The sequence below is a fragment of the Hordeum vulgare genome, chromosome 1H (genome assembly GCF_904849725.1).
Source record: "Hordeum vulgare subsp. vulgare chromosome 1H, MorexV3_pseudomolecules_assembly, whole genome shotgun sequence".
In the NCBI taxonomy this organism is placed as follows: Eukaryota; Viridiplantae; Streptophyta; class Magnoliopsida; order Poales; family Poaceae; genus Hordeum; species Hordeum vulgare.
Genome location: NC_058518.1, coordinates 332,838,301 through 332,910,389, shown reverse-complemented (window position 1 = coordinate 332,910,389; position 72,089 = coordinate 332,838,301).

Below are 72,089 nucleotides of genomic sequence, written 5' to 3'. Positions count from 1 at the left end.
GCAGGCCCAGGATATGCAAAACAATGAATATACAAAACATGGCAGAATTTGTCAAAAACAGAACAGTTGGTAGTATATAATTTATTCGGGGCACTTCTGCAACTCAAATCAAAAAACTCAGAACAGATGCCAAAAAGGCAATTATATAGAGCATTTTGTCAAAAAGACTCAGATCAAAAAAGATGATCTTGTGGTGTTTGGTGAATTTTGCAGTCAAGCAGACATAATCTGTTTCTGGACAACATGTCACAATTTTTTAACTTTCTTGCAATCGGAGGCTATAACTTGGCACAAAGCTTAAAAATAAAGATACAATGATGTTGCTATAGTAGTAACACACATCAAGACCACTAAAACAGAAAGTAAAAAAACAAATTGGCTTGCCTCCCAACAAGCGCTTTCTTTTATGCCTTTGAGCTAGGCATAATGCAAGAAGATCAAGTGTTATCAACTCCAAAAGAATAACTTGCCCGAGTAACGGACTCATAAGGTAACTTAATCTTCTTTCTAGGGAAGTTTTTCCATTCCCATTTTAAGAGTAAATTGAAATTTAATAATTCCCTCTCTCATGTCAACGGTAAAACCAACGGTGCAAAGAAAAGGACGTCCCAAAATAATTAGACATGAAGGATCACATTCAATGTCCATAATAAGAAAATCAACGGGCACATAATTATCATTGACAATAATAAGAACATCATCAATTCTCCCTAAAGGTTTCTTTATGGAAGAATCAACAAGATGAACACCAAAAAAACATGGATAATAAGTTTCCAATCAAGCATATCATACATTCTTTTGGGCATAACGGAAGCACTAGCTCCAACATCACACAATGCAAAGCAAGAGATATTATTCAATTTAAATTTGACCATAGGATCCCAACCATCTTCTAGTTTTCTAGTAATAGAAGTCTCTAGCTTAATCTTCTCCTCCCTAGCTTTGATAAGAGCATTGGTAATATGCTCGGTGAAGGCAATATTGAGTGTACTAGTGTGGGAGTCTGTAGCCATTCTTTGCAAAAAGGTGATAACTTCGAAGAGACTACAATTGTCAAAATCAAGGTTACTACCATTAATTAAAGTGGTAGTAATGTCATCAAAGCTCATTCTTTTGGTAGTCTCTAAATTCATAGGACCTTCTTGTCCTATAGTTGAGGTCCATTGGGACTAGGAGTGCGATGGGTGCTAAAAGTTTTGACATCCTCAAAAACTTGTATAGGAGCAATGGTAGTGTGTGTAGCAAGGCTCTTAATTCTCTCTTCCTCTTACTTTTCTCTAGCCCATCTCTCTTTAAGTTTGGCTAGCATTCTTATGTTCTCATTAATTTGGACTTGGATAGCATTCATGGGTGTGGTGTTCCTTTCCTCAAGGGGGGAAGTTCTAATTTTAAGCATCTCTGCATCATGAGCTATGTTGTCCACCTTCAAAGAGAGACTATCTAATTTTTCTAGTTTCTCTTCTACACTCTTGTTGAAGGCTTTTTGAGAAGTGATAAAATCCTTAAGCATGCTCTCTAATTCAGAAGTGGAGTTTTTGGTGCTAGGATAATTGTTGTTGTTCCCATAGTTGTTGGATGGGAACGGTCTAGGATTGTTACCAAAATTACACCTATAAGCATTGTTATTGAAGTTGTTCCTAGAAATAAAATTAACATCCACTTGCTCTCTTTCTTGAGAAACCAAAGAATTTAAAGGAACATCATGAGGATCAATAGGAGCTTGCTTAGTAAGTAGAGTCATGATCATGTCAACCTTATCATTAAGGGAGTAGATCTCCTCAACAGAGTTTACCTTCCTACCTGTTGGAGCTCTCTCGGTGTGCCATTGAGAATAATTTGTCATCATCTCATCCAATAGCTTTATGGCAGCACCAACTGTAGTTGACATAAAGGTTCCTCCCACGACCGAGTCTAACAGATTCCGTGAGGTTAAGTTCAATCCTGCATAGAAAGTTTGGAAAACCATCCAAGTAGTCAAACCATGTGTAGGGCAATTCTTAACAAGAGATTTCGTACGTTCCCAAGCTTGAGGAACTTCTTCGTTATCCCATTGCCTAAAATTTGTAATGTTACTCCTCCACTGGATAATCTTAGCAGGCGGGTAACACTTCCCAATAAAAGCATCTTTGCACTTATCCCAAGAATCTATGATATTCCTAGGCAAAGATTGAAGCCACACTTTAGCTCCTCCTCTCAGGGAGAAAGGAAAAAGCTTAAGTTTAACAATATCAGCATCTACTTCTTTATATTTTTGCATATCACAAAGCTCAACAAAATTGTTCAAGTGCAAGGCAGCATCATCTCGAGCACCGGAGAATTGATCTTTCATAACTAGGTTCAGTAAAGTAGGTTTAATCTCATAGGACATAGCTCTAGTGGTGGGAGCAGCAATAGGAGTGCACATAAAGTTATTGTTGTTGTCACTAGTGAAGTCACACAACTTGGTGTTTTCAGTGGAACCCATAGCAGAGGCAACAAGCAAGAGCAAAGCAACTAATTTTTTGTGGTTTTCTCATATAAGACTCTAAAGCAAAAACTAGAAAGAAAACTAACAAGACTAAAAAGGAAAGGTAAAAGATAGTGTGCAACTCCCCTATCTTGAAGACTAGAGTCCCCGACAACAGCGCCAGAAATTCGCTTAATAACGAGTTGATGGATATACTTCTCGCCCCTCGTTGGTTACCCCAAGTGGAAGGTGGAGATGCAGTCAGCAGCAAATTTCCCTTACACGGAGACTGTAAGGTTTATCGAACCAGGAGGACTCCTAGGCTCAACAAGTAGGTGTCTTCCACCCAGGCGCTAGCAGAAGGCGTGGACCTGCACACACAACAAATACCTTTGCTCCCAACGAGTACAGAGAGGTTGTTGTCGGTGCACTAAAGACTGGGGTCCCTAGTGCCCCAGACTTGTGCATGGGCGCAAAGAGCCCGTGCCGGCAGGGCATGGCAAGACCCAGACAAGATGCATCCCCCAAGATAATCAAGGCCTCGGCAAGCCTGCCTTGTCGGGAAGATAATCAAGGCCTCGGCAGGCCTGCCTTGCCGGGAAGATGACCAAGACCACGCCCATTTGGTGGGCGTGATGAGCTCACCAAGTACACGACCTCGGCAAGCCTCCCTTGCCGGGATGACAACCGAAGCCCCGGGCAAGTTCCATTGCCGGGACGAAGACCCAAGGTCCCGGCAAGCTCCCTTGCCGGGATGACGAGGCTAGGCACTGGAGGGCGACCGCCCTTGCCACAGTGCCACTGCCCCTCAAGTTCCAACGCATTCCGCATGCGCCAGCGCAGCGTCTAGGTGTCGAAACACCTGGGTACGTGTCTTCACCAACATATCGCTGACAAGGACAAGACGTGAATTTAATGCACCTGACAGCGGTAAATGGATAAGCACCGCTCTAGGTTCATTGTAACTTCTCGTGAACTTACCACTGAGCATTGTAGGTGACCCCTTTGCCTATAAAAGGAGGCCCTTAGCTCATTCACACGGGTTTAGACTCCTTGGACATTGGAAGAAGGTTATCAACAGTCACTATAACAATCATCAACAAAAACGCTTAATACAACCTGACAAGCAGGACGTAGGGTTTTACGCGTAAGCAGCCCGAACCTGGGTAAAAAGGCTTGCCGGGTGCGGACCGTTAGCTCTGCTCTGGACGTCACCTTTCCCCGCCCTATGATCACAAGGGTTTCATGTTGATTCCCATAGGTGTCGACCTAGCATCGCCGACATCTTCGGCGCACCAGGTAGGGGGTGCGGGGTGGTGCATGAATCTGAGCAAACTCAGCACCGGATTCTTCAAAGTTTGGGTGCTACGTCGCGTTCCCCCGGAAACGGGGTGTCACGGCGGACGCTCTGTTCTGCTATGGCTTCCCAAGGCCTGCGTGAGCACGTTGCTACGCGAGCGCGGGACAGGGATGCAGAAGCTCCAAGGGCGACGTCGTCAGGCCGATGCATCGCTCGGGGCCAACGTGCAGCTATCGAGGGCATGCCTCGGTGCTTCACAGAGGCCTCAGCACATACTCCGGCGGTCACACCTCTGTGGAGTGATGCATAGTCGTTGAGGATGCGCCACACGGTCCCGAAGCCCCAGAGTGCACTCCAGTGCGAGTGTTGTGCCCCTGAGAGCGTCGCTTCGTCGCCCAAAGACGCGCTCGGGGGCTCCGCAAGCATAGCCTAGCAATAGAAAAGCAAAGGGGTTCCCGTGGCTGGCTTTTTCTCCAAACGACGGTCCTGGACCGTCGGCAAGAAGTATTTGCCAGAGGAAAAGCCGCTCGGAGAGATGATTTCCTGCTTGCCGGCGGCTCCGACGCACCGGTGAAATATTCAAGCGCCATGCAACCACGGCGTGAGCAGATAAGTTTTTAAGTCCAAGATTCAGATATGAAGTAGATAGATTATCTGCTTCCCCTTTGAAAGTTTCCAATCTTTGTGTGTGGAGTTTGCACATAATGGGACCTTTCCAAAGGTCAGTGCACCTTGTCTTTGTTTCAAACTCGTTCAAACGACCTGAATGGCCACAGAGCGCCTTCAAATAGTTGCGAACTTGAGCAACAAAGCAAGCGGCTATGTAGCACCCGATTTCGTCTCAAGTTGCGCTTGGCGATTTCCATGGTTGAACTGAACGCAACAAGGAGCCTTGCCGGTAGTTGTCAGCAAGCTCCCAGATTATGCAAAGGCGAATCATACAAAGAACAAAATCGGAAAAAGGGAAAACGGTCTTTTCATTCATTTGAATGGATACATTTGGGTTCACTTACAATGCGTCGTTATCCTAAAATAAAGACTCTATCTTTTGATGAGGATCGACCTACACGGAGGGGTGAAGTTCAAGAAGACAAAAAGGCGGAGCCCACGGTGCGAACAGGCGTGGCTCCCCAGGACTAGCACTGTGCCGATGAGAACGGGACCGCCCCTGACAAGCGTCACCTGGCCCCCCTCTGACCGAGGAGCAGAGGGCAGGGCACAGGAAGGGGCGAAGGATCCGGAGTCCGCGGGCGCGCCTCCTCCTGGAGTCGGGGAGCCAATACCCGCTCCGGTGAGGTGGCCCAAGCAGAGGGCCTGGAGAAGTCAGAGCTGGGGGTGCCTCCTTCTCAAAGACGAGGCACCAACGCCAGCTCCGGCAAGACGCCACCGCCAGGAGGGGGCGAGCCGTGAGCTAGCCACGGCGGTGCGGTCTACGTCCAGTTGGGGCCCGGGGAGTCGACCTCCGACTTGACACCCCGTGGCCCTAACCCAACACGAACCTCGCCACCACCGTTGTCCTCCTCATCGCTATCGCTCGAGGTAGGACAACTAGCGTCACTCAGGCTCCCTTTGCAACAGCCGAGAAGCACACGTGGGGGCCCCTAAAGCAGCATGGAAGACCGCCTCGGCAGCAAGCCCTCGGGAAGGCGGAGGCGTTGGAGTACTGCTCCACCTCCCCCGACCTCAACCTTCACGATGACCGTGCCCCCTCGCCCTTCCTCTGCCATGGGTGCTCGGGCCGTCTTCCATCGCGGCGCCCCCAGAAGTTGTGGCATGATCCGAACGGGATCCTCTCGCCGCCCTGGAGGCCGACGGTGGCCGACCCCATCGCCTAACAATGGTTAGGGGCGAGTGTCGCCTGTAGACAAAAGAAGATTTTGAAGACCAAGGCTGAGGAGTTGGTGGACTCAGAAGGAGTTGGGTGAGAAAAACCCCTCGCAAACTCTCCCAATTTATATGACGGGGCGCGGGGGCTAGCCTCCCTTGCTCCATAAGCCACCACCCCTCTCGCCCAATCGCTCGAGTTCACAGGCGAACAGAGAACTGCCCTGCTGCACCAATGCATGCACGGGCGGGCCCAGCCACTACTGCACCTTTCAAGGCCATGTTTGCCACCTATCCATTCATAATTGTGCATGCCACGCGCGTGGCAGAGGCATTTCAGGAGGTGGAGACGACCTCACACTTCACGCATCCGATGCACGACGTGCTGAAAATCAACCGCCAGCAGATCCAGCCATGAAGGCCCATGCACCTCTTTGGGACTGGCCCAACAACGCTTCGCATGTGTGTGTGGCCCAGGCCCGGGGGCTCCTATCGGTGCACTAAAGACTGGGGTCCCTAGTGCCCCAGACTTGTGCACGGGCGCAAAGAGCCCCTGCCAGAAGGGCATGGCAGGACACAGACAAGATGCATCCCCCAAGATAATCAAGGCATCGGCAAGCCTACCTTGCCGGGAAGATAATCAAGGCCTTGGCAGGCCTGCCTTGTGATAACCCACAAGTATAGGGGATCGCAACAATTTTCGAGGGTAGAGTATTCAACCCAAATTTATTGATTCTACTCAAGGGGAAGCGAAAGAATATTCTCAAGTATTAGCAGTTGAGTTGTCAATTCAACCACACCTGAAAGATTTAGTGTCTGCAGCAAAGTATCAGTAGAAAGGTAGTATGATAGCAGCAGTAGCAACAGTAACAGCAGTAGCAATAGAGTAACAGTAGCAGCAGCAACAGAAGTAGCGACAAAGTAACATAGCAAGGACCAGTAGTAAAAGACTCGTATGCATTGGATCGGTGATGGATGATTATGCCGGATGTGATTCATCATGCAACGGTTATAACACGGAGAGATATGTAACTAGCTCCAGTTTCTCAATCTAATGTAGGCATGTATTCCGTATGTAGTCATACGTGCTTAGGGAAAAGAACTTGCATGACATCTATTGTTCATCCCTCCCGTGGCAGCGGGGTCCTAATGGAAACTATGGGATATTAAGGTTCTCCTTTTAATAAAGAACCGGACCAATGCATTAACACTTGGTGAATACATGAACTCCTCATACTATGATCATCTCCGGGAGTGGTTCCGGCTATTGTCACTCAGGGATTGCCAGGTCATAACACACAGTAGATGACTACAACTTGCAAGATAGGATCTAAAACACACATATATTGCCGACAACATAATAGGTTCAGATCTGAAATCATGGCACTCGGGCCCTAGTGACAAGCATTAAGCATGGCAAAGTAGTAGCAACATCAATCTCAGAACGTAGTGGATACTAGGCATCAATCTCCGTCAAAACTAACTCAATTACATGATAGATCTCATCCAACTCATCACCGTCCAGCAAGCCTATGATGAGATTACTCACGAACGGTGAAGAGCATCATGGAATTGGCGATGAAGGAAGGTTGATGATGACGATGGCGATGATTTCCCCTCTCCGGAGCCCAGATCGGACTCCAGATCTGCCCTCCAGATGAAGAACAAGAGGTGGCGGCGCCTCGGTATCATAAAACGCGATGAGCCTTCTCCTTGATTTTTTCCGGTGAGACGGACTAAATAGAGCTGAGATTGGAGGCGGCGGAGCTCTGTGGGCCCCACACGCCTGGTAGGCGCAGCCAGGGGGGTGGCCGTGCCTCCTGGGATTGTGGCCCAGTGGCTCACCTCCTCTGGTGGATCTTTGCGCAAGTATGTTTCATTAATTCCAGAAAAATTCTTCGTAAATTTTCAGGTCATTCCGAGAACTTTTATTTCTGCACAAAAACAACACCATGGCAATTCTGCTAAAAACAGCGTTAGTCCGGGTTAGTTCCATTCAAATCATGCAAATTAGAATCCAAAACAAGGGCAAAAGAGTTCGGAAAAGTAGATACAACGGAGGCGTATCAACTCCACCAAGCTTAAAGCCTTGCTTGTCCTCAAGCAATTCAGTTAACAAACTAGAAGAGACAAAAGAAAAACTTGGACGAACTCTGTTTGATCTTGTTGTTGCAACTATGTCTAACTCATATCCAGAGTTTCAGCAAGATCACAAGCAAACCACAAAAGCAAATGACATCTAGATCTCACGATAAACTCATATCAATGGCATAATCAACTAGCGAGCAAATAATAATAAGTCTGAAACTTCAACACTTCAATCAAAACAACATGAAGCAGTACGAATAGATGGTATCTCGCTAGCTCTTTCTAAGACCGCAAAACATAAATGCAGAGCACCTTCAAAGACCAAGGGCTGACTAAACATTGTAGTTCATGGCAAAGAAGATCCAGTCAATGTCATACTCAACACAGTTAAAAGCAAAGCATAAAAATGACAAAGGTGATCTCTAATTGGTGCTTTTATAAGAGGAGGATGACTCAATAGGAACGTAAATAGACAGTCCCTTCGCAGAGGGAAGCATTGATTTGCAGAGGTGCTAGAGCTCAAGCTTTGAAAACAGAGATAATAATTTTGGGTGGAATGCTTTCATTGTCAATGCAATGATTAAGAGTTCTCAACATCTTCCACGCTACACATGCTATAGGCGGTTCCCAAACAGAAAAGTAAAGTTTTGACTCCCTGCTACGATAACAAAAGTCCTTCCTTGACGCTAGGAATTCTTCATGTTTCTTCTCTGGTTTGCTTCGGTTTTTCCCTTGAAGAGGAAAGGGTGATGCAACACAGGAGCAGTAAGTATTTCCCTCAGTTTGAGAACCAAGGTATCAATCCAGAAGGAGGGCCTCGTCAAGTCCAGAGTACCTGCGCAAACACAAACAAGCTTGCACCCAACGCTTCAAAGGGGTTGTCAATCCCTTCAAGATTTTTTGCAAAGTGAGATCTGAAGGCGGAAAGTGCAACGAAGTAAAAAGTATAAGGCTGAAAATATGGTGTGGAGTAGACCCTGGGGGCCATAGTGTTCACTAGAGGCTTCTCTCATAATAGCAAATATCACGATGGGTGAACAAATTACTGTCGAGCAACTGATAGAACCGCGCAAAGTCATGACGATATCTAAGGCAATGATTGATACATATAGGCATCACGTCCGAGACAAGTAGACCGATACTTTCTGCATCTACTACTATTACTCCACACATCAACCGCTATCCAGCATGCATCTAGTGTATTGAGTTCATGACGAACAGAGTAACGCCTTAAGCAAGATGACATGATGTAGAGGGATAATCTCAAACCAATGATGAAAACCCCATCTTTTTACCCTTGATGGCAACAACACGAAGCGTGCCTTGCTACCCCTTCTATAACTGGGTGAGGTCACCGCATGGTATGAACCCAAAACCAAGCACTTCTCCCATTGCAAGAATCATAGATCTAGTTGGCCAGACAAAACCCACAACTTGAAGAGAATTACAAGGATATGAAATCATGCATAAGAGAGATCAGAAGAAACTCAAATAAGATTCATAGATAATCTGATCATAAATCCACAATTCATCGGATCTCGACAAACACACCACAAAAGAAGATTACATCGGATAGATCTCCATGAAGATCATGGAGAACTTTGTATTGAAGATCCAAGAGAGAGAAGAAGCCATCTAGCTACTAGCTATGGACCCGTAGGTCTATAGTGAACTACTCACGCATCATCGGAGAAGTCATGGTGTTGATGAAGAAGCCCTCCATGTCCGAATCCCCCCTCCGACAGGGCACCAGAACGTGCCCCAGATGGGATCTTGCGGAGACAGAAGCTTGCGGCGGCGGAAAAGTAATTTCGATGATCTCCTGATTTTTTTGGGATTTTTAGGGAATTTATAGGCGCAACCCCTAGGCCAGGGGGCACTCAGGGGGCCCACAAGCCTGGGTGGCACGGCCTACCCCCCTGTCCGCGGGGTGGGGGCTTGTGGGGCCCCTGAGGCTCCCCTGCCTTGGCTCCCAAGCATCCCGATCTTCTTCCGTTCTGGAAAAAATCTTTTCGGGGATTTTCTTCCGTTTGGACTCCGTTTCAAAATCTCCTCTAAAAGGGGTCAAAAACATGGAAAGAAACAGGAACTGGCACTTGGCACTGAGTTAATAAGCTAGTCCCAAAAAATATATAAAAGGCATGCAAAACATCCAAAGTTTGACAAGATAAAAGCATGAAACCATCAAAAATTAAAGATACGTTGGAGACGTATCAAGCATCCCCAGGCTTAACTCCTGCTCGTCCTCGAGTAGGGAAGTGATAAAGAATGAATTTTTGATGTGGAATGCTACCTAGCATAGTTGTCCTTTGCAACTTCTTTCACGTGACATGATTGTTCAGATCCGTAAGATTCAAAACAATAGTTTGCTATTGACATGAAAACAGTAATACTTCAAGCAAACTAGCAAAGTAATCATGAACTTTCAAAATAACAAGGCCAAAGAAAGTTATCCCTACAAAATTATATAGTCTGGCTATGCTCCATCATCCTCACACAACTAATGTAAATCATGCACAACCCCGGTATTGGCCAAGTAATTGTTTTCGCACTCTTACTTTCTCAAACTTTTTATAACTATCACGCAATACATGAGCGCGAGCCATGGATATAGCACTATAGGTGGAATAGAGTGTGGTGATGGTTGTGCGACAAAAAGGGAGGAGATGGTCACATTGACTCGGCGTATCAATAGGCTATGGAGATGCCCATTAATAGATATCAATGTGAATAAGTGGGATTGTCATACAAGAGATGCACTAGAGCTATAAGTATGTGAAAGCTCAAAAGGAGAACTAGTGGGTGTGCATCCAACTTGCTTGCTCACGAAGACCTAGGGCAATTTGAGGAATCCCATCTTTGGAATATACAAGCCAAGTTATATAATGAAGATACCCACTAGCATATGGTAGTGACAAAGCAAGAATCTTTCAATCATGAAGAACATGGTGCTATCATGAAGCACAAGCGTGGAAAAAGATAGTAGCATTGTCCCTTCTCTCTTTTTCTCTCTCTTTTTCATTTTGGGCTCTTTGGCCTCCCCTTTTTTTATTTCCTAACATGGAACAATGCTCTAATAATGATGATCATCACACTTTTATTTACTCACAGCTCAAAGATCACAATGATGATGACTCCATAGGAAATGCCTCCGGAAGTGTACCGGGATGTGCAATGATCTAGCATGGCATATGACGTTGAAACATATCGCTAGCTATCTTACGATCATGCAATGGTAATATGAGAGTGACGGCACAAGTCATGAGACGGAACGGTGGGAGTTGCATGGCAATATATCTCGGAATGGCTATGAAAATGCCATAGTAGGTAGATATGGTGGCTGTTTTGAGGAAGGAATTTGGTGGGTTTGTGCACCGGCGAGAATTGCGTGGCACTAGAGGGCTAGCAATGGTGGAAGGTGAAAGTGCATCTATACCATGGGCTCACATTAGTCATGAATACCTCACATACTTGTTGCGGAAGTTTTTATTAGTAATTGAAACAAAGTGCTAAACGCATATGTCGGGACCCCGATCCTAAGCCATAGGAATCCAGCCTGTAACACATCGCATCCCTTTGTGGTCTCACGCACGGTTAACTCCACGGCTGCAGCCTTACCTTAGCCGGGACCGTTTGCGTCTTTTGACTCATGTATGCGATAGTGTCGCTAGCATTCCAATGTCAAAGAACCCGGATCGACATGTCTAGTCATAAGCCAAAGTGGCAGTTCCGCACAAGGACAGGCATACATGACCCAACAAAGCAGGTGTCGGTCATCAACGAACGTAGACGAGTCGTAGCAAGCTACAAGGACTCCATTACGTCGCGTGACATTTCCCCAAAGGGGACAGACACAGCAGCTAAGAAGGACACATGCCGGTCAACCAATGTGTCCGGAGCAGTAGCGAACTACCAAGGCTCGTTGGATCACAAAGGGGCATTTCCTTGTAAGGAGTGCTACTAAAGTTCACGACTAGGTATTCGAACCCCATACATATCAAGTAAGACACACGTACGCATGGCATACCGATATGTATAGATACATCGATGGCATCACAACATAACCATAACCATACAAGTTTTATTTAAGAGGCTCGGAAGAGCCACACACATAATATTACACAAAGGGTCTCACGACCCATAATAGCAGTCATACAATACAAGCCAGCGGAAGAGTTATAAACTGTCTGGGTACAGACAGTGCAACTAGAAGGCACATGGCCTGACTATACTACAGAGCCGACGTAGGGCCAGATCGTAGCTGGGACACCAGCTACTCGTCGTCGTCGATGTCTACGAAGAACCCTCCATTAGGGTCATTAGCAACCTCTGCAACATTTATTAAACAAACATGAGTATGAAGGTACTCAGCAAGACTTTAGGAGAACTAACTACTCATGCAAGGTATCAAAAAGGTATTGTGGGGTTTCATGCGGGAAGCCAGCATTTGACTCGTGGCTAGACAACTTGCTTTTTGAAATTAGTTTTGACAACTTGATTTCTCGCACACGAGTCCACTAACACCACAACAATACACTATCGTGGAATCATTCCGTCTCCATACGGAAATGCCGTCCACGACACTCACGCTTATCTTGACAATTTTATGAGTAGCCATTGAAGTTATCTATGAACAACATATGTCTCCAAGTAGTCCATATCCGCGGACGCGGCTATTCGAATAGATCATAACCCTGCAGGGGTGTACTTCGTCACACACGCTCCCGCCACTTATCGCCATGTGCACGTCATGCACCTCGGCAACCTTCAAGCGGAAGCCCAGCGAGGGAGTCGGCCACGACCGTTAACCACACTAGTACCTAGTCCAGGTTTATCGCCTATCTGAGAGTAACCCGTACGGAAGTCCGGCCGAGGTTTCCGCCACGGCCTCAAACGATGTGCGCAGGGTTCCCAAGCCCACCATCCGGGTGCCACTTGGTACACCGTACCACTGCCTACCGCATCACGGTCCACCTCTCAGGTCAGCACCATGCACGGCCTCCAGCATTACTGTAAACACCAGAAACTACTTGCAACTCCTGGACCGAGTACTACGCGATTAATAGGCCGAGCGGGGTCATATTTCAGGGCCCAGCATGTGGTAGTCTCTAGTCTTGGATTACATACACGGAACTCAGTTCCTAAGGACGGTTCCAATGAAACAACCCGCCATGTACTCCTACACAGCCTTTCACCGGTACCTTTACCAAATCAAGTTCAACACACGACCTTTGCTCACCGAACACATTCCACATTTCTGTTCATCTCCCAGATGACAGACCATACACAACTCTAAGCATAGCATGCATACCAGGATAAGGCACATCATAGCTCAAGCAACTACCAGGTATGCTAGGTTGCAAGGTTCGGCTATTTACTGTGACAAGGTTAAGTCATGCAAAGGAAGTGGGTCCAACTATCGTGGCAAAAGCAGTTGAAGCATTTGATCCTAATGCAATAAATAGGTGCAGGAGCAAGAACATGGGATTTATCGGGATGATCAAAAGGGGTGCTTGCCTTGTTGCTCAGAGGAGGAACGATATCCGTCAGACGGATATTCGGTGGAGTCCGGGGGTGCGGAGCCTACCGAAAAGAATGGCAACATTTAATAACAATCATATGCAATCAAAATGATGCATGAGCATGGCATGAGAATGCAAAGTGATAAGTTATTATAATCAAGATGTTTTAGGGTTAGAGTTGATTTGAATCACCTTCGAATAGCAATTCAAACGGGTATTTTCGGATACCGGTTTAATTGATTCGACCTGATGCTCAGATCAACCTAATGTTAACATGCATGAAATGTCATGTTATGGTACTGATTTACCTCTAGGGCAGTGTGTGATCATTGCATTTATAATGAAATTTGGATATCTTTGCAAATTCCATTTATAAAGTGATTAAAGAATTGAATTATTCCTTATTTCACAATTTAGGGTTCTGTAACCTTTTCAAACATAGCTGAAAATAGCATAATCAGAATCCTAGAATTTTTCTGATACTTTTTCATATATAAATTATTTTCATTGGAGTTACAAATTAATTTCTATGATTTTTGCAATTTTTAGCAATTTCCTGAATTATTTTTATACTGGAAATTCCATTTATTGCATCAGGCTGACGTCAGCAGGTCAGCCGACCTGTGCAGGTCAAACCTGACAGGGGGGGCCCACTGGTCAGCCTCTCTAGGACTAATCCTGCGCTGACCAGCCCCTAATTGGGGTTTGACCAGGCGTGGGGCCCTTTGGCAGCGACTCAGGGGAGGGTGATTAGGCCCTAATGGTCGGCCACGTCGACGGCCACCGGAGGGTGGTCGCCGGCGACCAAACCCGCGGCGGAGGGCTCGCCGGAGGCGACCTAGACGGCGCTGGACAGCACCAAATAGCACGCGGTTGGCAGCTATAGCAAGCTCGTGAAGTGGCCGATCTGGCAGGACCAACTGGGGAGGCTAGGGTCGCCGGAAGAGGCGTCGGCGACGAGCCGGAGCGGCGGCCGAAGCTCGGGCGTCGTCGGGGGCTTCGAATCAGGGGGATCCACGCTTAGTTCTTAGCTGCTACGGCATCTACGCGTCGTCCTGGAGCTACTGGTGCTCTCGGGAGAACGAGCTGGACATCGGAGGGCTATCGGCGACGAGCGGCAGCGGCGGTGCTCGTCGGGCTCCGGTGAAACTAGGGCTAGAGGAGGGGATCGACGGGGAAAACTTAGGGAAAACCACCGAATGCTCACAGGGAGTGCAGAGAAGAGCTCAGACGGCTCGGGGAAGGCCTGGGGGCGACGAATCGACGGGGGAGGTCTGGCGGCCGGAGGAAGAAGACGACGACGTTGCGGGCGTTGCAGGGCGCGAGGAAGCTACGGCTTCTGCAGGAATGACCAGGGCGACGAGGCAGAGCTAATGTCGTGCTCGGGGAGGGGTTCCTATGGCCAGGGGCATGGCCAGCTCGAGCTCGAGCTCGGCTCTAATGGCGGCTGCAGGAAGAAGGAGGGGATCCGGGCGGAGGAGGAGAACCGAGGCGGGGAATGGATAGGGGAGGCTCTGGGGAGCTTATCCCCGTCGTCGCCAGTGCGAACCGGCGGCCAGGCAGGCACGCAGGTGCGTGGCCGCGCCGGAGGAGGCGGCGGCCACCTCCTGCTGCCTACTGGCGCGGGGAAGGGGACGAGCGGCGAGATGGGCTGGGCCTGGCTTGGGCGACAGGTAAGACTTTTCCCTTTTCTTCTGTTTTTTGTTTTTCTGTTTTGCTATTTATTGCTTTGCTAATTATTTCAGCTCCAAAACAAAAAGTAAAAACTATTTTAGACCTCCTGAAATATTTGTTATAATATCCCCACTCATTTCCAAGACTTTCAACATTTTTGGAAAATGATAGTTTCTGATTTCAAATTTTTAAATTTGAAACCAGTGGCTTTTGCATTTATTTAAAATGCTTAAAGTGTCAAGAAAATAGTTTTCTCTAATGCTCATTTACTTTCATGATTTATCAGAAAGTTTGAACATTTCTTGAGGCCATTTTGGGTTCATTGATTTTGAACTAGTTGAATTTTCCTTTAATTGAAATGGTGGCTAGGGTTTAGAGTTTTTCCTTTGCCACTTTGTTGTTTTTGTTGGAACTTCTTGGATGCAAATGCAAAGAAGACATGAGCACAATGCTATCTAGCTTAAGGTTTAGGGATGTGACAACTCACCCCCACTCAAAAGAATCTCGTCCCGAGATTTAGAAGTCGTCGGGAATAACGCAGGATATTCAAGTCGGAGACGATCCTCTCTTTCCCAAGTTGCCTCCTTTTCAGAATGATTTGACCATTGAACTTTAAGAAACTTGAGATTTCGACGTCGAGTGGTACACTCAGCTTGATCAAGAATACGCATGGGGTATTCTCGGTAGGAAAGGTTATCTTGTAGATCAAGCGTTTCGTGGTCCACTTCACGGATAGGATCCGAAAAGCAACGCCTGAGTTGCGAGACATGGAAAACATCATGAACCTTGGAAAGATGCGGAGGAAGTTCCAACTGGTAAGCAACTTCTCCTTGTTTGGCAAGAATGCGGAAAGGTCCAATGTAACGAGGAGCCAATTTGCCCTTGATACCGAAACGATGGGTACCCTTCAAAGGTGTAACCCGAAGATAAGCCTTCTCGTCAACTTCAAAGGTCACAGCCTTATGATGGCGATCATATTGGCTCTTTTGACGAGACTGGGCTGTTTTCAACTTTTCACGAATAATCCGAACCTGCTCTTCTGCATCCTGGATCATGTCCGGGCCAAAGAGTTGCCTCTCTCCGGTTTCTGACCAATTAAGAGGTGTTCGACATCTTCGTCCATAGAGAACTTCAAAAGGGGCTTTGCCCAAGCTTGATTGATAACTCTTGTTATAAGCGAATTCGGCGAATGGAAGGCACTTCTCCCAATTCATAACGAACGATATAACACAAGCTCGGAGCATATCTTCTAGGAACAATATGAAGATTCAACTTCCGAAAGTCCTCATGGAGAAGTGGTTGACCTTGTTGTAGCATCAAATTGTTACAATAAGATTTACGACTTAGTGCATCGGCCATAACATTGGCCTTCCCCGGGGTGTAAGTTATCCCTAAGTCGTAATCCGAGATCAACTCAACCCATCGTCTTTGCCTGAGATTCAAATCCGGCTGGGTGAAGATATACTTCAGACTTTGGTGATCAGTGAATATTTCGCAACGATTACCCAAAAGGTAATGTCGCCAGGTTTTTAGTGCATGGACCACAGCTGCAAGCTCAAGGTCATGTGTGGGATAATTATCCTCATGTGGACGCAACTGTCGAGATGCGTATGCGATCACATGACGATCTTGCATGAGAATGCAACCTAATCCTTGTCGCGAGGCGTCGCAATAGATAACAAAGTCCTTAGAAAAATCTGGTGGTAGCAACACAGGTGCGGAAGTCAGGCGTCTTTTCAGTTCCTGAAAACTATGCTCACACTGTGGTGCCCACTCGAACTTCTTATCTTTCTTGAGGAGTTCAGTCAGAGGTTTGCAACCTTGGAGAAATTCTCGACGAAGCGGCGACAATAGCTCGCTAGACCAAGAAAACTCCTAACTTGCTTAACCAATTCAGGTTAAGTCCAATCAAGGAGAGCTTGAACTCTCTCGGGATTGACAGCAATACCCTTACCAGAGATTACGTGGCCTAGATAGGTCACTTCTGGTAACCAGAATTCACATTTTGAAAATTTGGCATAAAGGCGATGCTCTCGAAGTTTCATCAATACCAGCCTTAGATGCTCGGCATGTTCTTGTTCATTCTTCGAGTAGATGAGGATATCATCGAGGTATACCACGACGAATTTATCCAAATACTCCATGAAGATTGAATTCATCAGTCGAGAGAAGGTGGTTGGGGCATTGGTTAAACCGAAGGACACAACGGTGTACTCATATTGGCCATAACGAGTAACAAAAGCCGTTTTTGGAATGTCCCCGTTCTTAATCTTGATTTGATGGTATCCCAACCTCAAATCCATGTTGGAGAAGACTGAGGATCCAACGAGCTGATCGTACAGGTCGTTGATCCTGGGGAGCGGATACTTGTCCTTTATGGTGACCATATTAACTGGTCGGTAATCTACAACCATCCGATCCGTTCCGTCTTTCTTCTTTACGAAGAGGACGGGACAAGCCCAAGGAGAAGAGCTAGGACGAATGAAACCCTTGTTCAAGGCCTCATCTAGTTGCTTCTTAAGTTCGGCTAGCTCCAGGGGTGCCATCTTATAAGGTCTTTTGGCTATTCGGACAGTTCCCGGAACAAGATCTATCACAAACTCTACATCTCTGTCAGGTGGAATTCCTGGCAGTTCCTCTGGAAAAACATCCGGGAAGTCACGGACTACCGGAATGTCTTCAAGTTCCGGAAGAGGGTTGGCATTTAGGGAATAGAGCTGGCAATTGGCAACTCGAGTAGAGACATTTACTATCTCACCCGAGGGATGGATAAGCTGGACATTTCTAGAGCGAGTATCAATCTTGGCATAGTGAGCTGACATCCAGTCCATGCCCAAGATGATATTAATATCCGAAGATTTCAATGCTATCAATGAGGCTAGAAAAACTAGCCTGTCTACTAGAATTTCATTGTCATAGGTTATCCTAGAGGTTTGCCATTTACTACCAGGGGTTTGGACAACCAATGGGATTGGCATATCACAAAATGACATGTTATGCAACTGTGCATAACTTTCTGAAATGAAGGAATGAGAAGACCCAGTGTCAAAGAGAACGGACGTTGGGTGATGATTAACAAGAAGCGTACCCAGCATGACGTCGGGATCCTCTGCAGCTTCTTCTGCTGACACATAGTTCACACGGCCACGTGCAGGAGTTGGCTTCACATAAAACGCTTTGCCCGACTTGGCCTGCCCGACGGACTTTCCGGGTTGCTTGGCACCCACATTCTGAGGACACTCACGGGAACAATGCCCTGATTCTCCACACTTGTAGCATATCACCTGGTTGGCACGTGGTGCAGCATTGCTAGCTGGACCACCATAAGCTTTTGCTGGAGGGTTGGCCTGATTCGTCTGAGGTGCCACGTAGGATGGCCTCGGAGTGTATCTTGGCGGCAGAGAACTGTTTGGAACCCACAGCCTGCGTTTTGGAAACGCGGAACCAGAAGACGAGCCAAAGTCACGGGAGTGCTTCCTTGTGGCTTCGAAGTCAGTATGGCCAGTCTCCGCACTGATCGCTTTGTTGACCAGGGCTTGAAAGCTTGCACACTCATGAAGGCGCAGATCACGACGGAGCTCAGGGCTCAGACCCTTACGGAATCTTGCTTGCTTCTTGGCGTCAGTAGACACCTCCTCTGTTGCATAGCGGGCGAGGTTACCGAACTCGCGGCTATAGGCATCCACAGACAACTTGCCCTGAGTGAAGGCACAGAACTCCTCTCTCTTTCTGTCCATCAGGCCCTCTGGAATATGGTGTAGACGGAAAGCTGCGCTGAAGTCTGCCCATGTGGCCACTGGTTCAGCGGGACGCATAGCTTCAAAATTCTCCCACCACAGATTGGCGGGTCCCTCCAGGAAATATGTCGCGAAGGTCACCTTGTCGGCTTCAGATACATTTCCCGAGCGAATCTTGCGTGAGATGCTGCATAGCCAGTCATCAGCGTCGAGGGGATCGACGGAATGATGAAACTTTGGAGGATTCAGCTTCACAAAGTCATTGAGGGATACTGCAGCATTCCTAGGCTGTCGAGCCGTATTCTGCTCAATACGCTCTAGCAGTCGGTTGGTCTCCCTTTTGTTTCTTTCTGCCTCAAGCATCACTTCTACCAGAGAAGGTGGGTGAGGCAGGTCTTCCTGCAACGCTTGACTACCCTCACCTTGCTCATGAGCAGGGGCACGGTTCAACCTGGTGAACACCATCCTGACAAACAAACTCATAGCTTAGACCAATATCATATCATTACTAGCTATGGATTAAGAATGTACTGAACACACGGAATGCGGAAATGAATATCCGAACAACATGGTAACAAGCAACTGCTATATATACACCATGGTTCATGCACACCCTTACATAGTTCAGTACAAACTTACTCGAAGAGCAAACTACTGAAATGGTGGAACTACTCATCAGAGGCTTACAAGCTTCCTATACATTATTTATCTAGGCCTCCGGAATTCGTTTCACATTACTACCATACTCCACAAGTCACACAGGACTGTGAACGTACGGCTACTACCATACTATCCTTCCGCTCACAGCTCAGGCATCCACATAGAACATCTCATAGAGATTACCTCCATGACCTGGAAGCTCAACCTGCGGATCAGGAAACACTCTAGCCTGAGATCCCTGGCATCCATAAGGACAAGGATGTGGCCTTGGTCCCCTGACTGGTGGTAAGAGGGGTCCCCGAAGAGGTGTGACTCCTCCTATAGCTGGCCAGTCAACGTGGGCCGGAAGATGGGTCCTAACAGGGTTCAGCATCTCCATCTCTCCATACCCTGTCTGGACTACCGGTGCCAGCTGCGTCAAAGCTGTCCACAGACGGGCACGGGTAGCGTAAAGCTCCATGCGGAGAGCACGAGCATCCCTGTCTCTGTTCTCTAGCATCTCCACAGTGGTCCGCAGAAGTGGATCCTCCATAGATGAATCAAAATAGACTCCACTGAGGTATCCCTCTTCGCCAGACTGAGAGGCCAGAACATAGCAGAACTCTGAATTCTGCAGCAGTGCATGTCTCGCTCTCATAATAGTCAGCATTGAATAGGCAGCATCTTGTACTGCCATGTCAACAGTGACTCCCAACCCATAGGACCAATGGATTGGCTTCTCTGCTCCAGGGTAGTCTGGAAATACCCTAACAGTGCAGATGTACTGGCTCTGGTTGAAGTCTCGGTACTGTTCCTCCACTGTGTACTCGGGGTACCAGCGGTAACCGCATACCGACATCATCCTGACCAGCATGGCCGTATGACCCGGTACATCAATGCACCTGGTCAGACGTACCACCTGACGAGAAGGACGGCCAGGCATCTGTAAATAGAGAATAATGCAAAAGCATTAGAGCTCTGAATGCAAAATTGGGCAGCATAACAGCTGTAAATGCTCAAAACAAATTTGAGACAACCCAAAATGGAATAGCGAAACCACTCAACTATCAAGTTCAACTCTCTGATCATCAAACTTACTTCCTGCTTCCTAGGAATAAAAGAAACCCAATATCTCTCGACCCGTAGTCCTATAATCTACCAATCAAAACTCCGAGCCTAGGAGAAGATGAGTAACCTAGTCCTTAATTCCCGCAGAAAAGATGAGGATGATCAGAATAGAATACCTTGAGAAGAGAACAAGAGTGTTACGTTCCCTTCCACAAACAATTCCCTTATATATAACTAAAGCAATTCTAGACTCAACTTCGACCAGTTTGGCTTAGTAATCCTACAGTCAGTCAGGCTCTGATACCAACGCTGTCGGGACCTCGATCCTAAGCCATAGGAATCCAGCCTGTAACACATCGCATCCCTTTGTGGTCTCACGCACGGTTAACTCCACGGCTGCAACCTTACCTTAGCCGGGACCGTTTGCGTCTTTTGACTCACGTATGCGATAGTGTCGCTAGCATTCCAATGTCAAAGAACCCGGATCGACATGTCTAGTCATAAGCCAAAGTGGCAGTTCCGCACAAGGACAGGCATACATGACCCAACAAAGCAGGTGTCGGTCATCAACGAACGTAGACGAGTCGTAGCAAGCTACAAGGACTCCATTACGTCGCGTGACATTTCCCCAAAGGGGACAGACACAGCAGCTAAGAAGGACACATGCCGGTCAACCAATGTGTCCGGAGCAGTAGCGAACTACCAAGGCTCGTTGGATCACAAAGGGGCATTTCCTTGTAAGGAGTGCTACTAAAGTTCACGACTAGGTATTCGAACCCAATACATATCAAGTAAGACACACGTATGCATGGCATACCGATATGTATAGATACATCGATGGCATCACAACATAACCATAACCATACAAGTTTTATTTAAGAGGCTCGGAAGAGCCACACACATAATATTACACATCAAGGGTCTCACGACCCATAATAGCAGTCATACAATACAAGCCAGCGGAAGAGTTATAAACTGTCTGGGTACAGACAGTGCAACTAGAAGGCACATGGCCTGACTATACTACAGAGCCGACGTAGGGCCAGATCATAGCTGGGACACCAGCTACTCGTCGTCGTCGATGTCTACGAAGAACCCTCCATTAGGGTCATTAGCAACCTCTGCAACATTTATTAAACAAACATGAGTATGAAGGTACTCAGCAAGACTTTAGGAGAACTAACTACTCATGCAAGGTATCAAAAAGGTATTGTGGGGTTTCATGCGGGAAGCCAGCATTTGACTCGTGACTAGACAACTTGCTTTTTGAAATTAGTTTTGACAACTTGATTTCTCGCACACGAGTCCACTAACACCACAACAATACACTATCGTGGAATCATTCCGTCTCCATACGGAAATGCCGTCCATGACACTCACGCTTATCTTGACAATTTTATGAGTAGCCATTGAAGTTATCTATGAACAACATATGTCTCCAAGTAGTCCATATCCGCGGACGCGGCTATTCGAATAGATCATAACCCTGCAGGGGTGTACTTCATCACACACGCTCCCGCCACTTATCGCCATGTGCACGTCATGCACCTCGGCAACCTTCAAGCGGAAGCCCAGCGAGGGAGTCGGCCACGACCGTTAACCACACTAGTACCTAGTCCAGGTTTATCGCCTATCTGAGAGTAACCCGTATGGAAGTCCGGCGAGGTTTCCGCCACGGCCTCAAACGATGTGCGCAGGGTTCCCAAGCCCACCATCCGGGTGCCACTTGGTACACCGTGCCACTGCCTACCGCATCACGGTCCACCTCTCAGGTCAGCACCATGCACGGCCTCCAGCATTACTATAAACACCAGAAACTACTTGCAACTCCTGGACCGAGTACTACGCGATTAATAGGCCGAGCGGGGTCATATTTCAGGGCCCAGCATGTGGTAGTATCTAGTCTTGGATTACATACACGGAACTCAGTTCCTAAGGACGGTTCCAATGAAACAACCCGCCATGTACTCCTACACAGCCTTTCACCGGTACCTTTACCAAATCAAGTTCAACACACGACCTTTGCTCACCGAACACATTCCACATTTCTGTTCATCTCCCAGATGACAGACCATACACAACTCTAAGCATAGCATGCATAGCAGGATAAGGCACATCATAGCTCAATCAACTACCAGGTATGCTAGGTTGCAAGGTTCGGCTATTTACTGTGACAAGGTTAAGTCATGCAAAGGAAGTGGGTCCAACTATCATGGCAAAAGTAGTTGAAGCATTTGATCCTAATGCAATAAATAGGTGCAGGAGCAAGAACATGGGATTTATCGGGATGATCAAAAGGGGTGCTTGCCTTGTTGCTCAGAGGAGGAACGATATCCGTCAGACGGATATTCGGTGGAGTCCGGGGGTGCGGAGCCTAACGAAAAGAATGGCAACATTTAATAACAATCATATGCAATCAAAATGATGCATGAGCATGGCATGAGAATGCAAAGTGATAAGTTATTATAATCAAGATGTTTTAGGGTTAGAGTTGATTTGAATCACCTTCGAATAGCAATTCAAACGGGTATTTTCGGATACCGGTTTAATTGATTTGACCTGATGCTCAGATCAACCTAATGTTAACATGCATGAAATGTTATGTTATGGTACTGATTTACCTCTAGGGCAGTGTGTGATCATTGCATTTATAATGAAATTTGGATATCTTTGCAAATTCCATTTATAAAGTGATTAAAGAATTGAATTATTCCTTATTTCACAATTTAGGGTTCTGTAACCTTTTCAAACATAGCTGAAAAGAGCATAATCAGAATCCTTGAATTTTTCTGATACTTTTTCATATATAAATTATTTTCATTGGAGTTACAGATTAATTTCTATGATTTTTGCAATTTTTAGCAATTTCCTGAATTATTTTTATACTGGAAATTCCATTTATTGCATCAGGCTGACGTCAGCAGGTCAGCCGACCTGTGCAGGTCAAACCTGACAGGGGGGCCCCACTGGTCAGCCTCTCTGGGACTAATCCCGCGCTGACCAGCCCCTAATTGGGGTTTGACCAGGCGTGGGGCCCTCTGGCAGCGACTCAGGGGAGGGCGATTAGTCCCTAATGGTCGGCCACGTCGACGGCCACCGGAGGGTGGTCGCCGGCGACCAAACCCGCGGCGGAGGGCTCGCCGGAGGCGACCTAAACGGCGCTGCACAGCACCAAATCGCACGCGGTTGGCAGCTATAGCAAGCTCGCGAAGTGGCCGATCTGGCAGGACCAACTAGGGAGGCTAGGGTCGCCGGAAGAGGCGTCGGCGACGAGCCGGAGCGGCGGCCGAAGCTTGGGTGTCGTCGGGGGCTTCGAATCAGGGGGATCCACGCTTAGTTCTTAGCTGCTACGGCATCTACGCGTCGTCCTGGAGCTGCTGGTGCTCTCGGGAGGACGAGCTGGACATCGGAGGGCTACCGGCGACGAGCGGCAGCGGCGGTGCTCGTCGGGCTCCGGTGAAACTAGGGCTAGAGGAGGGGATCGACGGGGAAAACTTAGGGAAAACCACCGCATGCTCACAGGGAGTGCAGAGAAGAGCTCAGACGGCTCGGGGAAGGCCTGGGGGCGACGAATCGACGGGGGAGGTCCGGCGGCCGGAGGAAGAAGACGACGACGTTGCGGGCGTTGCAGGGCGCGAGGAAGCTTCGGCTTCTGCAGGAATGACCAGGGCGACGAGGCGGAGCTAATGGCGTGCTCGGGGAGGGGTTCCTATGGCCAGGGGCACGGCCAGCTCGAGCTCGAGCTCGGCTCTAATGGCGGCAGCAGGGAGAAGGAGGGCATCCGGGCGGAGGAGGAGAACCGAGGCGGGGAATGGATAGGGGAGGCTCTGGGGAGCTTATCCCCATCGTCGCCAGCGCGAACCGGCGGCCAGGCAGGCACGCAGGTGCGTGGCCGCGCCGGAGGAGGCGGCGGCCACCTCCTGCTGCCTACTGGCGCGGGGAAGGGGACGAGCGGCGAGATGGGCTGGGCCTGGCTTGGGCGACAGGTAAGACTTTTCCCTTTTCTTCTGTTTTTGTTTTTCTGTTTTGCTATTTATTGCTTTGCTAATTATTTCAGCTCCAAAACAAAAAGTAAAAACTATTTTAGACCTCCTGAAATATTTGTTATAATATCCCCACTCATTTCCAAGACTTTCAACATTTTTGGAAAGGATGACAATCAATAGATCAATTATGCTCCGACTTCCTAACATAGCGGTTCACCATACGTACATGCTACGGGAATCACTAACTTCAACACAAGTTTTTCTAGATTCACAACACCCTACTAACATAACTCTTAATATTACCAAATCCATGTCTCAAAACTATTTGAGAGGAATCAAAACTTCTCTTTCTACTCAATGCACATGAAGATGGAGGTTTTTGCATCCTCTTTGGGTATCTATCACCTTTGGGACTACTTTCATAGCTAAGACAACTACCAAATGACGCACCACCGTGCTCTAAAAGATATAAGTGAAGCACAAGAGAAAAAGTATCTAGCTCAAAAGATATAAGTGAAGCACTATGAGCATTCTAGCAAAATCACGATGAGTGCATGTCTCTCTCTCTCTCTCAAAAAGGTGTGCAGCAAGGATTATTGTGACACAACAAAAGTAAAAGAGTCCTACGATACAAGACGCTCCAAGCAAAAACACATATCATGTGGTGAATAAAAATATAGCTCCAAGTAATGTTACCGATGGATTGAAGACGAAAGAGGGGATGCCTTCCCGAGGCATCCCCAAGCTTAGGATTTTTGGTGACCTTGAATTTGGCTTGGGATGCCTTGGGCATCCCCAAGCTTGAGCTCTTTCCACTCCTTATCTCTTTGTCCATGAGAACATCACCCAAAACTTGAAAACTTCACAACACAATACTTAAACAGAAACTCGTGATAACATTAGCACAAGAAAACAAATTACCACTTCTTTTGGTACTGTAGCAAACTTGAATTCTATCTATATTGGTGTTGGGATACTGTATTCTCACTTCTCCATGGCTAGTACCCCCCCCCCCCCGATACTAACCATAGTTTCATCAAAACAAGCAACCAACTCAACAAAAACAGAATTTGTCAAAAACAGACCAGTCTGTAGCAATCTGTATACTTTGTATACTTCTGGTACCTCAAAAATTCTGAAAAATTACGACTGCCTGGGCAAAAGGCATATCAACCAGCAGCAAAAAGAATCAACTCAAGATATCTTTCTGAGTAAAAATGGAAAATAATCTCGTGAGCGAAAAGTTTCTGTCTTTTTCCAGCAGGATCAAACAACCATTACCAAGACTAATCATAAAGGTTTTGCTTGGCTCAAACACAAAAAAACACAATCACAACAGAATTATGATGGTGTGGACGCAACAAAACAGAAATAAAAATATAAATTCATTGGGTTGCCTCCCAACAAGTGCTATTGTTTAACGTCCTTAGCTAGGCATTGATAATTCAATGATGCTCACACAAAAGACAAGAATTGAAGCACAACGAGAGCATCATAGAGCATGTGGAAATCACATCTAAGTCTAACATACTTCCTATGCATAGGCATTTTATAGGAAAACAGATTGTCAAGACAACCAATAGTTACCATATGCAAGGAAGAAGAAAGAGACAATAGCAATCTCAACATAACGAGAGGTGATTTAGTGATATGAAAGTTTCTACCACCATTTTTTCCTCTCTCATAATAATTACATGTGGGATCATATTCAAATTCAACAATGTAACTATCACATAGGATATTCTTTTCATGATCCACATGCATGCAAAGTTGACACTCTTCAAAAATAGTGGGAGTATCATCAACTAAAGTCATGACTTCTCCAAACCCACTTTCTATAATATTGCAAATTTCATATTCATCATGAGGGTGAAACAAATTTTCAAGATCATAAGAAAAATCATCACCCCACTCATGATCATTGCAACAAGTAGTGGACATAGCAAAACTAGCATCCCCAAGCTTAGAGTTTTGAATATTTTTAGCATGATTGTCACTAATAGAATTTATAGTGAAACCATTGCAATCATGCTTTTCATCCAAGGAGCCCTCGTGAATCACTTCATAAATTTCACAATTTTCAGATTCACGCATCTCAAGCAAAACACCATAAAGATAGTCAAGTGCACTCAACTCACTAGCAATTGGATCAACATAATTGGATCTCTTAAAGAGATTAGCAAGTGGATGAGGATCCATATCACTAGATTTTCAGCAAGCGAAGATGCAAGCATATTGAAGGCACATGGCACACAAGCGAACAGAAAGCAAGCGAGAGAAAAGGGCGAACGAAAAAGGCAAACGAAAAAAGGCAAATTGGTGAAGTGGGGGAGAGGAAAATGAGAGGCAACTCGCAAACAAAGTAAATGCAAGAGATGAGTTTGCGACACTTACTTGGATGAGTTCTTGACTTGATCCTCCCCGGCAACGGTGCCAGAAATTCTTCTGCTACGGTAACAAAAGTCCTTCCTTGGCGCTAGGAATTCTTCTTGTTACTTCTCTCTGGTTTGCGTCGGTTTTTCCCTTGAAGAGGAAAGGGTGATGCAGCACAGGAGCAGTAAGTATTTCCCTCAGTTTGAGAACCAAGGTATCGATCCAGAAGGAGGGCCTGATCAAGTCCAGAGTACCTGCGCAAACACAAACAGGCTTGCACCCAACGCTTGAAAGGGGTTTTCAACCCCTTCAAGATTGTTTGCAAAGTGAGATCTGAAGGCGGAAAATGCAATGAAGTAAAAAGTATAAGGCTAAAAATATGGTGTGGAGTAGACCCTGGGGGCCATAGTGTTCACTAGAGACTTCTCTCATAACAGAAAATATCATGATGGGTGAACAAATTATTCTCGAGCAATTGATAGAACTACGCAAAGTCATGACGATATCTAAGGCAATGATTTATACATATAGGCATCATGTCCTAGACAAGTAGACCGATACTTTCTGCATCTACTACTATTACTCCACACATCGACCACTATCGAGCATGAATCTAGTGTATTGAGTTCATGACGAACAGAGTAATGCCTTAAGCAAGATGACATGATGTAGAGGGATAATCTCAAACCAATGATGAAAACCCCATCTATTTACCCTTGATGGCAACAACACGATGCGTGCCTCGCTACCCCTTCTGTCACTGGGTGAGGTCACCCCACGGTATGAACCCAAAACCAAGCACTTCTCCCATTGCAAGAATCATAGATCTAGTTGGCCAGACAAAACCCACAACTCGAAGAGAATTACAAGGATATGAAATCATGAATAAGAGAGATCAGAAGAAACTCAAATAAGATTCATAGATAATCTGATCATAAATCCACAATTCATCGGATCTCGACAAACACACCGCAAAAGAAGATTACATCGGATAGATCTCCATGAAGATCATGGAGAACTTTGTATTGAAGATCCAAAAGAGAGAAGAAGCCATCTAGCTACTAGCTATGGACCCGTAGGTCTATGGTGAACTACTCACGCATCATCGGAGAGGTCATGGTGTTGACGAAGAAGCCCTCCGTTTCTGAATCCCCCTCCGGCAGGGCACCAGAACGTGCCCCAGATGGGATCTTGCGGAGACAGAAGCTTGCAGCGGCGAAAAAGTAATTTCGATGATCTCCTGATTTTTTTGGGATTTTTAGGGAATTTATAGGCGCAACCCCTAGGTCAGGGGGCGCTCGGGGGGGGGCACAATCCTGGGTGGCGCAGCCTACCCCCCTAGCCGCGGGGTGGGGGCTTGTGGGGCCCCTGAGGCTCCCCTGCCTTGGCTCCCAAGCTTCTCGATCTTCTTCCGTTCCAGAAAAAAAAAACTTTTCGGGGATTTTCTTCCGTTTGGACTTCGTTTCAAAATCTCCTCTGAAAGGGGTGAAAAACATGGAAAAAACAGGAACTGGCACTTGGCACTAAGTTAATAAGTTAGTCCCAAAAAATATATAAACGGCATGCAAAACATCCAAAGTTTGACAAGATAAAAGCATGAAACCATCAAAAATTATAGATACGTTGGAGACGTATCACTCCCCCACCACCAATCAATCACACTCCACGGCTAGCTGAATCCTCGGGTACCGTCCATACCAACATCAATCTAGGGGGAGTTTTGTTTTCAATTATCTTTTTGATTTGAGCATGGAACTGGGAATTCCAATTACCGGCCCCTTTCTCGTGAATGATAGTGAATAAACACATATCGAGGATAACACGCCTAGCATGGAAGATACTCATAGCCCCCTGTCACCACATGAGCGGTTTGGCACGCAAAACAGATTATTTCTTGAAGGTTTAGAGAGTGGCACATGCAAATTTACTTGGAACGGCAGGTAGATACCGCATATAGGTAGGTATGGTGGACTCATATGGAACAACTTTGGGTTTATGGAAGTGGATGCACAAGCAGTATTCCTGCTTTTACAAGTGAAGGCTAGCAAAAGACTGGGAAGCGACCAACTAGAGAGCGACAACAGTCATCAAAATGCATTGAGATTAACTAACATTGAATGCAAGCATGAGTAGGACATAAATCACCATGAACATGAATATCATAGAGGCTATGTTGATTTGTTTCAACTACATGCGTGAACATGCGCCAAGTCAAGCCACTTGAATCATTCAAAGGAGGATACCATCCTATCATACTACATCATAGTCATCTCAAAATTCATGTGGGCATCCAAGACAAACCATTATAAGCTCTTAGCTAAATAAGCATGGCATTAGCAACTATGATCTCTAAGTTGTCATTGCAAACATGTTTCTCTCACAACAAAGCTGAACCAGGCACGATGAGCTAGTCATATTTACAAAAACAAAATAGATCGAGTTCATACCAACTTTTCCAGGCTCAGTCACTTCATCGTATATCGTCATTATTGCCTTTCACTTGCACGACCGAACGATGTGAACAATAATAAGAGTGCTCGTGCATTGGACTACGCTGGAATCTGCAGGCAAACACAAAGGAGAACACAAAGTAATATGGCTCTTTGACAGCTAAACAGATATGCATGCGAGAGCCACTAAACATTGTAACCATGGTCTTCTACCTTGACCCAAAGAAAAAGAAAACTATTTACACGGGAAATCTCCCAACAAGCAACAGAAGAAAAAGAAAATCTTTTTGGGTTTTTTTTCAAACTAGACAGACACAATAAACAAAAACGAGAAAAAAAAAGTAAACTAGCATGGATGATACAATGGCAAAGTGTGAACACCGACGAACAAAGTGAAAGCATAAGCAAGAATATAAAGTCGGTGAGAACACGTACTCCCCCAAGCTTAGGCTTTTGGCCTAAGTTGGTCTACTCCCAAGGATGGTCCGAGAGATACCCAAAATCATAATGGGGGTTATACGGGAGCACTGCAGCCACTGCCTGAATAGCTGCCTCACGTAGACGAGCAGCCTTTGCCTCCCTCTCATACTCCTCTGCCTCTCCTCTGGTTATGTAATATCTCCATTTTACCTGAAAGTCAAAGAAGGCAGGAGCAGGAAGGGTAATATGGAAAACACGCTGCGAGTTAAATATCAAACGGTATAGGAGGGATTCATCATCCCTCTCAAGGAACTGGTAGCGTGTCAAAACTATGCGGTCAAGGAAAGTTGTATGGAGCGGGGGATCTCCTTCGCGGATGGGTACTCCAAGAAAATTTTCTATGTGAGTGGCATAGATCCCACCAAAGAAATCCCCTTCATTAACATTATTATTCAGCCTCCTTGCTATAATAGCTCCCATGTTGAAACTTTTGTCACCCGTTACTGCGCTCTTAAGGATACTAAGGTCGGGTGCGCAGAGGTGACAATGCTCAATATTGCCATTAATGCATCTGCCTATGAAGAGGGCAAAATAATGCAAGGCAGGAAAATGAATGCTCCCCATGGTAGCCTGTGTAATATCTCTAGTTTCTCCAATAGTTATACCAGAGAAAAAATCTCTAACCGAAGATTTAGGAGGATCATTGAGACTACCCCAAATAGGTATCTTGCAAATTCTATTGAAATCCTCTAAATCCATGGTATACGATTTGTCATAGAGATCAAACAGTACGGATGTGTCACGGCCAACTGAGAATTTGAATCTACGAACAAAAGAGGTAGTGAGAGCAACATACTGTTCACATTTATCGGAGATGAATTCTTCGAGTCCGACGTTGTGAACAAGTGCATCAAACTCATCTTTGAAACCTGCCTCAATCATAAATTCATCAGAAGGCCATTCACATGGTTGTACCTGCGCGTCCCTTGGTTGGTAAGGATCGGGCTCGTGAATCGCAAGACGGGGACCTCTCTTGCTTGAGGAACCACCATGATAGTTTCTCTTGAACATCTTCCTTTTCTGAAATTTTCAGTGACGCAAAGGAAAAGTGAATAAGGCTCAACTAAACTAGTAGCAACTGCTCCCACAAGTGCCTAGAGGCCATATTACGCATCAAAACTACTTGGGACCAGCTAAAATTAGCATGCAAAGCTCAAGAACATGGTCTCCAAGGCAGCAAAAATACGCGAAGTATAAGGCACTAGAGCAAAAACTAATTGGACCAATGGAGGGTCACTTACCAAGGAGTAATTTCCCCAAAATAGTTCGGAGAATGGTGCTTTGAGCAAAAAGATCGAAAATCCCAGCAAGAGGAGCAAGAACACGGGTTTGAGCTGTGAAACGATTTTTTCTGGAGGTAGGAGAACCAGATGAGAGCAAAAATGAGTGGAGGGGGTGCACGTGGGACCCACAAGCCAGGTAGGCGCGGACAGGGGGTGCCCGCGCCTCCAGGGCTTGTGGCCCACTGGTGCAGCCCCTAGACTAGCTCTTCGTCTGAGTATTTTTCAAAAATTCCAGAAAAAATCATACTTGATTTTCATGGCGTTCGGAGAACTTTTATTTTTGGGGTACTTTTCTACGGGACGCTAAGACAGAAAACAGGGAAAACTAAACTAAACCTATCATTTTTCTTCAAAGCAACCGAAGGTGAAAGCTTGGAACAGAGGTTTGTGACTCCTCGATTCATCCATCTCATGGTCATCGAAAGAAATCCGTCAATGAGGTTGATCAAGTCTCCTCGACAAACTTTTTAGAATCGCAAAAGAAGATGGAGAATTTTTGAGTAGTCACTAGGTCACCTCAATGGCGATGTGAATCTCCCCAACAAGCAAATCATACTTCATCTTGATAGTAGGTATAGGGCATTCAAAGCTCCCAATAAGAATCGATGAAGTTTTTTCGATAGCATTGATGCAATGTACTCGATATTGTTTCTTCGGAAAGTGCACCGTATGCTCATTACCGTTGATATGGAAAGTGACATTGCCTTTGTTGCAATCTATAACACCCCCTGCAGTGTTTAAAAAGGGTCTTCCGAGGATGACCGCCATGGCATCGTCCTCAGGAATATCCAAAATAACAAATTCTGTTAAGATGGTGACGTTGGCAACCACAACAGGCACATCCTCGCAAATGCCTATAGGGAAAGCAGTTGATTTGTCGGCCATTTGCAGAGAGATTTTAGTGGGTGTCAACTTATCCAGTTCAAGTCTACGATAAAATGAGAGAGGCATAACACTAACACCGGCTCCAAGATCGCATAAAGCAGTTCTAACGTAGTTGCCATTAATGGAGCAAGGTATAGTGGGCACACCGGGATCACCTAGTTTCTTGGGAGTTCCACCCTTGAAGGTATAATTAGCGAGCATTGTGGAAATCTCAACCTCAGGTATCCTCCTCTTATTAGTCACAATATCTTTCATGTACTTAGCATACAGAGACATTTTGAGCATATCTGTCAAACGCATTTGCAGAAAGACAGGTATGATCATTTCAACAAATCACTCAATATCCTCATCATCCTTTTTCTTGGATGGTTTGGGAGGAAAGGGCATAGGTTTCTGAACCCATGGTTCCCTTTCTTTACCATGCTTCCTAGCAGCGAAGTCATTCTTATCGTATCTCTTATTCTTAGGTTGTGGGTTATCAAGATCAACAGGTTCAATCTCCACATCCTTATCATTGCTAGGTCGAGCATCATCATGAACATCACTATTGATATTATCATTAGGCTCATGTTCATCACCAGATTGTGTTTCAGCATCAGAGACGAAGACATCGTTTGGACTCTCAGGTGTAGTAGCAACAGGGTTGCTAGCATGCAGGTTCCTATCATCTTTCTTCTTCTTTATATGATGACTAAGTGCATCAGTGCTAACTCCTTGAGAATCTTGTTCAATCCTCTTCGGGTGACCCTCGGGATACAAAGGTTCCTGGGTCATTCTACCGCCTCTAGTAATGACTCTGACGCAATTGTCATTCAACTCATTGAGAAAGTCATTTTGAGCCTTAAGTACTTGTTCTACCTGAGTAGTAACCATAGAGGCATGTTTACTCAGAAGCTTAAGATCATTGACATATCTGTCCACACAAGCACTTAAATGACTAAGCATACGAGCATTCTTTTCCAATTGTCTGCTAACATAATCATTGTAACTCTATTGTTTCGAAACAAAGTTATCAAATTCATCTAGGCATAAGCTAGCATGTTTATCAAAACGAATATCACTCTCATCAAACTTACGCAGAGAATTTACTTCTACTACCTGTATCGGGTTATCAAGACCATGGATATCTTCGATAGGTGGTAGATTTTTGAGATCTTCAGATTTAATGCCTTTCTCTCGCATAGATTTCTTAGCTTCTTGCATATCGTCAGGACTGAGGAATAGAATACCTCTTTTCTTCGAAGTTGGCTTAGGAGGTGGTTCGGGAATAGTCCAAGCATTCTCATTGCACAAGATGTTATTCAGTAGAATCTCAGCTTGTTCTACGGTTCGTTCCCTAAAAACACAACCAGCACAACTATCTAGGTGGTCTTTGGAAGCATCGGTAAGTCCATTATAGAAGATATCAAGTATTTCATTCTTCTCAAGAGGGTGATCAGGCAAAGCAATGAGTAGCTGGACGAGCCTCCCCCAAGCTTGTGGGAGACTCTCTTCTCTAGCTTGAGCAAAGTTGTATATTTCCTGCAAGGCAGCTTGCTTCTTATGGGCAGGGAAATATTTTTCACAGAAGTAGTAGACCATATCCTGGGAGCTACGCACATAACCAGGAGCAAGAGAAGTGAACCAGGTCTTAGCATCATCCTTTAGCGAGAAAGGAAACAGCTTGAGGATATAGTAGTGGCAGATCTTTTCCTCACTAGTGAATAGTGTGGATATATCGTGCAGTTTGGTAAGATGGGCTACAACCGTTTCAGACTCATAACCGTGAAAAGGATCAGATTCGATCAGAGTGATTAACTCAGGGTCGACAGAGAATTCATAATCCTTATCGGTCACAAAGATAGGCGAAGTAGCAAACTTCGGGTCGTATTTCATCCTAGCGTTCAAAGATTTTTCTTTCCACTTGCGTAGTAGTTTCTCAACATCAAAGCTATCCTTACACGCAAGAAAATCCTCAGCTATCTCTCCCTCCATAACACAATGCTCAGGCATATCAGGCAAATTAGCTTCTACTTCAATAGTATCAGCAGTTTTAGTAGTATCACCACATCTAGCAGCAACTCTAGCAATTTGTGCATCAAGGAATGCACCTAGTGGCAAAGCAGTATCAGGCATAGCATCATCAGGAAAAGCAGTATCAAGCATAGCATCATCAGGCAAAGCAGTGTCAAGCATAGCATCATCATAAGCATCATCAAGCACACGCGACATATCAAGATTTCTAGCAGGAGGTGGTGTCGCAAACTTACTCATAACTGAAGGTGAATCAAGTGCAGAGCTAGATTGCAGTTCCTTACCTGTCCCCGTAGTTGAGGGCAAGACTTCAGTTCTTGGATCTCTCAGATTCTTCATAGTGACCAGCACACGTAAATCCCAAGTGACTCAGAGAATATAGTTGTGCCTCCCCAGCAACGACGCCAGAAAAATCTCTTGATAACCCACAAGTATAGGGGATCGCAACAGTTTTCGAGGGTAGATTATTCAACCCAAATTTATTGATTCGACTCAAGGGGAAGCGAAAGAATATTCTCAAGTAGTAGCAGCTGAGTTGTCAATTCGACCACACCTGAAAGATTTAGTGTCTGCAGCAAAGTATCAGTACCAAGGTAGTATGATAGCAGCAGTAGCAACAGTAACAGAAGTAGCAACAGAGTAATAGTAGCAGCAGCAACAGCAGTAGCGGCAAAGTAACATAGCAAGGACCATTAGTAGAAGACTCGTAGGCATTGGATCGGTGATGGATAATTATGCCGGATGTGATTCATCATGCAACAGTTATAACACGGAGAGATATGTAACTAGCTCCAGTTCGTCAATCTAATGTAGGCATGTATTTCGTTTGTAGTCATACGTGCTTAGGGAAAAGAACTTGCATGAAATCTATTATTCCATCCCTCCCGTGGCAGCGGGGTCCTAATGGAAACTACAGGATATTTAGGTTCTCCTTTTAATAAAGAACCGGACCAAAGCATTAACACTTGGTGAATACATGAACTCCTCATACTATGGTCAGCTCCGAGAGTGGTTCCGGCTATTGTCACTCCGGGGTTGCCAGGTCATAACACATAGTAGGTGACTACAAGTTGCAAGATAGGATCTAAAACACACATATATTGGCAACAACATAATAGGTTCAGATCTGAAATCATGGCACTCGGGCCCTAGTGACAAGCATTAAGCATGGCAAAGTAGTAGTAACATCAATCTCAGAACATAGTGGATACTAGGCATCAATCCCCGTCAAAACTAACTCAATTACATGATAGATCTCATCCAACTCGTCACTGTCCAGCAAGCCTACGATGAGATTACTCATGAACGGCGAAGAGCATCATGGAATTGGCGATGAAGGAAGGTTGATGATGACGATGGCGACGATTTCCCCTCTCCGGAGCCCAGAACGGACTCCAGATCTGCCCTCGAGATGAAGAACAGGAGGTGGAGGCGCCTCCGTATCGTAAAACGCGATGAATCCTTCTCCTTGATTTTTTTTCCGGGTGAGACGGACTAAATAGAGCTGAGATTGGAGGCGGTGGAGCTCTGTGGGCCCCACAAGCCTGGTAGGCGCGGTTAGGGGGTGGCCGCGCCTCCTGGGCTTGTGGCCCACTCTCTCACCTCCTCCGGTGGATCTTTGCGCACGTATTTTTCATTAATTCCAGAAAAATTCTCCGTAAATTTTCAGGTCATTCCGAGAACTTTTATTTCTGCACAAAAACAACAGCATGGCAATTCTGTTGAAAACAGCATTAGTCCGGGTTAGTTCCATTCAAATCATGCAAATTAGAGTCCAAAACAAGGGCAAAAGAGTTCGGAAAAGTAGATACGACGGAGGCGTATCACCTTGCTGGGAAGATGACCAAGACCACGCCCATTTTGTGGGCATGCTGAGCTCACCAAGTACAAGACCTCGGCAAGGCTCCCTTGCCGGGATGACAACCGAAGCCCCCGGCAAGTTCCCTTGCCGGGACGAAGACCCAAGGTCCCGGCAAGCTCCCTTGCCTGGATGACAAGGCTAGGCACTAGAGGGCGACCGCCCTTGCCAAAGTGCCACTGCCCCCCAAGTTCTAGTGCATTACATATGCGCCAGCTCAGCGTCCAGGTGTCGAAACACCTGGGTACGTGTCTTCACCAGCATATCGCTCACAAGGACAAGACGTGCATTTAATGCACCTGACAGTGGTTGATGGAAATCCACCTCCCTAGGTTCACTGTAACATCTCGTGAACCTACCACCGAGCATTCTAGGTGACCCCTTTGCCTATAAAAGGAGACCCTGAGCTCATTCACACGGGGTTAGACTCCTTGGACATCAGCCTAGAAGAAGGTTACCAATAGTCACTTTAACAATCAACAACAAAAATGCTTAATACAACCAGACAAGCAGGACGTAAGGTTTTACGCGTAAGCGGCCCGAACCTGGGTAAAAAGGCTTGTCGGGTGCTGATCGTTAGCTCTGCTCTGGACATCACCTTCCCCCACCCTACGATCACAACGGTTTCATGTTGATTCCTATAGGTGTCGACCTAGCATCGCCGACAGTTGTCAATCTCTCCGGCCTTGTAGTTTGCAAAGGTTCAAAACACAAGCGGGAAGGTAATAATGATTGCAACAGAAGTAAATGAAAGCGGTAAATCATGGTGGTGTAAACAATGATGATGATATGGACCAGAGTCACATGATGTTCACTAGTGATGTCTCTCTCCCAAAAGACGATAAACAACTATGCTAGGGTAAACAAATCATAGTTGGGCAATTGACAGAATTATGATCGCACCGCATTAACAAACTATGTGTAAGGTAAACAATCCTTGCAACCATGGTCACAAGCACCGTTGTTTTCTCCCTCGTGGCAACAAACACATCCCTAGTATCATGTTTCTGTCACTCAAGCTAGACATCGAGGGGCCTGAACGCACAATCATGCATAACGCTCCCTCTTGGAGTTACAATCTACTACTTGGCCAAGGCAATAAAAAGCAACGGAGAACATGCATGAATCAGTAAGGAACATTATATAAAAGGATAATCAAATATATAACTCATAACAATCTGAACATAATCTCATAATCCATCGGATCCCAACAAACCAAGCATGGAAATAGCAAGAGAATTACATAGATGCCTTGATCACGTAGGGCAGCTCACAAGGAGTAACCATTCAAGCACAAGATTGGAGACAAGACATCACATACCTACTGGTCATGGACTCATGGTCCAAGGAGGACTACTCACGGCACGTCCGGGAAGCATCCATGGCGGTGGATAAGCTCTCGGAGGTCAATCCTCCCTCCGGTAGGCTGCCGGCAAGAGGTCTCCTGCCGCTCCCGATCTTGGAAGCGTTGCGGCAGCGGAATGATGGAGAAATTCGCGATTCCAAAAAGTGTGCAAGGGTTTCCTCTCGGGACTCTAAATATAGGCAAAATGAGGGCATCAAAGGAGGTGAGACCCACCCAGACGACCTCCTGGCGCGGCCTAGGGCGTGGCCGCGCCAGCACGCCCCTCGCCCCCCTCTGGCCCATCTTCGGTGATCCAGAAGCTTCAGTTTCACTGATTTTTTATATATTTTTTGTGGAATTTTTGGGCTTCGGAAAATTAGGTAAAAGCCCCTGAAAAATAGACATCGGCAGACAACAACTGGCACTTGGTGCACTGAGTTAGTAGGTTAGACCAAATATGTGTAAAATAATATAAAATTGTAGCAAAACATATAACAATGTCACCCAAAAGATCATGGAACAAGCAGAAATTATAGATACGTTTGGGACGTATCAACATCCCCAAGCTTAATTTCTTCTCGTCCTCGAGTAGATAAATGATAACACAATAATTTATGTGGTGACATGCTAACACACATATAAGAACTTCAAAGTACAGCAAGTGAGATATGCAATTCAAGTCAAGACAATAACAAGCAAGAGTCTATATCTAGTATTGAGTTTAGCAAAGTAAGAACATAAAGGTGCAAGAGCTCTCGCTGTCTGTGACTCGAATGTCTCCAAATGGTGTTTGCGTGCAAGAAGTGGGAGATGGGTTGAGATCATAAAATATTTTTGTCATTGAGAACTCAATCTACTAAACCTCACACTTAGTCTCCTTCGGAATCTTATTTTGACTCATCCCTAGACCACTAGTCAGGCACAAGTCAAAATGATCCTCTCCTTTTCAACTTTGAGCACTCATGCAATGGATGAGCGTAAGCAAGATATGTTGGCACTTCGGATGGCAAATAGAATAATGATGGGGTAGGAAGACAAAAAGGGGGTGAAAGGCTCACATCAATGAGGACAACCGTAGGCGAGAGAAAGCCAAATGATAGATATGATGTGAGGAGTAGGGATTGCCATGTAACGGGTGCACATATGAGCTAAGGTAAGCTCTCCAATGGAACTAGTGGGGGTGCATCCAACTTGTTTTCTCATGAAGACCTAGAGCTCATTTGAGGAGGCTCATCATTGGAATGTGCAAACCAAGTTATATAGTGTAAGGGTACCCACATAGTTATGCATGAATGATAATCTCTATGTAGTACCAATATAGCAATGGAGTACAACTGTGGATCTTTCAAAAGGAATAGTAGTGTTGCCTCCTTTTCTCTTTTTATTTCTTTTTCTCTTTTTATTTATTTTGTGGCCTCTATGGATCTTTCTTTTTATCTCTCATTTGTCCTCTTTGGGATCTTGTGTTGTGTCCTCTTTGCGATCTTTTCCTCACTTAAGGGAAACACTCTATGTTTTACATGAATAAAAAGAAAAATCATCACACTTTATAAGAAGTGCTCAACATAAATACAAGTGAAAACTATCATGATGTATGCAAATGTATGCCTCTGTCAGTGTAGCAGGATATGCAATGATACTAGCGCGTCATGAAGCAGTAATAAGGGCAAGGCCCAACTATCATGCGGCTCTACGATCAAGGAAAAACATGTATGACATGAAGATAAAGTCATGAAATGGTGGATGTTGCATGGCAATGTATCTCGAAAACGTTATGGAAATGCCTTAGTAGGTAGGTATGGTGGCTGTTCTGAGGAAAGATATAATGCGGCTTATGTATGACAGAGCGTATCATGTCATGGGTTTGGATGCACCAGCGGAGTTTGCACCAACTCTCAATGCTTAAGCAAAATTGATCGAGTTTTACAGAGATGTGAGCAAACTAACCTTGTATTGAATTCGGAGAAGTGCCGCTTTATGGTAAATGAAGGTATTTTCTTGGGTCATAAAATTTACAAACGAGGTGTTGAGGTGGATAATGCTAAAGTTGATGCAATTGAGAAGATGCCATGTCCTAAAGATATTAAAGGTATCCATAGTTTTCTTGGCCATGTTGATTTCTATAGGAGGTTTATTAAAGACTTCTCTAAAAAAATTAGACCTCTTAATAATTTATTACAAATGGATGGTCCTTTCATTCTTAATTATGAATGTAGAAGCTTTGAAACACTTAAAAAATTCTTAACTTCTGCACCTATTGTTTGACCGCCTAATTAGAACTTGCCTTTTGAAATTATGTGTGATGCTAGTGATTATGTTGTTGGTGTTGTTCTAGGACCAGGAGTTGATAAGAAATTAAATGTTATCCACTATGCTAGTAAAACTCTAGACAGTGCCCAAAGAAATTATGCTACCACTCAAAAAGAATTTGTAGCAGTTTTATTTGCTTGTGATAAATTCAGACATTACATTGTTGACTCTGAAGGTAATTATTCACACTGATCATACTACTATTAAATATCTTATGTAAAATAAAGATGCTAAGCCTAGACTTATTAGGTGGGTTCTCTTGCTACAAATATTTAATTCCCATATCATTGATCGGAAAGGAGCTGACAACCCCGTAGGTGGTTAGAAAATGTTCTTGATGACCCACTGCCTATTGATGATAGCTTTCCTCATGAACAACTAGATGTGGTCAATGTTTCTCATAACACACCGTGGTTTGCTGATTATGCTAATTACATTATTACTAAATAAATACTACCTAGTTTCACCTATCAACAAAAGAATAAATTATTCTTTGATTTAAGACATTACTTTTGGGATGACCCACATCTTTATAAAGAGGGAGTAGATGGTATTATTAGACGGTGTATACCTCAGCATGAACAGGAACAAATCCTTCAGAAGTGTCACTCCGAGGCTTATGGAGGACACCATGCGGGAGATAGAACTGCACACAAGGTATTACATTCTGGATTTTATTGGCCTATTCTTTTCAAATATGCTCTTAAGTTTGTCCTCTCTTGTGATGGATGTCAAAGAATTGGTAATATTAGTAGACGTCGGGAAATGCCTATGAATTATTCACTTGTTATTGAACCATTTGATGTTTGGGGATTTGATTATATGCTATCTTTTCCTTCCACTAATGGGTATACACATATTTTGGTTGTTGTTAATTATGTGACTAAACGGGTAAAAGCTATTCTAAACAATAGTGTTGATCGTAACACCTCTATAAAAATGCTTAAGGAAGTTATTTTCCCATGTTTTGGAGTCCCTAGATACTTAATTATTGATGGTGGTTCACATTTTATTCATGGTGCTTTTTGTAAGATGCTTGCTAGATATGATGTTAACCATATAATATCATCTCCCTATCATCCTATGTCTAGTAGTCAACTAGAATTAACCAATGGAGAAATAAAACTAATAGTGCAAAAGACTGTCAACACGTCCCGAAAGAATTGGTCTAAGAAATTAGATGATGCATTCTGGGCCTACAAAACAGCTTATAAAAATCCTATGGGTATGTCTCATTATAAAATGGTTTATGGTAAAGCATGTCATTTTCCTCTCGAGTTAGAACATAAAGCTTATTGGGCAATTAAAGAAATCAACTATAATTTCAAACTTGCTGGTGAAAAGAGGTTATTTGATATTACCTCATTAGATGAATGGAGAACCCAAGCTTATGAAAATTGCAAACTATTTAAAGAAAAATTTAAAAGATGGCATGTCAAAAGAGTCCAAAAGCGAGAATTCAAAGTTGGTGAATATGTTCTATTGTACAATTCTAGTCTTGGATTTTTGGTAGGAAAACCTCCCTCCAAATAGGAAGGACCATATATCATCAAAGAAGTTTATCGGTCTGGAGCTATTAAGATAAATAATCCCGAAGGCACTAACCCGAAGGTGGTCAATGGACAAAGAATAAAACACTATATTTCAGGTACACCAATTAATGTTCAAACAAATATTATCCAAACCATGACACCGGAGGAGCACATTAGGGAGACCTTTCAGAACACTCGAGAACCCTTAAAAGGAAGAGGTATGTGATACTGTAAGTAAACGGGCTCAGAAAAAACCGCAAAAATATTTTCCACCAGTTTTGGAATACTAGAAAAAATAGGAAACTGAGAAACACATGGGAAGGCAACCCATGTGTCCACTAGACACCAGGGCGCGCGAGGCCCCCTTGGCGTGGCCTGATGTCTAGTGGGCCCCTCGGGCACCTTCCTAGCTCCGTTTTCTTGTGGGAGTATTTCCTTGTATTAAAATTCTCTATATATATCTCCCGATGATTTGACCCGAGTACCATGGAGAAATCCTCTATTCTTGTTTTGTGTTGTTTTCCTGGCACGTCTGAAATTAGGTCGTCTCAAGATTCAACGGAAGAGAGCTACATCGCTGATTTTATCGCGAACCCTAAGGCCTACGGAGAGGTGGAACACTATAGCTAGACTAAGAAGGAGGCGGAAGATGAGGATATGAAAGAAGCAAAGGGGGATAGCTCCAAGGAAGAGAGAGATCCACTGCCTCAAGCTCGAGATATGCATGTGGAATTCAAGAAGTCAAGACTCCCCAACAAGTACAAACCTAAGGTCCAATTTATCCCTTCCCGTCTTCTATAGGAGAGCAAAGCCGCATTATGTGAAAAGATATCAGAGATGGAGCTAGAGAATGAGGGTCTGAGGGAAGATAATTTCAGCCTCTGATGCAAGTTGGAGAAGAAAAATACATCACCACCACCTCCATCTTTACAACCAAAGAAGGAAACTTGAGTACACGGGTATGAGAACTCCCCTTGGCTAGTGCCAAGCTTGGGGGAGGTGCCCCGGTATCGTATCACCATCACTCTTATTTATCTTTATCCATCTTAGTTTGATCTTTAGTTGTTTCATGATTTAGTCAAATAAAAGTTTAGTTCAATCCTTTTCTTTTGAATGCTGGTGTCGTGATCTATCTATATATCTATGTAATCAAGTGAGAGTTATATAATAAAGTAAAATAATGAAAAAGTTCATATGCCAATCTTATACTCCCTCCGTCCGAAATTACTTGTCACAAAAGTGGATAATAATGGATGTATCTAGAAATAAAATACATCTAGATACATCCATTATTATTCATTTTTGTGACAAGTAACTCCGGATGGAGGGAGTAGTAACTAGTGACATCACATAAGGAAAAGTATAAGTGGTAAAATTTGTTTATGGTTAACAAACATAGCATTGGTCGGTGATGCAACACATGAAAGAATTAATAAGGGGAGAAAAGTTTTACATGCAAATACACTATCCTTGACATCTTTTATGATTGTGAGCCCCTATTAATTATAATATGACAAAACCGATGATACTTGACAAGGAAGACAATGTAATGATTTATGCTTGTTCACATTCACATAGAAGTTATACTGTTATAGATCCTATAACATGTGGTGCTTGTCCAATACCTTTGCTAGCCAAAATTCCGCACTAAGTAGAGATACTACTTGTGCATCCAAAACCTTAAACCCAAATCCATGTTTCAAGAGTCCACCATACTTGCCTATGGATTGAGTAAGATCCTTCAAGTAAGTTGTCCTCGGTGCACAAAGCAATAAATGTTGCTTCTAAACATGTTTGATCATTTAGTGTAAGGGAAACTAAGCGTTGTACGAACTTGTAATGGCGATAATAAAAGCGATGGGCTACATAATAAAGGTTTTCATCACAAGCGGCAATAAACTATAGTGTTCCTTTGCACTAAGAGATTTAGCATACAACCAAAAAGTGCATGACAACCTCTGCTTCCCTCTACGAATGGCCTATCTTTCACCTTTATGTACTTACTTTTGTGCAAGAGTCAAAGTATTTTCCTCTACTGCCGTTGTCTTCTCTTTGGCAAGCATCATGTGGTGGGGAAAGATCTAAACATATATATCCAGCTGAATGTGAGTGGTCATGAGTTATTATTGTTGACATCACCCTTGAGGTGAATACGTTGGGAGGCAACACTATTAGCCCCTATCTTTCTGTGTGCCCGGTTGAAACCTTTTGCTCATATTAACGCGATGAGTGTTAGAAATCATAGAAGACTAAATGATGGTTGAGTATGTCAACTTGCTTAAAAGCTCTGATATGTGACCCTTCCTGAAAATATGATGAATTGTATTGCAAAGTTGACTGAAAACATAGTCTGGTAGTTTTCAATAGAATTTATGCTTCATACTTCGATGTTGTGATGAATAGCTACTTATTTATAAGAAGCCTTTATGATGAAAGTTATATGATGAAAATGTTGTGATGAAGTATTTTTTAAAAAATATTTGACGTTATAATAATGAGCATGATGTTGCTATGTCCGTATCTTTGTTTTTGTCTACACCTCTTTCTCAAAGCATGTGGTCGTAATTTTCATTATCGGCTTTTGCTTGAGGAAAAGCGAGGTCTAAGCTTTGGGGAGTTGATACGTCCATTTTGCATCATGTTTTTTTACTATTATTTATAGTGTTTTAATGCATTTTGCCACTTGGTGGATTAATTCTAATGCCTTTTGTCTCTTCATATGCAAGGTTTACATCAAGTTAGAGAATGTCGGCTGATGGAATTCTAGACCTGAAAAAGCAACGTGAGAGATACCTATTCTGCACATCTCCATTTGGGCTGAAAATTTATGGAGATTTACTTTATAATGAATAAAAAATATCGGAGCGAAGAAGTACCAGAGGGGGCTACCACGCACCCACTAGACACGAGGGCACGCCACACCCCCTGGTGTGGCCTGATGTCTAGTGGCCCCCCTGGCCCACCTCTCGCGATCATCTTGTGCTATAAATTCTCTTTACCGTGAAAAGAATAATAGGAGGACAGGCGAGACGATGCATCGCCGTCTCAAGGAGGAACCTGGGCAGGAGCACTTTTTCCCTCCAACGGAGCGATTCCGCCAGAGGAACTTCCCTCCCGAAGGGGGAAATCGAGGCCATCGTCATCACCAACAACCCTCTCATATTTGGGAGGCCAATCTTCATCAGCGCCATCTCCTCTCAAAACCCTAGTTCATCACTTGTACTCAATCTAGCTCGGTTGTGTCTCGTAGTGTTGATTACATCTTGTAGTTGATGCTTTATGGTTTATTTGGTGGAAGATCATATGTTCACATTCATTATGCTATTTAATACATCTCTGGTCATGAACATGTTTATCACTTGTGAGTAGTTACTTTTGGTCTTGAGGCCACGGGAGAAATCATGTTGCAAGTAGTCATGTGAAGTTGATATTCGTTTGATATTTTGATGATATGAATGTTGTGATTCCCTTAGTGGTGTTATGTGAACATCGACTACATAACACTTCACCATCTTTGGGCCTAAGGTAATGCATTGTGGAGTAGTAACTAGAGGGTGAGTTGCGAGAGCGACAGAAACTTAAACCCCAGTCTAGGCACTACTCCGTAAGGGGCTGATTTGGATCACTATGTTTAATGATACGGTTAGAATTTATTATTAATACTTTTCTTGTAGTTGTGGATGCTTGCGGGAGGGTTAATAATAAGTGGTATGTATGTTCAAGTAAGAACAGCACCCAAGCACCGGTCCACCCACATATCAAATTATCAAAACACTGAACGTGAATTAACCCAACATGACGAAAGTGACTAGATGAAATTCCCGTGTGCCCTCAAGAATGCTTTGACTATTATAAGAAATTGTTTTGGCCTATCCTTTCCCATAAAAGGATTGGGCTACCATGTTGCACCTATTGTTACTATTGCTACTTGCCACTTGTTGCAATTATCTAGCTATCAAACAACTTGTTACCGCTATTTCAGTGCTTGTAGAAATTACCTTGCTGAAAACCGCTTGTCATTTCCTTCCGCTCCTCGTTGGGTTCGACACTCTTACTTATCGAAAGGACTACGGTTGACCCCCTATACTTGTGGGTCATCAGTCATCCCCTTTGGGATGGCCCACGTGGCATCGCCCACGCTAGCGACAGACGTGCCGAGGTACCCTCGGTCCCACTCGGCCGACAGTAGCCCTCAGGCCTACATCATGCGCGCCCCACTCACTAGGGGTGAAACGGTGCTGGGCCCTCAAACCATTGGGCCTAATTACAACACGTGGTCGATGTTGTGGAGCGGAGCATGCCCCGACCCGATGACGCTTGAGAACTGCCACTCGGGGGTTAAAAGCCTGCGAGCACGAGCACGGCTACATTATTATCCTGCTGACTCCAATCCCCTTCATCCTTCCTCTGCTCCCCAGGTGTAACGCCCAAGATGCGGTCGTATCCTTATTTTGGCGTGAGGGCCTCGACAGAGATAGAAACGCATCTCGTCGTTTCGCAAGAATGGATATCATTACAAGTACGTGTACTGAAAAGATGAGTATATGGAATTGGCTTACACTCGCCACAAGCTACATCAGAGTCACATCAGTACAATACATACAATCATCATGAAGAAGAGCAGGGTCTGCCTACGGACGAAATCAAGTGATAAAAGAACGACGTCCATCCTTGCTATCCCAGGCTGCCGGCCTGGAACCCCTCCTAGATCGATGAAGAATAAGAAGAAGAAACTCCAAATAGCACAATCAACACGCTCACGCCAAGTAACTCTTTACATGTACCTGCAACTGGTGTTGTAATAATCTGTGAGCCAGAGGTACTCAACAATCTCATTTCCAAAGGTATCAAGACTAGCATAGCTTAATGGGTGAGATAAGATTAAGTGGTGAGGCTGCAGCAAGCGACTAAGAATTTATTTGATGTGGCTAACTTACGAGTACAATAATAAGAGGGGGATGATCTACGCACAGCGGACGTGAACTACTGATGATGAAATGAATGATCCTGAACACCTACTTACGTCAGACATAACCCCACCGTGTCCTCGATTGGAGAAGGAGCTCACGAAAGAGACAGTCACAGCTACGCACTCAGTTGGCAAATTTTATTTAAGTTTACTTCAAGTTATCTAGAACCGGATGTTAAAAAAAGTTTCCATGTTGCCACATAACCGCAGGCACGGCTTTTCGAAAGATTTAACCCTCAAGGGGTGCTCCAACTAGTCCATCACAAACTACCACACGCTGCGCCGTAATGACCTCGATCAGCGAAACCCGTGAACTCCTCGGGGTCCTATTGGAAAACCTCAACCTCGAGATAACCAAAAGCATCCTCGGAATCCCTTGCACAAGATGCTCAAGAAAGGTAAAACAAGTCCAGCAAGGTCGGTCGGCGTGTCGACGATCCCGATAGGAGCCGCGTATCTCATTCTCACGACACGACGGATAAGCGACGTGTACGGTGACCTGATAGAAATCACCCAAGTTGCCCTGTGTTTGCCCCGCATAGTTCTTTGTTTAGGACCAGCACCACCAGCACTGGCCCTCCCTGTATTATGTTGAATTACTCCTCGGGTTCATGATGCCCTATGTTTTTCAGTATTAGCAGGATTATTATGTTGGGAAAATATAGTACCAATGTTGGACCTTGCCAGACGAGCTTTATCCCAAAACGAGAATCTAGGGGGTCCCCATAACAACCCCAAGCATGTTAGGAGCGCTCATTTATGGAACATAACACCGGTAGCCGAAACTAAAGTGGCAAAGGTGGAACAAAACACCAGGCTAGAAAGACAAGCCTTCCACCTTCTACCAAGTATATAGGTGCATTAAATTAAATATCATTAATAGGGTGATATAACAAGGAAACCATGTAATCACATGGAAGCAACTGCACCTACAACTAGCAATGCTAACACATGGTTAAGCAAGCGGTAACATAGCCAATCAGTGGTTTGCTAGGTTGTGTTCAGGTTGAAGGTTTTCATGGAAATGTTGAGAGGCTGACATTTAAGTGGTAGGCAGCGAGACATAGCGAAATAATCAAGACAACTAGCATGGCAATGATAGTAATGATATCTCGGGAAATGATCATCTTGCGTGAGATCCCGCTTGGAAGAAGAACGACTCCGTGAAGCAGACGAACCGACATAGTCGAACATACGGATCCTCACATTCCGACACGCTTCCGGAACTCTATTAAGACGAAGCAAACCGGAAACAAGAATCAACACATGATATTCACCATAGCACATGCATGACATGATGCACAACACATATGATGCATGATCGGTTTTAAAATATGAAAGACACGGCATGGCAATTCACAACAATCAAACACTACATGTTAAGTGAAGCTCAATATGCAACGAGTTGCATATTGACAAAACTCCAGAGACGAATTATTTAGTTCGCTCATGTTTAGTTACCGGCAATATTAAATGTTGTTTAAACATGGCACGAGGGTGAAGCACAAATAATCTACCTATCTAGGCATTTTAAATGAGGCCAGAAACAACATATAGCATCTTCGTACTGACCCCATGTGTTAACTTTGTAATCTGTTCAAATCTGACCTAACCGCATTTTATGTTTGTTAAACAGCAAAACAAAGTGGTTAACGTGATTCTACTCGTCGTTCTAGTCCATTTACATATATGTCTCATCTCTAACGGAGATACGGTTAATAAACTATAATATAAACCATTTCTATCACGACGACACGCAAACCGATGCAAACAGCATGCTAAACAGCTTTAAATATGCATGAGAGTCGGAAAATATTAATCTACGCGAAATTCTACACGTTCTACGTATATAACTTGTCACGGTCCGACGCACGGATTAAAAGATACGGGCATTTGAAAATATGCATTTTTCTGAAAATTACTAAATTCGCAAAACCTAAAAAAACTAACAAGCCAAAACAACTATGCACTAAGTAGCTATATTGCGCATAGTGCGGGCTTTAGAGGATGGTTCTCACCTCGCGGCCTCGGGCCAGATCTACCGGCTGGATCTCGAGTGGGCCGAGGGGCACGCGAGGCCCACGCGCTGCGGTGGCCCACGCGGGAAGGCACGATGGAGATGGGACGGCGCGACCTCCTGGCGGCCCACGCGAGCGGAGGCCTGGCTGGGCTGAGGGGTGTCCAACCCACTCGGGTTCCTTTGGTCTACGCATAGGGTTCGGGTGGATCGAGCCCCCTACTCGATCTCCAATGGGGGCTGGCGACGGGAGCACAGGGGCTCGACAGCCGGGTCCTGTGGCGGGGGCTGGCGCTCTGGCCGGCGGGGCTGCGGCGCACCGACCGACGACCGGTGGGGCTCGACAATGAGGCATGCAGCCAGATCGGGGCTCGAGCTCGGGGCCAATGGCTGGCGCACTCCGGTGGCAGGCGCTGCAGCCGGTGCTGGGGCGATGCGACGGCTCGCAGCGCGGCTCGTTGGCGGCAGCGTCCGGCGACTGACGGGAGATGATGTCTACGCACACTTCTATTCTTGTAGACTATGTTGGGCCTCCAAGCGCGGAGGTTTGTAGGACAACATCAATTTCCCTCAAGTGGATGACCTAAGGTTTATCTTACTCAGGGAAGTAGAGGTTGAAGATGGTCTCTCTCAAGCAACCCTGCAATTAAGAAACAAGAAGTCTCTTGTGTCCCCAACACACCTAATACAATGGTAAATTGTATAGGTGCACTAGTTCGGTGAAGAGATGGTAAAATATGGGTGATAGGTGTGGCAAAGCAAGGTAATATAAATCTGAAATAAAAATGGCAGCAAGGTAGCAAGTGACAAAAGTGAGCATAAACGGTGTAACAATGGTGAGAAACAAGGCCTAGGCTTCATACTTTCAGTGGTGGAAACTCCCAACAACATTAACATAATCTAATCACATGATATTTCTACTAAAACATGCAATGGAGACGTACTTGGAGGTCATTCCTTTGTGATCAAGAGAGGACGAGAATTATGTAGGGCTACAAAAGCACACCTCAGAGTTCGTAGTTCTCTCTATGGATTTCCCAATGTCACCGCGGCCATCCAAAGTGAGTACCACAATCACCACAACTTATCTCAAGGATAGTCAAAGACAAGCACCAAGAGACTCTCAATCTTCAATCAATTCACAAAAGAGGAAATCGCTCATGAAAATATTCTTCTAATCCATGTCCAATAGACCGCTGTCACCATGGTCTCGGGGATTATACTAGATAAGATCAAGTAAGTATATCAATCCAATACATAGAAGAATGGGAAACATCATGGGATCACCCTAGATTAACATAGCCTATGATCACAATCAAGATCACATCATGGGAGACAGAGATGACCACATAGCTACACGTAGAAGACCTCAGCCCTGAGGGAGACTACTCACACATGGCCATGGTGAGCAAGAGGTTGATGGAGAGGTGCAGCCAAGAGAGGAGACAACGGCCGACGGCGGCCACGGCCCTTGGGGGCGACGGCCCTTGGCCCCCCTTCTTCCTTGGAGATAGTGCTGGTATGGAGGTGTTTCTCCACCCCAAGGCGGCTGCCTGGGAGGAGGAAATCTCGTAGCTCTTGGTGGCCCTCGAGAAATCAGGTTTTTCCTCTCCTTATATGAGTCGGGACGATCATCCTTGGCCCTCCAATGGATGCCCTTTCATCCAAGGGCTATTGGGCACCTCTAGAACCTTCCTAGGAACCCCTCTTAGCCCTAATGAGGTCCCCAAGTCGTGGCTTGGCCGAATCCATCGAATATGGTAAGAGCTCGACTCAATCACGTCACCGATTCCCGTAATCCTGTAATCAAATATTTGTCCTCCAGTAAAACGGGCTTTCCTGGAGCGTCCAAACTCCAAATGGGTCGAATTGTATGTCAATAATTATTAGCATAAAATTTCCACAACTTTCGCATCTATTATTTTTCCATTTGACGTCATCTTCGAGGCAAAAACAGACAATCACTAAAATCTGTAGGGGGCAGATTTCACAAAAGTCAGAGTCCCACTCCAACAAGGTTTCCTCTTCTATTTTTGATAGTTCCTACACATCAAAGTGTAAAACAAGAACATTGTTCATTTTTACAACTATTAGTAGGTTAGTCCAAATAAGTCATAAACTTAATATAAAAACAATTATCAAAAGCATAAAAGTAGCATGAAACCATCAAAAATTATAGATACGTTTTGGACGTATCAACATCCCCAAGCTTAGTTCCTACTCGTCTTCGAGTAGGTGAAACGATAAAAACAAAATATTTTTTTAGGTGACTTGCTACCAACATAATCTTGATTATCATATTTGTAAAAGCATTTGTAAGTTGAGATCATAACACTCTAAACATAGGCATGATAGATATAATTCTAACAATGAAACTTAGCAACCATGTTGCAACATGAAAAGTAACACAAACAAAAGATCATGAATAATAATGCACTTGAAAGTTATATGTTTGTTTCGAGCATAAAGCAAAGTGGTATTTCGTGTGTCGTTAAGAGTGGGGCAAAACATAAATGTCAGGACACCTTCGAAGTTCAAGTGGTGACTAGATACAAATTATTTGAGAACAAGTAATAACATAATCATGAATCAATCAATAATAAATTTTGGGACTATGCACATTATACTCAAAATGACAACTATGCTCTCTTAATTGGTGCATAAAGTTAGAAGATGAAGACTCAACATAAAAGTAAAAGAAAGGCCCTTCGTAGAGGGAAGCAGGGATTACTCACGTGCTAGAGCTTTTAGAGATTTTTGAAATCAATAAGATTGTAAAACAAGCTTTTGGGACGTGCATAATTCGTCAATGAATGCTAGTAGATAGACCAATACTTCTCATGCTGGACAAGTTTTGAGGAACGGCTCCCAAAGTGGGGACGATCACATCCCCTTAGTCTCCTTTGTTTATCACTATTCTAATTTCTCATGAACAAAGCGTGAAGGAGGTTTTGTTTGTTGCTATTATCTTTTATAAGCTAGGCGCACTCATGCCAGTCCCTCCTCATATTAGGGGTTCGCAGATTAGACATGCAAACCCAAGATAAAGCTTGCCAAGTATGAGAAGATCATGAATTATCTACTACTTCCTCATGAGCTAAAACAGAGGCACAAAACAGGAATAATTTTGAAAGTTTTAAAGGTAGCACATGAGAAATTTACTTGGAGTGGCGGTTAAATACCACATGTACGTAGGTATGGTGGACACATTTGGCAAACTTTGTTCTTATTGGGACTTGGACGCAGAAGTAGAGCTCATACTTAGTACAGGTGGAGGTTAGCAAGAGACTGGGAGTGACCAACTAAGAGAGCAATCATGCATAGCGACAAAACATTATTAATCAAAGCATAAATAATATTACAAGTCAAAAACTAAATGACACACAAGTGTAGGCGATCTATTTTAGCCTTTTCGATAAGTAAGAGTGTCGAACCCAACGAGGAGCAGAAGGTACTGACAAGTGATCTTGAGCAAGGAATGACTGCAAGTACTGAAAGGTAACTTTTTATGGGTTTTCTAATAATAGCAACAAGGAAATAAATGCAAGGAAAGTAAATGGTGCCGAGGTGCAGCAAGTGGACCAATCCCTTTGAACAAAGGATAAGCCGAGGGACTAAACTTATAAAGACTAGGCGTTCCTGCGGACACACGGGAGATATAGTCAAATGCTTTCGCCATATTCCGTCTAGTACTATGTTTTGTATTGATAAGTGTTATGTGGGTGGATCTTAACTAGTGCACCGTCTAGGCTAAGACAAGTACACTCTTATGATTAATCCCTCTTGCAATCATCCGCAAATACAAGAGAGAAATTAAGGCAAACCCTAACCATAGCAATAAACTTTAGGATCCAATACTTCTGCATGCAAAAGTATGTGAACTAGGGTTCAGGTTTCTGTCACTCCGGTAACCCACCATAAGCATTCTTTATACACGATGCATTCCCCTAGGTCCTTAAAAAGGCAAAGTGTTATGTAGTAGACGTTCACATAACACCACTAGAAGAATAACTCCATAACTTAAATATCAATCAACAGATATTACTTCAACATCATATGACTACTAGCATCTAGACTTTTCCCAGGTCCTCAAGAACTAACGGAACTACTCACCAGATATAAAAGAGATCATGATCAGAGGTGATGAAAATATGATTAACAATCTCGTCATAACAATAATCCTCCAACAAAACTCAATAGCATTTACCACAAAAGTGTAATCAACACCATAGAGTAGAGGGGATGAATAGTGGAAGGTACAACTCCGATTGCAATAGTGAAGTAGATGGGATGAAGGTGGAGATGGTGCTAGTGATGGTGATGATGGTGATGACGATCTCGATGATGCCCGTGATGATGGTGATGACGATGAGGACGATCTCCCCTTCCGGGAGGAGTTCTCCCCACCGGAATCTGCCTGTCGGAAAAGTCTTTTCTTCTTTGTAGGTTTCCGCCGCGTAGCGGCGACAGAACTGCAAAAACTCTTCTATCCCCATAATTTTTAGGTCACGAGGGTCATATAGGCCAAAGGAGAGCATCGGAGGCGGGACCCACCACCCAGGCGGCCTCTGGGCATGGCCTAGGGGTGGCCCGTGCCAAGAGGTCACCTGGGTGGCTTGTGGCCCCCTCGGCCCTTCTTTTGCCTATCTTCGGGATCTGTTCGTAAACTCCTTCCCTCAGATTTTCAGCGCAGTTGGAGATGTTCTGATTTGGTAACTCTTCGTGCTATTTTCTCCGTTGAATCCTGCGTCTGCTATTTCGGCACCGGAAAGTTGTAAAGTGTGTAAAATAATCCAAAACACTATAAGTACATCATCATAATGTGAAATATATCAATGAATAGAGACAAATTATGATACAAAATAGTCATGCATTTTTGACGTATCAACTCCCCCAAGCTTAGACATCGCTTGTTCCCAAGCGAATACTGAGCTCGGTAAACGTGTCCACAAGTTTAGAGAGTGAAGTGTTGATAAATAAGAATACGGACAAGAAGCATCATAATTTCTCTACTAGACTCAACCATCCTCAACAGGAATCTCAACTCATAAGGCTCATATGAAAGAGTAGCATCAATCACAACCAAAAGTAGAGCTAAGAAAACTCATCAAACTATGGCAAACATGTACTTGGTCAAAGGACAACTAGTAACTTTTAACTTTTTGCTCTTCCTCTTATATTTTGATGAGATCAATTGAAGCTATTTGAAAGAACATGTTATTAGTCAAGAAGTGAAAATGCTAACACAAAGGAAGATGTTTGCTTTAGCTAGGCTTTAACGGACAACTTACTTATCTTAATGATAATGTCAACAAAGGTGTGATATGTCAATTCTCAATGAAACAATATAAATGCATGAATCTTTGTCAACATAAAGTGTCTGTTCTTTTATAGGATAGAAAGAAGTAGGTTTACTTACTCAAACTGAAAGTAAAATATTAGCCCTTCGCAGAGGGAAGTAGGGAAAACTCATGTGCTAGAGCTTTTAGGGAATTTAAAAAATCAACAAGATTGTAAAACAAGCTTTTGAGAGGTGCATAATTTGTCAAGAATGCTAGTAGATAGCCCAATACTCCTCATGCTGGACAAGTTTTGAGGAACGGCTCCCAAAGTGGGGACAATCACATCCCCTTAGTCTCCTTTGTTTATCACTACCAAAGTTTTCTGATTTCTCATCAACAAAGCATGAAGGAGGTTTTGTTTGTTGTTATTATATTTTACAAGCTGGGCGCGCTCATGCCAGTCCCTTCTGGTATTAGGGGTTCGCAGATTAAACATGCAAACCCAGGATAAAACTTATCCAATATGAGAAGATCATGAATTATCTACTACTTCATCATGAGCTAAATAGAGCCATAAAACAGGGAGTAATATTTGAAGGTTTAAAGATACCACCTGAGTAATATACTTTAGGAGTGGCGGTGAAATACCACGTATAGGGAAGGTATGGTGGACTCTTGGGAAGGTCGAGGTTTCAGGGTATGGATGCATAAGAAGTATTCCCGCTTAATGCAAGGATTGTCTAGCAAAGGCTTTTGAGAGTAGACAAATAATGTTGACACGGATGCAAAACAATATAAAGTTTAACATAAAGAATTGTCATAAAACATCAAGTTGTCTTCCTTGTCAGCATAGCACTTCAAGCATAAGAACATAAAGGTTTTGGCTATGTCGCTACTAGAAAAAATCATGCTTATTGTTATGGCCAATGCTATGTTTGCCAAGATTACATAAAGTTTTCAAAGCCATACCTGATATGTAAGATCAATACTCCCATAAGAATCAGCATATAAGATCGATTGCATGAAGAGAATACCAAGTGCAGCAAAGAAACCAATAGACTTCTCATTAATATTCCATCATAGACACTGCGGGCTCACGGATACAAGACTCTCCACAAAGGAGTGATAGACCTCAATGCAAACACCTATTTCATAATATAACTTCCCTAGACATGATACGACACTAAACTTGACCATAAAAGGTAAAGGATAAAAATAAATAAAGATATCGGGCACTCCCCCAAGCTTGGAACAAGCTAAGGGAATGCCATTACACATGAAGATTTCACTATTCATCCTTGTTCTTGTTCCTCAGGTAATCCTTAGCGAAACACTTCCATGGCGGAGGTCCTCCCTGCACACAGGATTCATCAGTCTCCAGGATCCTGCTTTCGGCGGATAAGCCCATGCGCAAAAACTTAAGTTCATCGGGTTTTGAAGGTCATATATGTGCCCTTGAAGCTCGAACACTTTGGTTTCTAGTGCGGATATGATTGATCACATTTCCTTCATCTCCTCCTCCTGTTCCCTCTTCAGCTCGGCGATGATATCGCAGTTGGCCTCGACACCACGCTCGATCATCAACTTGTACTTGAAGACTTCTTGCTCCACTTCTTCCAGCCTGGCCCTAGTGCTCCCCTCCTTGATAGGTCCCTTCAAATATTCTTTGTGGAGGACACCATCCTCCACCCAAAGTGTTTGATGGTCTCTCTTTACCTCTACGAGGTAAGGGTTGATGACGTTGATGAGGAACTTGTCCTTGGGAGATTTTGTGAAAGCCATGGCACCTAAGTTTGCTGAAAATTCTGCTGGCACAAACAGATCGAAAAGAAAACGCACGGAATCGCAAGATACAAAGCCGGGACAATCCGGGAAAATATATAGCCAAAAATTCTGCACCAAAAGGAAGGTAACAAGCCAAAGTAGAGTCGGAGACGGACTCCGGGTGGTCCAGGCGGCCTCCTGGCACGGCCAGGAGGTAGCCCGCACCCACAGGTCACCTGGAGCACCTAGGGCTCCTCTCCGGCTCTACTTCGGCTGGAATTTTTCCTAATTTTGCAAAACTACATAATTTAGAACTTTTATTGATGTTCGTGAAGTTTCCTTACTGTATCTCATACCTATTCTTATTCTGCTTCTTCCAGTGTCTGATATAGTGTTGCAATATGTTCTTCATGAGTGGCTACCTATATCACATTCACCTCTACATTGATGGGGTCTCCAGCCATGTAATGCTTGAGTCTTTTCGCATTCAGAACATGTGGTTTTGTGTCTTCAAAATTATTAATCTTGATTGCACCGGAGCGATAGACTTCTTCGATATGGTACGGTCCTTCCCACTTGGCAAGTAATTTACCAGGAGAAAACCTGAAACGAGATCTATATAACAAAACTTTATCACCAACATTAAATCACGTTTCAAAATTCTCTTGTCATGCCAGTTCTTTATCTTTTCTTTGAACATCTCTGCTCTCTCGTAAGCTTTACTTCTCCACTCATCTAGAGAAGTCAAGTTCATGAGACGCTTTTCACCAGCAAGTTTTGGGTCAGCATTAAGCTCTCTAACAGCCGAGAAAGCTTTGTGCTCTAACTCTAGAGGTAGATGTCATGCTTTTCCATAGACCATCTTATACGGAGACACCCCCATGGGATTTTTATAAGCAGTTCTATACGCCCACAAGGCATCTCCTAGCTTATTGGACCAGTCCTTTCTAGAACTGTTCAGTGTCTTTTGCAAGATCAGCTTGATCTCTTTATTCGTGAGCTCAACTTTCCCACTTGTTTGAGAGTGGTAAGGTGAAGCAATTCTATGATTAACATCATATTTGGCTAGAGCTTTTCTAAGAGCACCGTGTGTAAAATGTGAGCCTCCGCCGATCATGAGGTACCTAGGTACACTAAACCTAGGGAAGATTACATCCTTAAGCATTTTCACGGATGTCTTGTGATCAGCACTTTCAGTGGGGATTGCTTCAACCCACTTGGTCACATAATCAACAGCTACTAAGATGTGAGTGTACTTGTCTGAAGGAGAAAAAGGACCCATAAAATCAAAACCCCAGCAATCAAAAGGCTCAATGACTAGAGAATAATTCATAGGCATCTAATTTCTCCTACTAATATTACCAACTCTTTGACACTTATCACAAGATAAAACATAATTTCTAGCATCTTTAAAGAGAGTAGGCCAATAAAAACCTGATTGGAGAACCTTGTGTGCGGTCCTCTCACCGGCATGATGTCCTCCATAAGGACTGCTATGACATTGTCTCAAGATATCCTTCTGCTCATGCTCCGGCATGCATCTACTCACAATTCCCTCCGCACCTTCTCTAAAAAGATGTGCGTCATCCCAAAAGTAATACCTCAAGTCCTGGAAGAACTTCTTCCTCTGTTGGAATGTTAAACCTCGAGGCAAAAACTTTGTAACAATAAATTTAGCATAATCTGCATACCATGTATCGGAATTAGATTGTACTTTCAAAACAGCTAACTGTTCAACAGGAAAACTATCGTTGACCGGAATAGGATCATGTGGTATGTCCTCCATCCTGGAAAGGTTGTCTGTCATGGGTTTGTCTGCTCCTTTCTTATCAGCAATCTGCAAATCAAATTATTGAAGAAGAAGGACCCTTCTGATAAGCTTTGGTTTGGCATCCTTCTTTTCCATAACATACTTAATAGTGGCATGATCAGCATGAACGATTACTTTAGAATCAACAATGTAAGGCCTAAACTTATCACAAGCAAACACTACCGCTAAAAATTCTTTCTCAATAGTAGCATAATTCTTTTGAGCACTATCAAGGGTTTTTCTAGCATAATGTATAACATTCAATTTCTTATCAACTATTTGTCCTAACACATCTCCAACAGCAAAATCACTATCATCACACATGATTTCAAAAGGCAAGTTCCAATCAGATGGTTGGACTATGGGAGCGGTTATCAAGTCTTTCTTAAGAACTTCGAAGGCTTCCTTGAAATATTCATCAAACACAAAAGGAATATCCTTCTGGAGAAGACTAGTGAGGGGTTTCGAAGTCTTAGAGAAGTCTTTAATAAATCTTCTATAGAAACCAGCATGACCGAGGAAACTACGAATACCTCTGATGTCCTTTGGATAAGGCATCCTTTCAATTGCTTCGACTTTTGCCCTGTCCACCTTGATTCCCTTTTTAGAAATCTTGTGGCCAAGAACAATTCCCTCATTGACCTTCGAAGTCTTAGAGAAGTCTTTAATAAATCTTCTATAGAAACCAGCATGACCGAGGAAACTACGAATACCTCTGATGTCCTTTGGATAAGGCATCATTTCAATTGCTTCGACTTTTGCCCTGTCCGCCTTGATTCCCTTTTTAGAAATCTTGTGGCCAAGAACAATTCCCTCATTGACCATGAAATGGCACTTCTTCTAGTTGAGTACCAAGTTCCTCTCCTCACATCTCTGCAAAACTTTATTAAGGTTGTGGAGACAATGGTCAAAAGAGGTTCCATAGATGGAGAAATCGTCCATGAAGACCTCCACAATTTCCTCACAAAAACCATGAAAGATAGTAGGCATACACCACTCAAAAGTAGCAGGAGCATTGCATAAACCAAAAGGCATACGTCTATAAGCATAATTACCAAAGGGACAAGTAAAACAGGTCTTCTCTTGATCGGCAGTGTTAACATGAATTTGAGAGAAGCGATGGTACCCATCAAGATAGCAGAAGTGAGTGTTTTTGGATAACATTTCAAGCATTTGGTCGATGAAGGACAGCGGGTAGTGGTCCTTCCTGGTTGCCTTGTTCAGCCTCCTGTAATCAATACACATTCTATATCCAATAATAATTCTTTGAGGTATTAGTTCATTCTTATCATTAGGAACCACAGTCGTACCTCCTTTCTTGGAAACACAATGTACCGGACTTACCCACTTACTATCAGCTATAGGGTATATAATACATACGGCTAGAATCTTGAGGATTTCGGACCTCACAACATACTTCATCTTCGGGTTCAACCGTCGTTGGTGATCAACAACCAGTTTAGCATCAGGCTCAAGATTGATAGTATGCTGACAAATAGATGGACTAATCCCCTTAAGATCATCAAGGGTATACCCAATAGTGCCTCGATGTTTATGAAGGACTTCCAATAATCGCTCTTCTTCATATCCTGAAAGGTTAGAATTGATAATAACAGGATATACTTTATTTTCATCTAAATAAGCATACTTGAGCGTACTAGGAAGAGGATTGAGATCAAACACCCGGTCTTCTTTTGGTTTCGATGAAACTCCCAAAGGCTCAACTGGAAGGTTGTGCTTCAGGATAATAGGTTGTCTCAAGAATATATCATCTAGCTCATTCCTTTCCTGCATATGCATATCATTCTCGTGATCCTCCATAAATTGCTGCAAAGGATCGTTAGGAGGAATAGCACTAGACGCAATCTCTTCAATAATTTTGTCGTTACTAGGAAGATCAGTACCACGAGGTTGCTTTGAGAATTTAGAAAAGTTAAATTCATATGGCTCACTATTAAATTCAACAGATACTTTTCCTTTCCTGCAATCTATAATACCTCCACAAGTTTTGAGAAAAGGCCTACCTAAGATAATAGGGCAAAAACTATTTTGCACTGAACTGAGTACTCGAAAGTCGGTAGGATATTTTACCTTTCCACATAGGACTTCGACATCTCGCACAATTCCAATAGGAGAGATAGTTTATTTGTTTGCAAGATGAATAGTAACATCAACTTCTTCAATTTCACATGGTAGAATCTCATTCATAATCTCTTGATAAACTGAAAAAGGAATAGCACTAGCACTGGATCCCAAATCACATAGCCCATAATAATTATGATCTCCTATTTTAATAGATACAACTGGAGTGCCTGAAATTGGGCCTTTATTCTTGGTTGTAACAAGGTTAGTAGAAACAACACAAAATTTTATATTGAAATCCTCAATATTACTAGTAACAATATCCTTGACTAATGCAACTTGAGGATTGACCTTAATCATGTCCTCATGCTTGTTAGTCGTTCTTTCACTTTTATTCAATATGCATGTGACAAAAGAATGCTCCCTCATCCTTGCGGGAAAAGGGGGCTTTTCATATCCAACTGCAGGCAAGATAGGTTCAACAACATTAATATCAACAGATGATTCCTTACAAGGTTTATGGTGTTGATCCTCCTTCTTCTTAGAAGAGTCAATATGAGAGGCAAAGTCTTTGCAAAAATCAATTAGAAGCTGGGAATCTAGACCAATCTTAGCACAAAAGGTATTAAAGTAATCAGTTTCCACATAGCTCTCAATGTAACCATGCTCATAATTTATAACGGGTTCAATACCTTTATCAATCTCCCAGTCTTCAGTGTTCTTCTGTATCCTTTCAATAAAATCCCACTTAGCTTCAGTTCTTTTGTTGGAGAATGCCCCACTAGAGGAGGCATCAAGCATCTCTTTATCTTGACGAGAAAGCCTTGCATAAAAATTTGTAAGAATAATTTCTTTGGAGAGCCCATGATTGGGACATTTGAGCAGTAAGGACTTCAGTCTCCCCCAAGCTTGAGCGATTCTTTCTCCGTCACGATACCAAAATTTATAAATATAGTTCATGTCTCGATGTATTTCATGAAGAGGATAAAACTTTGCATAAAAGAGAGGCATAAGATCTTGCCAATTTATTAAGTGAGAGCCATCAAGAAGCCTATACCAATCCAAAGCCTTATCTTTTAATGATAGAGAGAATGGCTTTCTCATAGCAAAATCCATTGATATACCTGCAAGCTTAAATAAGGAGCATAGTTGTGAAAGATATAGCAAGTGTTCACCTGGATGTTTATCTCCTGCATATCGATTAGCCAAGACACAATCAATAATACCAGTTGGTATTTTAAAGGGCACAATTTTAGTAGGTGGGGAGGGCTTCTCCACCATAATAGCGTTGGGGCGGTTCCCCACAAACAACAAACCAAGAGCAGAGTTGTCCATAGGGACAAAAAGCGAAAACAGTAAAAAAATAGCACGTAGAGCGTAAAGGTTTCCTTACCAATTTCACTTACCAATAATGCTACCCTACCCGGCAACGGCGCCAGTAAATGGTCTTGATGACCCACAAGTATTGGGGATCTATCGTGGCCTTTTCTATAAGTAAGAGTGTCGAACCCAACGAGGAGCAGAAGGTACTCACAAGTGATATTGAGCAAGGAATGACTGCAAGTACTGAAAGGTAACTTTTTATGGGTTTTCTAGTAATAGCAACAAGGAAATAAATGCAAGGAAAGTAAATGGTGCCGAGGTGCAGCAAGTGACCCAGTCCCCTTGAACAAAGGATAACATGAGGGACTAAACTTATAAAGACTAGGCGTTCCTGAGGACACATGGGAGATATAGTCAAGTGCTTTCGCCATATTCCGTCTAGTACTATGTTTTGTATTGATAAGTGTTATGTGGATGCATATTAACTAGTGCACCGTCTAGGCTAATACAAGTACACTCTTATGATTAATCCCTCTTGCAAGCATCCGCAAATACAAGAGAGAAATTAAGGCAAAGCCTAACCATAGCAATAAGCTTTAGGATCCAATACTCCCTCATGCAAAAGTATGTGAAGTGGGGTTCAGGTTTCTGTCACTCCAGCAAACCACCATAAGCATTATTTATACACGATGCATTCCCCTAGGTCCTTAAAAAGGCTAAGTGTTATGTAGTCGACATTCAGATAACACCACTATAAGAATAACACCATAACTTAAATATCAATCAACACATATTACTTCCACATCATATGACTACTAGCATCTAGACTTTTCCCATGTCCTCAAGAACTAACAGAACTACTCACAAGACATAAAAGAGATCATGATCAGAGGTGATGATAATATGATTAACAATATGGTCATAACAATAATCCTCCAACAAAACTCAATAGCATTCACCACAAAAGAGTAATCAACACCGGTAGAGTAGAGGGGATGAATAGTGGAAGGTACAACTCCGATTGCAATAGTGAAGTAGATGGGATAAAGGTGGAGATGGTGCTGGTGATGGTGATGATGGTGATGATGATCTCGATGATGCCCATGACGATGGTGATGACGATGAGGACGATCTCCCCTTTCGGGAGGAGTTCTCCCCAGCGGAATCTGCCCGTCGGAAAGGTCTTTTCTTCTTTCTAGGTTTCCGCCGCGGAGCGGCGGCGGAACTGCGAAAACTCTTCTATCCCTGTAATTTTTAGGTCACGAGGGTCATATAGGCCAAAGGAGAGCACCGGAGGCGGGACCCACCACCCAGGCAGCCTCTGGGCACGGCCTAGTGGTGGCCCACACCAGCAGGTCATCTGGTGGCGTGTGGCCCCCCTCCGACCCTTCTGTGGCATGTCTTTGGGATCTGTTTGGAAACTCCTTCCCTCAGATTTTTAGCACAGTTGAAGATGTTCTCATTTGGTAACTCTTCATGCTATTTTCTCCGTTGAATCCTGCATCTGCTGTTTCAGCATCGGAAAGTTGTAAACTGTGTAAAATAAGCCAAAACACTATAAGTACATCATCATAATGCGAAATGTATCAATGAATATAGACAAATTATGATACAATATAGTGATACATTTTGGACGTATCAAGCGCGTGTCGTGAGCTGCTCACCCTAGCGGCGACATGGCTCTTTGGCAACCTCCTCCGCCTCGACGACAACTTTGACTTAGAGTGGGTGGTGAACCATATCTCGGAGGAGCTTCATGGTGCTCTTGAAGAGGCTACAAAGGAGCGAGTGGCCGACTTCGTGGGCCGGTACCCCTTTGTGGTTGAGGCTAGCAGTGACAGCGACAAACTTCTTGGCGTTGGCGACGGGAGCAATAGTCGTGATTTTCGCTCCTAGACTCCTTCGGCTTGCCAATGTAATGAAGTAAGCATGGCCCCAGTGAGGGTACGAAAACACTTTTATGATAGGTTCTTTTACATTTGTGTCCCTAACATGAACCCACTACTCATATTTGCACCTAATTTCGAAGCATGCTCAAATTTACCCCCGTGCCATTAGGAGCACTTATAGAAATGCACTTTTGTGTCGTTACCGTACGGTCAAAATGCTTTGACCGCTATATCAACGTTCCTTCGACATTTTTCCCTTGCCTCCTTATGTCACTGACATGTAGGACCCACACTTGAAAAAAGAAAAAAAACTCTATTGCCCCGTGTCTCACTTATCGATGAATCCCAAGAAAAAAAGTAAAAATAAAATAACTCTCCCTCTCTAATTATCCCTCTCTCTATCCCTTACAAGTATGACCCACCTAACTAACAAAATAAATAAAATTAAAAAACAAAATCTCTCTTCTTCTGTGTTTCTCTCTCGTGTGTGGCGGCGCGGCACACCGGGGTGAGGTGCTCGAGGCTTCCAACCCCTCTGACCTCTCTTGTCTTTCTCTCTCTCCCCCTTTCTCCTCGTGCTAAATTTGTCGAGGTGAATCGCCCCCCACTTGCTCTGGTTCTGGACACGGCGTGCACCAAGGGTGTCGTTGCTCGTCACCATAGACGGAGGCTAGCTCAAGCCCGAAGAGCATGTCCAATTGAATCTTCAGGCGCATATATTCCATGCCGCATGGTTAATTTTAGAGGGGGCACCCATACATGATGTCTGGGACCCCGACCTCCGTGATCGCCATCACTCTTGATCTCCTAAATTTGACAGCTCCGGCCAACTATAGAGAACGTTGACCACCATGTCGTGTTCTCCATGATCTTGTGAGCCAACTCCACTCTTCCCCTTGATGATTTCATTCCCGGAGCCCCCTACCAGGAGCCGATCGCCATGCCGGACCTCAACTCAATTGGATATCCACGCGCCCACCTATGCCTGTCACGCACCACGGTGCCTGGAGCGCCTCCCTCAGCTGCACGATTCCTCATACCCTCCGACTGAAGTCACCCGTCCACCTACGTCAAGCCGTCGATGAGCAACCAGGGAGCGTAGCCGTTCACAACCGGGCATGTGTTCAGCATGGACCGGTGCTGACCCTGAGAGTGGGTCCCATGGTGGGCCCACCTGTAAAAGTCATAGAGAGGGGTGAGAGAAAGTTTTTTCTATTTTTTTCTTTTTTCTAGTTGGCCCCACATGTAAGTGTGTGAGAGAGAGGAGTGAGAGAATGAGTTCTTTTATTTTATTTTTTAGTGTGGGTCCCCATGTTAGTGACATAAGGAGGCAAGGGCAAAATTTCCAAGAAACATGGAGATAGCGGTCAAACCTCTTTTACCGGACGGAAACGGAACAGAAGGACATTTCTATAAGGTCACTTAACGGCAAACGGGAAATGTGATCATGCTTCGAAATTAGGGGTAAATCTGAGTAGTTGGTTCGAATTAGAGAAAAATGTAAAAGACCCTTTATGATACTCCTATATTAAGTACTTGGTTCTTTTATCCCTTTTTCACCCATTTTCTCTCGAGGCCCTTCTTTCCTTGTCTCGCGTTGACTTTGTGCCTTGTGTCGCTGGGACCAGACCCCGAGGCGGGCTAGCTCGTTGTTCGGATGCCTTGAGCAAAGGCTCGGTGCAGCCAGAAAGCATAGGGCTCTTAGGGTTGGTAAGGGACCCTGAGATGCGATGCCAGAGCCCTCTCCTTGAAGTGCTAACAGCTCTTGTTGGGGAAGATGGAAGGCCTCGAGGAGAGAACAAGGGTAAGGAGCCCTGAGGGGTGTTGTGGCACCCTCTCGGTAAGAACCTTTCCCCGCAGGGTGTTGCCCATGAGTCCTCCTAAGGTGGGGTGTCCGAAGGCCCGCGACACCCTGTGTCGAAGAAAATGCTAAGCTTTGCACGGAGCTCCACGGGGCGCACCTACAAGGTCACCTCCGGGTGCCATGCGAGGGAACAGAGGCACCAAGGAGTTGATGAGGTGACGTGTGCGGGAACAGGACCGTGGGCCAGAGCTCAGTCGCTTGGGCTTTCACAGTGCTGTAGGGACTGACCTGAGCACAGACACCATGCCTATCCCCCGCTCGTGTGTCGCATAGTGGGGTGTTTACGAGCACACGCCCTTCCGGTGGCCTTCTTAGCGGCTCTCGATGGATTCTCGAAGAAGTAAATTTTGCTAATGCATGAAGCGGGTTCATTACGTAGCCAAAGATACGTGCAACCATATTTGAAATGGGCTGGTGTGAGGTTGTGTGCAGCTGAAAAGAGCCCTCAAAATGACAGAGATGTTACTGTATTCGAAACAGGTCGGCTTGAGGTTTTATGCAGTTGAAAAGTGCCCTCAAAGTGACGGAGATGCTACCGTATTCAAAACAGGTCGGTGTGAGGTTATATAGAGCTCAGAAGCGCCCTCAAAGTGACGGGGATGCTATCGTATTCAAAATGAGCCAGCGTGAGGTTTTATGCAGGTGAAAAGCACCCTCAAAATTACCTGCCATGTTCGACACGGATCAGTCAGAGGTTAGTGGAGCTGAAAAGAGCCCTCAAAATGATAGATATGTTGTCGTGTTTGACACGGGTCAGCCTGAGGTTAGTGCAGCTGAAAAGCACCCTCATTGTCAAGGTGTCCGCCATGTGTGAGCATGGGGTTTCCGCCAGCGCCCAGCGCAGGGCTTCCATGAAAAGTGGGTAGGATATTACCAGCAGAGCTAAGCATGGGGTTCCCGCTAGCACGAAGAATGGGACTTCCACAAGAAGTGGGTAGGAGATTCCACCAATGCGGACCATGGGGCTCCCACAAGAGTGGGCAGGGACTCTCACGTGTCGAGGGCAGCATTGGTAGACAGAGTCATGGTCGGTGGTTGTACACCACATCCTGGATGCGGGGCTTCACGCTCATGCGCTCCAACCTTGCGGGGATGGTTGTGGCGTTCTCTGTGCCGGAAGGCATGGGCATGAGCGAAGATGAGGGAGAGATGGGTCCCACAAGGCGGGCCGCTCTAAGAGAGACGTACTTACGCTTGTCGCTGTGTGGCTTGAAGACGCGGATGGTGCTGACGACCCACCTCGGGTAGGAGGCTTCATGGACGGTTCTTGTGACTTGGGGCTTGCGGGAGGGAAGCTCATCCTGGCATGCGACTTGGTTGTGCTCGATCGCCTCCCTCGGCAGGTCAGGCGGACCTCGTGTGACCCGTGATGGCGCCTAGGTGCTCGCCCGGAGGGCGGCGATGAGTGCGCCTTCCTATTTGAGGGAGGGAGCATCGGGCAGGGGACTCTTCTTCGTGGGCGCCCCTTCAGCATGCTCGGGATCATCCTTGTTGGCAGGGTATGCCGTGGCAGCGGCCTTGTAGGCGTGCTCGAGAGTGCACATCGCGTCCGTCTCATCGCAGCAGATGATGATGGTGCCGCCGCAGCCGGGCATCTCGACAATGTCATAGTCATGGTGGGTCAGTGCCATGAACTCCGAGAGCGTCAGGTAGCCCAGGATGGCATTGTAGGGAGGCCGATGTGCTCCACGTCGAAGTTGATGAACTCCGTGTGGTAGTTCTCGTGGGTGTCAAAGGTGACGGGAAGGCGTATCTGGCCCAGGGGAACAGTGGAGCCCTCAGTGACACTGGAGAAAGGTGTGATGGGCATTAGGTGCTCGTAGGGCACTTGGAGCCTTTTGAAGGTCTCCACAAAGAGCACGTTGAACCCTGCCCCACCGTCGATGAGCGTCTTGGTGAGGCCCACGTTGCTGATAGTGGGGGAGCACAATACTGGGACGGTGCCCACGGTCTTCGTGGTCTTGGGGTGGTCCCTGGCATCGAAGGCGATGGGGAGCTCGGACCACTTGAGGCAGCTGGCGGACCCTAGTTCTCGGAGGGCCGTGGTCACCTTGCTACAAAATTGCTTGAAGTGGTGGTGTGATGGAGGGGCCTCGGCCCCGTCGAGTATGCAGGCCACCATACGGGGCTCCTGGTATCCCCCGATGTTCTCGGTCGGAGGGGAGCCGTTGGCGCGTGGCGGGGCGGAGTTGGCCTACGGGTCAGCTTGTCGCGGATGTTCCTGCCAGCCTTGGTGGATGCCACTGCCATCATCACTATGTCCGCCTCCACCCCTGGCGGCCATCGAGACGTCCGGCGCGGCCCTCGCGAAGCTGCCTGAGCTCGTAGAAGTCCTTGGTGATGTGGGAGCTCGTGTCGTGGTAGGCACAGAAAGGCTTCTTGGGAGCCTCGTCATGGTCGCACCCACGCTTCTGCTCGGGTTCCACCGCAAGAACGGATGGGCCCTTGCCCTTGGACTTCACGACGAAGAGCTCGGCTCCAGGGCCGTCACATAGGAGTAGGCGCCCCTCCTTAGTCTTCACGCAGCGTTCAGCGAGGATGAAGAGCTCTGCCATGGAGTCGATCTCGTCCATGACAGAGAGCTTCTCGCGCATCATCATGTCGGTGATGCCGGTTGTGATGGCGGAGATGATCGTGGCACCGGAGGCCCTTGGGATCCTATTGCGCACCTGGCATAAGCATTGTATGAACTTGCGGAGGGACTCGTCAGGGCGCTGGCATAGGGCCCGCAGATCGTTGAGCGTGGGGGCAATCACTCGTGCCCACGAAGTTGCCGAACTGCTTGTGCATGTCCTCCCACGAGGAGATGGATGCCTCACGGAGATTCAGGAGCCATGCACGCGCAACGTCCTTGATGGCCATGGGGAACCAGTTTTCCATGACCCGGTCATCCCCCTTGCGGCCTGGATGCTGATGGTGTAAAGCGGGAGGAACTTCATGGGGTTGGTACTGACGTCGTAGCGGGGAGGGAGATCTGGCTTGAACTTGACGGGCCACACCATGCGATGGAGCTCGGGGTGAGAGCCACGTAGCCCCCGATGGTGGAGATGCCTCCGTCGGGGGCCGCGCGGTTCTAGTGCCCACAGAGGCGGCGTCATGGGGAGCATGACCCTGGTGGTTGTGTGCCCTCTAGTGGCCCGCACACGTGTCCTGAGGTGCGCGATGGATGATCTAGCGGCTCTCGACAAGCTCGGTGATCCGCCCAAGCCAAGCCTCGTAGTTGTCGTTGGCAGGGCATTACCACAAAAGCTCTTGAGCCATGAGCAGCGCAAAGCGCGGTGCCGGAGGGTCATAGCGCGCGAGTGAGGAGGCAGTGGCGGAGTGGTCGCGCGCTTTCTCGTTAAAGGAATGGTGGACAGAGGAGGCCACGTGCTTCCCAATAGTGTCTGTCGTGGCCCGGAGACGCCGCCTCGGAGTTCCCTGGGCAGCAGGTGTCGCAGGTGCCTTGGTGTCAGCTCGACGCATGGCGCGCTCCCAGCGGGAGGCAGCCTCGTCCATGTCAATGTTTGTGTCGAGGATGAGGGCGTCAAGACTGCAATCCCCCTACCTGGCACACCAAATGTCATTGTCCTGGACCTGTGTCCAAGAATGTTTCCAAGAACAAGTTTCGAACACTCGGGGACTTGGCTTGCTACCTACAACACTATGGTAAACACAACAAAGTTGGACGGCGAGCTCTCTCCTCCTCACGGACACAAAGGGGACACGCGAGCTACCCAGATTCGGGACGCCGGAACGTAAAACCTACTCCTGCTTTTCTGTTTCTTCCTTGCAAAAGAGAGAGCTTGAAACTCTCGTACAAAGAGGTTGGGGAGATAATGGGTCGATCCCCTTACAAACACGTCGTCCTCCTCTTGTTTTCAAGCCCCGGTACTCTTCCTCGAACATGAGGGGGAAAGGGTGGTCTTCGCATCGCAAAGTAGTCTTCGTGGCGCGGTTTTGACCTCGAGATGACCTCCATCATGCAGCGTTGATCCATTCTGATCCCCTATCGCCAAACTGGTAAGATTTTGCCACCTTCTTTGGGAGGAGCAGCTCGCGCTCCCTCCCAATCATCAAAGGGGAAAAACCATGTTCATGCCTGCTGGCACGACCTCTGTCGCCTTTCTCCAAGCGGACGTGTCGCCCACATGATGGGCACAAAAGCCTACGCTTGGCGTCGCACGCCAAGTCTCGCGAGGTAGTCTCGCGGGAGGGGCCTCGCGGCGTTTCCTTGCTCTCGAAGGCCCCAAGAGGGCCTGCTCCAATGGTGAGGGGGCTTGGTGAGGAACGCCCATCACAAGGCTATACCGTCGTGAGCAACCGGGATGCGGTCGTCCCCTATGGGGTGGCCCACGCGGTGTCCCCTGGGCCAGAACCACACAGGCCGAGGTACCCCAGGTCCCACTGGGCCGACAATCGTCTTCTTGTTGGTAGTTCTCCTATGGGTCCGGGAAGGCACGACAAAGGAGGGCCACAGGAGCGACGAGTTCCCAACCCCGAGCCCGAGCGCCGAGCGGCGGGAAGCGAAGGAGGAAGCAGGAGGGGCGAGGACGGCCATGGACGTCGTGGCGAGCGTTGAGGGGCACCGACCATTGGGGTCGTGCAGCGTGGGAGGCGCGGGCGAACCAATGCAACGCGTGGGAGTGCGGTGGCGTCGCTATGGTACGGAGGGGAGGCCCGTGCGCGCTAGCACATGGAGAGAGAGGACAGGGCGACGCCAGCACCACGACAATGGTGCTTGGCGCTCCAACGAATAAAAGGGCGAGGTGCTCGGGCGCGGCCATGGCCTCGGCCGCTAGGCGTGCATATGGGGGAGGCGAGGCAAGGAAATGCCAGTGCAGTGGTCTCCGTGGGACGGGGAAGATGGTGCAGGACTAAGGAGTCGTTGATGTCGGAGGCTGGAACTCCACACGACGGCCATGGTGAGTGGGCAATGATGGCTGGAGACGTCGCTTATTTTTTCCTTAGGGCCGCTGATAAGCAGGAGACGCCGTTGCGGACGCGGATGTCGAGTTGGAGAACGACCAGGACGACGGCCAGTCGAGCGGCAACCGTCGCAGGCGCTGGGACGCGGACGATGCTCGCGCGAGCGCGACAGCGAGGAGCAGTGCCAGTGCGAGGAGGATGGGGCGGCAGATGTCGTGGCCGAGAGCCACGGAGGACGACCGCATGGGATTGGCCCGCCGACCGCGCTGAGGCTAGGCACGAGCGAAGGAGCGCGGGACCAACGACAGGCGGCGAGTGTCACGTTGGCGGTGACAGAGAGGGTCCCGTCCGGACCGCGGTTCTAGCAACAGCTTGCCCCACGGTCGGTGTCAAATGTCGTCATTTTCTCACAAGAGATGCGAGGGGTGGCTTATCGAGGTGAGAGCAAGGCTACAGTGGAGATCCGGAACAAGATTGGATAACTACACACGGTGGTTTACCCAGGTTCGGGGCCCTCGTGGGAAGGTAATACCCCTACTGCTACATGTTTGATGTATATATGGGGTGTATATATGACAGGGTCGCTCGTGGAGCTGTATTAGAGGAGAAAGAGGAAGATGTCAGAGTTCTTCCCTATCCTCGTGCATGTGAGAAGTGAGAGAGTGAGAGACAGGGTTGTGAGAGTGGTTGGCATGGTGCCTCTTGTAGTGGGCATGGCTTGGTGGCCAAGTGAGATCCTTGAGAGTGGTGAGCATGGTGCCTTTTGTAATGGGTATGCCTTGGTGGCCAAGTGAAAGCCTTGGCCACCAAGCTAGAGCCTTTTTTCCAAGCGATCTCCCCTCGTGCCTCTTATAAAGGAAGGTCCACGGGACAAGTAATGGCACACATGACCTACTACGTTATTTAGAGTAGACATAGGAGGTGACCCATAATGCTGGCTATAGTGTACCAGTGTTGGTCAGCAGTGCTGGACTTTTTAAGCGCAGTGAACTGACGCGACTACAGTGTCTTCATGTCGTGTCCGACGGGACATGGCGGTTGACCTCGAAGAGTAGGCGAGCCGGATGGGGTGCCGGACGGAACAACCGGCTCGTGTAGCCAGGCGGGGAGCTGGCTGGACTCAGCAGTCGGCCGAATCAAGGGGTGTTGACCGCCCTAATGTTTTGAAATGTTATTTTGTCTCTTTAAGCCTATCCGGGGGTCATCCCCCCGACAACAATAGAGCACAATGAAATACTCACCCGTATAGAAAAATCTAGCTTTCCTTTGCATCATGGGTGCATGAAATCAAAAACCAAATAACCCGACATGACGCTGCATGTATAAAATGTTAGATTCCGCACTTAATGAATCAGTTGAGATTATAATGCATTGAAAAGATTCAGACCCTTGTGAGTTTGTCGGAACAACACGAACTTCGCATCCCCATTTGGAGATCTCGTCCTTCAATGGGGAGGGGGGTTACAACTTGGAGCACAAAGTTTAGATTATTAGCCACAATTTTAAGTGTATTCTCCCGCAAAGTAGGTATTGGAATCGGATCCAAAATAGAGACAACTTTTTTTATCCAAGACAAACAATAGAAATAGCCAAAACTACCATGAAGGCAATAAAATATGCAACAATTCATATGTTTAGAAACACATGAAATATTACTTAAGACCAAATAAACCATTGTTTGTAATGAAGCATTAAAATCTTACCATGTCATATTCTGAGATATGGTACTCTGTCACGCGAGGTCGCGAGCTATCAAACAACCATGTGAACTTAGCAACGTTTATATTTTCCCACCTACTTGTGTCTCCTGCATAGTGGGACATCGACTAAAATAACAATCAGAAAACATTAGTGCTATGAGGAAAAATATAAAATGTGATTATAATAACTTACATAAGAGTTTAGATCCATGTAGTGTGCTGGAATGTGTGTGACGAGGTGGACTTTATGGCACACTACTATCCACACAACCATACTAAAGCAATCAATATACATATATCCATCATTCTTTAAGATGTTTCTTAATTGTCTCAAATTTAAACTAATAGGAGATTATAGCTTTTCACCCATTCACATGTTTTTAATTGGGATTCTGTCAATTATAATGACAAACGAGTAATTTATTAGAACACATAATGAACTCAAAAAATATAGCTTACTCCAATAAAGTGACATCATCAACCAACTGATGAACAAACAAAGTTCATCTATCAAGTCATTGTTTTTTCGATTGACAAACGATGAAAGGATAAATTATTGCGAGATGAGCTCAGCTTGTGATAATGTGTTTGATGGGGCAAACACACACAACTTTCATTATTCAAGAATTTAACAGGTACATAAATTGGGCCATAAGAATGACCGAGCCAAACATGACATTCTGTACCTAAATTTGTAGCGTGCTTTGCAGGCTATGGGCCTTGAAATTAAAATACCTACTTCCAATAAAAGTGCAACTATGAAATAAAGAATTTATTTACAATGTGTGCAATCCGAGCTCGTACCTGCCGCTTTGTGCGGGCACGATGTCTCTCGTTCCCATAGAGGCGGGCGAACTGGCAATTGGAATGGGCCAGCCCAATTACGAGAGAACGGTCAAGCTACAGTGTATAGTTTTGGGACCCTTCTAGAATGTTCCTGACCGGTTTTGTGTACCTTTTAAAATGATCTTAAAACAGTATTAACAGTTTTTTTCTTTGTTTAATTTTTTCTTTTTTCAGTGCATTTCTTTTTCGTTGTTTCTGATTCTTTTTCTCCTTTTCTTTTTCTGTTTTATGATATTTATTTTGTTTTCTATTTATTTTATTTACTTTTTCTTCTCTTTCTTGTTCTTTAATTCTTTTTGAAACACGGACATTTTTAAAAACAATTGAATTATTTGTTATGTAGAATTTTTTTTAACTCATGTACACTTTTTGAAATAGGAACATTTTTTGAACTTACGTATGTTTCTTGAAAAGGCAAACATTTTTTAGAAAATGAAGAAAAAATTTCAAAAATTCCAGAACATTTTGAAATAATGAACATTTTTTGAATTGACGAACAAAACTTGAACAACTTTTCTATTTGTGAAAAAATTAAAAAAATCATAAAACAGAAACATTCTTTCACAAATTTACGAGAAATTTTGTTCATCAACTCTTGATTGCTTATTATTTTTTGAAGCACGAATATTTAGATGTAAATAGTGAACACAATTATAAATACGGGAACATTTTTACAAATTCAAAACAAAATTTAGAAAATGTCAAACAAAGAATAAGAAAAGGAGAAAAAGTGAAAAAAGTGATGAAACAAATCGAAAAAGGAAACAAAAATATTTTGTTGACAAAATAACATTTTTTAAGAGTTCTGAATATTTTACAAAA